General features: G+C 39.0%; 5 protein-coding genes and 1 pseudogene across 7 annotated transcripts in view; 1 reads left to right on the forward strand and 5 right to left on the reverse strand.

The window, feature by feature from the left end:
- The window catches only part of LOC145465146 (cyclic nucleotide-binding domain-containing protein 1-like), an 11,067-nt gene extending 2,517 nt beyond the window's left edge, over positions 1 to 8,550 (reverse strand). Inside the window, exons 1-11 of the mRNA XM_081448918.1 lie at positions 7,270 to 8,550; positions 6,794 to 6,872; positions 5,445 to 5,558; positions 4,882 to 4,940; positions 4,097 to 4,259; positions 3,154 to 3,302; positions 2,165 to 2,322; positions 1,815 to 1,876; positions 1,582 to 1,657; positions 619 to 751; positions 67 to 176 (exon numbers count right to left, since the gene is read on the reverse strand). Coding sequence (XP_081305044.1) covers positions 67 to 176; positions 619 to 751; positions 1,582 to 1,657; positions 1,815 to 1,876; positions 2,165 to 2,322; positions 3,154 to 3,302; positions 4,097 to 4,259; positions 4,882 to 4,940; positions 5,445 to 5,558; positions 6,794 to 6,872; positions 7,270 to 7,354 — 1,188 coding nt within the window. The 5' untranslated portion in view covers positions 7,355 to 8,550. The remainder of the gene's footprint in view (positions 1 to 66; positions 177 to 618; positions 752 to 1,581; positions 1,658 to 1,814; positions 1,877 to 2,164; positions 2,323 to 3,153; positions 3,303 to 4,096; positions 4,260 to 4,881; positions 4,941 to 5,444; positions 5,559 to 6,793; positions 6,873 to 7,269) is intronic.
- A 2,325-nt stretch (positions 8,551 to 10,875) lies between these two features.
- On the reverse strand, positions 10,876 to 17,551 carry LOC145465021 (cytosolic Fe-S cluster assembly factor NUBP2 homolog; annotated as a pseudogene). Its single transcript, XR_014041494.1, has 9 exons — positions 17,495 to 17,551; positions 17,139 to 17,269; positions 16,617 to 16,706; positions 15,991 to 16,100; positions 15,350 to 15,421; positions 14,844 to 14,934; positions 14,253 to 14,362; positions 13,211 to 13,279; positions 10,876 to 12,798 (listed from the first exon to the last, which is right to left on the reverse strand). The product of XR_014041494.1 is annotated as a cytosolic Fe-S cluster assembly factor NUBP2 homolog (transcript).
- Positions 17,552 to 22,281: 4,730 nt separating this feature from the next.
- Positions 22,282 to 32,511, reverse strand: LOC145464824 (mitochondrial inner membrane protein OXA1L-like). Its single transcript, XM_081448622.1, has 7 exons — positions 32,351 to 32,511; positions 32,044 to 32,218; positions 30,494 to 30,948; positions 30,118 to 30,306; positions 29,382 to 29,486; positions 26,879 to 27,032; positions 22,282 to 25,854 (listed from the first exon to the last, which is right to left on the reverse strand). The coding sequence occupies exons 1-7, from the start codon at positions 32,441 to 32,443 to the stop codon at positions 25,568 to 25,570; spliced, it is 1,458 nt and encodes a 485-aa protein (XP_081304748.1). The 5' UTR covers positions 32,444 to 32,511; the 3' UTR covers positions 22,282 to 25,567.
- Positions 32,512 to 32,951: 440 nt separating this feature from the next.
- On the forward strand, positions 32,952 to 45,497 carry LOC145464823 (kinesin-like protein KIFC3). 2 transcript variants are annotated; one of them, XM_081448620.1, is made up of 16 exons: positions 32,952 to 33,194; positions 33,320 to 33,425; positions 33,633 to 33,716; positions 34,929 to 35,011; positions 36,180 to 36,635; positions 37,353 to 37,571; positions 38,399 to 38,515; positions 38,596 to 38,772; positions 39,432 to 39,710; positions 40,070 to 40,363; positions 40,877 to 40,981; positions 41,494 to 41,739; positions 42,165 to 42,294; positions 42,934 to 43,131; positions 43,736 to 43,879; positions 44,484 to 45,497. In XM_081448620.1, the coding sequence occupies exons 1-15, from the start codon at positions 33,168 to 33,170 to the stop codon at positions 43,876 to 43,878; spliced, it is 2,664 nt and encodes an 887-aa protein (XP_081304746.1). In that variant the 5' UTR covers positions 32,952 to 33,167; the 3' UTR covers position 43,879; positions 44,484 to 45,497. The 2 variants fall into 2 exon arrangements, with proteins under 2 accessions (XP_081304746.1, XP_081304747.1); XM_081448621.1 differs by having other exon boundaries at positions 44,653 to 45,497.
- A 4,154-nt stretch (positions 45,498 to 49,651) lies between these two features.
- Positions 49,652 to 56,108, reverse strand: LOC145465806 (fibronectin type 3 and ankyrin repeat domains 1 protein-like). Its single transcript, XM_081449565.1, has 2 exons — positions 55,109 to 56,108; positions 49,652 to 52,127 (listed from the first exon to the last, which is right to left on the reverse strand). Exons 1-2 carry the CDS (start codon positions 55,581 to 55,583, stop codon positions 51,487 to 51,489), a joined length of 1,116 nt encoding a protein of 371 aa, XP_081305691.1. The 5' UTR covers positions 55,584 to 56,108; the 3' UTR covers positions 49,652 to 51,486.
- A 116-nt stretch (positions 56,109 to 56,224) lies between these two features.
- LOC145465928 (uncharacterized) lies at positions 56,225 to 58,696 on the reverse strand. The gene has a single exon (XM_081449699.1). The coding sequence runs from the start codon at positions 58,379 to 58,381 to the stop codon at positions 57,830 to 57,832; it is 552 nt and encodes a 183-aa protein (XP_081305825.1). The 5' UTR covers positions 58,382 to 58,696; the 3' UTR covers positions 56,225 to 57,829.
- Between the last annotated feature and the right edge of the window lie 2,252 nt (positions 58,697 to 60,948).

Here is a 60,948-nt window from a genome sequence, read left to right on the forward strand (position 1 = left end):
TGGGTTCCTGGCATGTGATAATTATACAGACTAGACAAAATGAGATGTAAAGATAGAGACACTAACCTTCTTTCCATTTGGGAAGGTGTGCGCTACTTCAATGTAACGCCGAAGAAGACATTCTCCTTTCTTTATGAATCCTATCACTTCACATCTTTCACCTTCACTTACAAGAACTGTTAAAAACACCACAAAATGTCAAAAGTGTACTAGAACATTTTTTCGGGATTGTGCTAAGCCAGTGGCAATGTAATCTAATTTTTAAACAATTTCGTCATTTTGCACTCTTCAGATTCGAAATTCTTATCATTTGTCTCAAATTAAGTTGGTATGTATTTGTACACCGTCCAATCCCCCATCCGCTCTCCCAGTGCTTCCCAACAAGTGACCGCTGCATCACAGCGTCAAGTTTTTCCCGCCATAATATGTCGCCTTTCCTTTGCCATTCCTTTTTCCAGTTTTTTCCCGCCGAAAGTGGTGTCACGAGTGCAGTGGTACACATATATACATGTAAGTCGTGTTTCCATGATTTATGTATCTCTCAGTTCATGGAAATGAGAGCTGTGATAAATTACAAGCAGATCCTAATCTTTAGATACTGCGTGAAAAATTTACTACCTTGACCAGGTGGAAATTTCCTCCATTTAATGAGACCAGCAATCTTCTTGAGCGACAACAGAGGCCAGTTGCTGAACAGTTTACACACCTTGGCCAAAGACAGTTTCTGCTCTTCCTCACGAGCTTGAATGATCTGTTAGGTAAAATTGTCAATACTCTCAGTTATCAAGCTACATCAAACACAAAATTACCAACCATCTTTAGAAAATTTCAACAGAAGTTTATACTATGAGATCCTATAAACAAAAGAACTAGTTTCTAAAGAAACTGTTGGGCTGCATCGACAGGCAAGTGAAACGTTGAGTTTTTATCGATTTGAAGTTGATAAAGGTAAATGAACCGCCGAAGCAAGCTAGTGAAGATGACGTTTTGACCGTTAGCCTATCATCAGGGCATATTCGTGTCACAAAATGGCTGGATTGAAATAATGGGTTAACTATTGACTAAGAAAACAATTACAGTCAAACCAAGTGAAGTGTACCCCTCAGAAATACATTAATTAATTGATTATTTGAATATTGAACCTACCAGTCATCTCAAAAATCAAATATTAAATTGATTTTTTGAACATTTAAACCCATTAGCCATTCTTGGAACGACTAGTGAATTCAATATTCCAATAATCATTTCATTAAATAAAATGTACTCTTGAGGGGTATGCTTCACTTGGTTTGACTGTAAGCTCTTCTTACGGTCAAGAGAAAGTTGTGGTAACAACGAGACTCAAACGAGAAAGTCATATAAAGGCAGGGTACTACTTTTGTCCTCAAAAAACTGGAACTTTAATAACTCTAACATTGTTGCATTTTAATTTATTGTTCCCTCATTGGTTAAGGTTTAGAAGGAGGATTGTAATACAGTATAGTCATGTTACACTGAAAGGAGAGTTCTAAGAGGAATTAACACATAATGAAGGTTTTGGATAAAATATGAAGATTGAATGGCAACACTGCCAAACAATACCTGAATAACTCGTGCATAGTCACTGGTGGAAATCTTCAAGAATTCACACGGCTCCAATGAAATAACTGAAAGGAGTCTAAAAACCAACATAATAAATAATTAAACCATCAAAATTGACTATTAAAAATTTTGTGAACAGTCTATTTACAGTAGCACTAGTTCTAAGAGTGGAATAGTTACATTCAACAAGCTATCCTGTAAGAATCAATTCATAAAGAGACACAAAACCTCACCCTGAATAGGGTTCCTTTCCTTCAACTTTGCTGAGTGTTCCAAAACACTGACCAACTGAGAGCTGAGATGATAAATTCAACAGAAATATATAGCATTGAGAAATGACAATGTGAACACTATAACCAGGGCCACATTTCATAGACATCAGAAATCAAACCAATTTACAGAAAGAAAAGATGGAACTTATTTAGAATGTAGCCCGCGTGGCCTGTGTGGCAGGCGTTCAGAGGGGAGCAAGAAAGATACATCACTGATAAACCACAAAAATTAATGGCCTTCAATGTGCCCAAGAGCACAAAGAGGATTGAGTGAGTGAGTGTACTAAAGCACCAAACATTAATTTTCATACTTGTTCTTTTACAGTTTCTAGTTTGTCCTCTTCAAGTATAGGTGATGGAGAGAAGGAATCTCTTCCGTCTGGGTCAATATCTATGGGCAAGATTGCTCGCAATGATTCTGACATGACACTTCCTCGTAATATAAGGTGAAGTCCTGTATTGCCAAACACTGTAAAAAAAAAAAAGTTATGGTCATGAGAACAGTCAACTCACCTCAATACCGACCTCACTCAGGCTATTACTATACAAAAATAGTAATAACAAATTTAGCTCACATTGATTGGTTGAGCTATCACACACTATCAGTCATTAGCGTGCAGGCTGAGCGCATGATGGTGAATACTTTAGATAATTTCTCATTTCTCTAAAGTTTGGGATAAAGGTTTGGAAACTTTACTTCAGTTTATGATTCAATGTCCAAGCAGACTAAGTAAAGGCATTAAGCTGGCCATTAGACAACTTTAAAACCCCAAAATTATTCAATAAACTTATGAGTGTAAACAGTTGCAAGTGCGTTTCAAAAGACAATTCAGTTCACAGGTGATTTGTGAAAGTAAAGTTCAGTATTACTTAATATTACGTTGAGAACTTTTTTTCTCATGTTCTTTCCTCATTGTGCAAGTTCTACTTTTTATAATCAGTGGAAGGCTGGCAGTAGTCAACTCCCATGTAATGGTGCCCAGCAAACTATGTCCTCTTCCACTGAAACAAGTGAAGCCACCATTTTCTATCAGGTTTTTAGCCAGATGGGCATCCAGGCATCCTGTGGACAGCCACTTATTAAAAAAAATTGTTTTATTTTTCATATGTTGTCTTTAGTTACAAATTCTTCATTTGAGCAGACCTTATAGCACATTTTGGACGCCCACTTTTCAAATCACTCGTACTGTACCATTCACTTGTACTGTAAGCACTCAATATTGACAGCATTAAATTCTGCTGTCAAAGAGCAAAGTAAAGATATTATATACTGCAAGTTAAAACAAGACACAAGGCTGACCTGCATAATCTTCCTCTGGACATTTATCAAGCTGAGCGACTGAACACAGCTCCTTGAGTACATGCCTTGGGACTTGATCAGACAGTTCTGGGAAGTACTGTAAGTGCTTAAATATCACTTCATTATCCTTCGATTTTCTTTCAAACGGTCTGTCACAATAAAATGAAACTCACAAAATTATTTTTCATTGACTCACTTCAGTTGCGAAGTTGATGTCTGCTGGACTCTGGATTGAGCAGCCGAGAACAGAGCCTTTATCAGGGTCACTTTGCTGTGTTCTTGAGAAAAACACTTCACTCTCACAGTGCCTCTCTTCACCCAGGGCCGGGTTGTTCAAAGCCCGATTAAGCTAAGCCAGGATTAGCGAGAATTTTGATTTCAGTTTTGTAACTTTTCAGTGAGGTTTTCTGTTCATATTGTTTGTCCTTCAGGTTTTGAGTTTAAATAATCTCAAACTAAAAAAAACATAAGCAGTGGAAAAACATTTTTAATACAAGGAAAATCAATACTTCGGTTACACCTGGGTTAGCATTAACCAGCTTTCGAACAACCCGGCCAGAGTGTATAAATAATAACTGTAACTTTGTTCAATCTAAATCGGTTGAACATTTTGGATGTTTGAGAAGTGTTGCTAACAACTGGAAGAAGAATAAAACAAACTTGTCAAGTGATTACTTACAGTGCAACTACTCCCACCAGGGCCACCCAAACAAATTCTTTGCATATAGACCAATAGCACTAGCACATTTGTAAACAATAAAAGTGGTCAAAAATTTCTTGTTTCTGTAGCATTACAATTGCTTAGATTGATAATTCGATGTTAATCTATTGTTAATATCCAACAATCTCGTTCATTAAATTTGCACAGAATTTTGTTTGATGCACTTGGTTGAAGTAGTCACATAAGTAGCATATTTTGTCCCTCATTCCTTTTGTTACTTACTGTTTACGCAGCACTCTCTTAATGGCCTTAATTCTCATGTTAAGTAAGGCATCTGGTGACATGGTAATCACAGAATGTTTGTGAAGCTTGGAGAGATGCTCTGATATGTTATGGCTGATTGCAGGGTTGAACCGTTCACACCAGTGAGGAAATAATCCTTTGTCTGCAGAAGGGAATAATATTATAATTATTATTCTTAAATTTTGTCAGATTATGTAACAATCATGCTCATTACACTGAGAGAAAGAGTCATTCTGTAAACAGTGTTGAGTCACTAACTGTGTCCATGCATGTAGGTTAACAGCTCTATTAAAAGTGGTTTATTGTAGACCTATTGTTACTAGACAAATAAGTATTAAGTTACTAATAATATACACGAAAAAATTACTCGATTCTGATTGGCTGAGAGCAGTGCAGTTCAAGTGTAACACCAGTGCAAAAAGTGCAACACCGGCGCAAAAAGTGTAACACCAGTGCAAATCACACATCGTAATTCTGCATTTTCCTTTCTGTAATTTTAAGTCTGGTGAAATTTCAAGCCCAGTCTTTGAGTGTGTTACAGTGTAACACCCTAAAAATACTACATGTTTATAATCATAACACTATCACCAAGGAAAAATAAATGAATATTTATGATTTGCCTTACATGTAAATTCAGTTTTGTATAGAACTTTAAAACTGGGAGACATCCACTGATTTTTAGTTAGCTTGTATTTCAGCATACAAAACTAGCATATTTGTCTTCTAAGACCTCCTGAATAAACTTGAAAACTTATTATACCCACCATGTGGTATCTTGGTTTCTTGTACTTTAAGCATTTGACCATCCACATGGTTGAGTTTCCTGTTAGTCATAGAAAAATATTATTAATAGTCTGGTATGTCATATGCTTGCCAAGTAGTTTAAAATATGTAAACGATTGCAACCAAACATTTACATGACTTTGTATGGTTAACTAATGATACTATTTAGCAGTTCGTTATTTATTCAGTTGGTCCAACCCAATTTTCAACCAGCACAGCTTCTGTAAGTTACTTTTTGGTGACTACAATTTTCTGTGACTGCTATTTATTATGTACAGTAAATTTAGAATAATAATAACAATAATGATATTAATGACAAATTTTATTAAATATAAATAATAAAAAATATAATTATATTCTAATGGCTTTATTTGATTCAACTTCAAAATTATGAGGAAAATACCATAATTTTAACAAGTTAATAATATATATATACATGTACAGTCATAGCAAAACATGGCTTACTAATATTAATGTGTTTTGCTCTCTTTTAAATAACTGCTATTTCCAATCTTTAATAATTTGTGTATAAAACTTTTACTACCTTTGCTGAATAGAATCAAGAGATAGATGTAAAGCTTGTTGTCTGGGCCTGTTAAACATCTTTGGGTAGTTGGCCAGAAAGAAATTATGAGCTTCTGATGTCGATGGTCTGTCCCTAAGATTGGTTTTAAATAATATATTAATTAACTATTAAAAGATAAATGTACTGAGTTTCAAATTAAAGACTTAAAATAAACAAAACAATTGCTGTACACACATATACCAACAAACAGAAGGACTTTTACAAAGTTCAAAATATCACTTGAATTGAATCTAACTGTGACGAAGGTGCATTAAAATTAGTATTTTGTAGCATGAAGTGACTTGACGCATTGTTAAAACAGCTGTACTGCTCCTACATCACAGCACATAGTACAGGTTCGTGACCAGTATTTTGGTCATCTGAATTTATCCAGACATTTTTGCCAGTACCAATACTGTGGTCTATTAAATGGTTACACAGGGTGGCAAAGAAGACAGAGGCCAACCCATTTCTGGGATGTTTTTATTTTTTGGTGCCTGCAGGTGTCTACCCAGGGCCTGGTTAGTCTGTTTAGTTACCAAAGGGCAAGCCCACAAATTAGCATTCTTTACACCCGCAAATATATCATTGGCAAACTATACAATCCTCTGGAGAGTGATATATTTGATAGGCAGTCTTCGAGCAACCAGCCCTAAAAAGTACAGCCCTGGGGGGGTGTAATTTGGCAATGTTTCTAGGGAAGTCAAAGTGAATTTTTACAATAACTGTCTAATTTCTCGTGCGCTGATTGACTCATTTTTATCATCAGCAAGAGTACAAATGGATAAAATTTTAATTCATGCAAGCTTTCAAGTTAAACTTTCAGTTATCAAACTGTCAACTTTTGAACCAATGACATTTTATGGACTTTTTAAGTAGCCAATCAAAAAGTGAGAAAAGCTATTGACAATGTTCGTGTCATTTTCAATAAAATTCAGTTATCTTTGTTTACCGCAAGTTTACGGCGTCTTTTCCCCTCATTTATCCCGGCATTTGGCCATTTTGGGGTCCTGTTTTTGTAAAAAACAAATTGACGTCAGTTTTTATGCGTCTGTCCTCTTATTGATGATAAATTTCGTCATAACATTGTCAAAGTTTATTGCGGAACCACTCACCTACAGCTCGTGGTTCCACAGCCACTTTCACAATGTTATGACCCAATTTATCATTAATAAGAGAACAGACGCATAAAAAACTGACGTCAGTTTGTTAAATGTTGATAATCCTTGTGCCAAAGGGACAAAAATACTGGAGGAGGTGGGGGGGGGGGGGGTGGGGGAGAGAAAAGGAAAAATAAATCTAGAAGAGTTCATCTTAATATCACATACCTCTCACCCAAACCTTCAATCCCACACAACCACTGGAGGCCATTGTAGTTTATATCAGGAAGGCCAACAAGCTTTGGCACTGTGTAGAAAATGTTAAGAGTGGAAATTATCTCTTCAAGATACCTGCGAGCATAACCCTATAAATCCCCGCAGTAACACAGGGATTTTATCCAACATAAGCAATGATGCTGTTTTGCAAAGTCGATCAGCAATAATGGATAACTCTTAAACTTTTGTCTGACTCATGCAGCTCAGTACCACTAGCTATAGGCCGGCGCTCTCATTTCAACGTATAATTTTCTCAAATTTCTCGAATTGCCGCCTGCACCAAACTCCATGAATGTAGGCTAAACACTGACCAGTTAATACTGTACTAAGCAGTAGCTAAAGCTTCGGTAAGGCCAAAGTTTACATCGAACAAAGAAGATTAAGCTTGTCTACTGACTAAAAAGTTAACTCAATTAGCTTTAACTCACATGGATGCCTTTGCTTCCTCGTTTCTACGCCAAATTTTGCACTCCAACCACCGGTGTCATGTTTACTCTGTGTTAAAGTTTTCATTATTTAAAAGAACATGGGACAATACAGAATGTGAAATACAGGAAATATGTTAAAAGTTTCGATGCTTCCCCATTGTTGTTCGAAAAGCCGCCATCTTGAAAATTAGAACCAATGCGCGCTCTAAATGCTATGAACATATTACCATAGTAACGAAGTCATGTGACCGTTCTCCAAAATCAAGAATAGCGCAAACAAAACAAGACCAGAGAGTAGCCATAAAATCTAGTAAAATGTACCCGTTTTGTGTTATGCAGATTTTGATTCGGCTTCAAAACTTTCACATCGCAATAGATCCACAATTTGACCTACCTCAGTTTGGTACCATTTGGTTAAAAAGCGACAAAACATGCTTCGCACAGCGCGGACACTCCAACAGCCTGTGTAACAGCCGCCCTCTCCATTTTATTTTTCTTTCTTAGAAGGTGGCTGTAACACAGGCTAACACTCATGGTGACCCCGTAAATGTCGACCTATGACTTCATCATAAGGCCTTGATTTAAGGAAGTCTGCGTAAGAGCCCTATGACAACTAGCAGCAAATAAATTTGATCGGCTATTTAGAGATGATAACAATCAATGTCTATCATGACAAAGATAGACTCGCAGGGGATTGCGTCAAAAGATTATAAGATAGGATTATAGCATAAGATTTTTTAAGTCGGTGTGTCTGGGGTATGTTATCATCGGGTCAATGAGTCAATGGGGATGCGAGATGTATGTATGTTACACCAATCAGATTGGAGCTACTATAAATAACCAATCAAATTGCCGCTTGTTAAGGTGAATCATGTGTGTGGAAATTTCATCCTGATTTTAGAACGGCCATCTTTGTTTTTCTACAACAGAAGCAGGTATTCTTCTGACATTTCCGATGCTTCGTTTACTATGGTTGAGCCCAGGAGTTTGTGGATGGGTTTCAAAAGAGTTCGGAACTAAGGCGATAATCAGCCGAAGAATCATAGTCTTTGGAATACACTAACATGTCATCAAGGCTTTCTCCCGGGAAATTTCGAATGAAATGAGTCTTAGCCGCTTGGTAACTTGGTGAATTCTAGGACAGTAACGATTGTTTTTAGTGCAAAATGCACTATTGGGATTTCGTCCGTGATGGTATTCCCCAGGCTCCCATCAATATTATTTGCATGACGTGAAGTACGTCACGTTTTGTGCAGTGCACTCGGGTACCTACCCCACCTTGCCCCCATCTCCCCACCCCCCACCCCACCCCTTCCTGCAAGGCTAATTTATTAATTGAAATTGATAAATTAAGCAAACTTTTAAGTTTACACCTTATGGCGTTAGTGCTTATTGCGTTGGTGGCTTAGCGAACAGTAGCCCTCTAGGGAAGGACCATCAGAATAGTGATGAGGGGGTGGGGAAAAAGCAAAAACAAATTATGCAAGGGAGGGTGACTGAAAAAAAATCGTGCAAAGGAGAAGTGAAGAAAAAAAAAATCCTGCAGAGTGAATTGCACTCTCGGGCTTACAAATCGTACTCGCCTGAAGGGCACCTTGGCAGGCATTTTATACTTGCAGTTTTCTTGGTCCTGGTGTAATCCCCATTCACCTGAAAATGACCCGTTCATTATATCAAGTTCCGTACTTTGGCAGCGTTTATCGTAGCGGTCCCTTGCAGTCTCTGGTTTCCTATAAATAGCCATCCTGCTTGATTCATTTGCTATATTAAAGAAGCACATGCGGTGTTTTAAAAGCCTCAACATATATAGGAGTGATTTCACAACTGACACGTACAAATGACGATTGTGAACACAAATGTGCACACCCATGGCGAACCGTGACACTTCCTCTAAGATGGCCGCTAAGATCAACGTTGGACAAACGTCGTAAAAGAAATCACGGAGGTGCTAACACAACTGATGCGTTTAGTATGGGCTGTTTCAATCTATTTTAGGTTTTTCACAAAGTAAACGACGCATTGTCATTAAAGTCCAATCGATACATTAAATTTATCGGCTGAAAATCGTGGAAAACGCACCAAAAACGCTTCAATTTTGCAAAATTTTCTGGGGGGCGTACCCTTAGACCCCCCAAGCAGAATAGGCCCTTTGGCCCAATATTAAGGCTACTGGACGGACACTCACAGAATCCTAGCTAAAACCTTGATACACTGCATCCCAAGAATGAATTTTATTAAAAGGGGAAGGAATAAGTAAGATTGTTTTTTCCCTAGACATCACAAAAATGCAACGCAACCCCATCAGTTGGGCAATAGCCGCTCATAAATGTGTCTGATAATTGGTTATGTTTCCCACTGAGTATATTTTTGACAGTAAAGCAAAACGACTGTGTGAAAATAAAAAAAAAGTTTGTTTGAAGCCCGTTCCAGGTAATCAGATTGTGGCGAGTGAAGATTAAGATTGCGACAGTAGAATATTCACACGATGGTTCTTTCGTTTTGAAACATTCCTTGCGCGGTTCAATTCGAAGTGGTGAACTCACGTCTCTCGTAAAGTGACAAAACTTTTTTCTGTAACTGACTTTTCTTCACCTCACCAAAAAGGCTCTCAGGCGTTGGGAAGGGTAATGTGACAAGGAAACTTCCCAAACTCTGCAGATTTCGTGGCGCCTGTTTGGTTGTTTCAAGTCGGGTGTCTAGAAAACCCGAATAGCGAATAACGAATAGTCCCGAATAGCGAATAGCGAACAGTACGAATAGTGCGAATAGTCTCGAATATTGGCGAATAGTGGCAAATAGTGGCAAATAGTGGCAAATAGGGTACCCAGTATCTCGCAGTCAACCTCGCAGCAACGTGGGATGGGATTTTCCCGCTAAAAAGCCCAGACGCTTATCAGGACAAAAGGTGTTTCTAAACGTAATTTCTTCTGATTAACCGCTGCAAAAGTGTAAATACGTCTTCATTAGGTTATTCTTGTGTTTTCTGTTTTCTCAATGTCGGCGATGGACAGCCCTAGCCTGAGTCTGGAAAGGAAAAGGTAATAAATTCACTGAAATTCTGTTGCTTATTTGGATAATTAATTAACGCAGGATATTAGATCTAAAGCGGTAACTCAGTTGACGACTATTCGTCACTATTCGCCACTTTTCGCGACTGTTCGCCACTATTCGCACTATTTGCTCTATTCGAGACTATTCGCTATTCGCTATTGGCTATTCGGGTTTTCCAGACACCCTTTCCAGTCTCAAGTTAGATAACGCTGTCTACTTCCAATGATGTCTTCTTGGGTTTTGATATTGATATTATGTAATTTGGACTGGTTTTGTGGAATATCAAAACCTAAAAAAGCTACAATCATTGCTGGCAACAGAATACGACCATGCTATTACGTGGCGATGTTATAGCGGAGCTTCTGCGTGCCGAAGACTCTCATTGCTTAGAAACTTTGGTAACCCATCGAGCTAAAATATTTTGGTTGTCACGTGATTGTCCGTCCGTACATCCGTATGCCCCCCCTCATGTAAATCAATGTGAAATGTCACACTGCAACAACCCACTTGTTCCCAAAGCTTTTCCATTAGAGATCAGGAGGGGCGGGTAAAGAGCATTACATCCGTTGATATTGGGTATCCATGTTATGCTCAATTGACACCTGTCAAAACAAGGTATCTGCTAACTAGTATCACTTGACCATATCTCAGGCTCATTTTTAGAGCTCATCGAGGTCACATGTTTTTTTTTTTTAAGTTGACCACTGCCCAGGTACAGGTTTTCGATTGGATCCAAGGCTCAAGCAAGGTCAACTTGTTGCAGTTAGGCGCTCTGCTCTTGGGCTTGGCTAAATCTACGTATTACTTAAATTGGATCTTGTTATAAAATGAGTCAGAAAAATTATCCAGAATCAAGTTACATCAATCTGCTGCTTATACAGACTGCATGATGTTTAGCTGTCTTGCTAAGAACAGTTCCCCGTAGTTCTAATAAACAAAGTCACTAATCAATTGTTAAAATCAAATCTTATAAAGTAGGCTTAATATCATATTTCCTAAGGTAAAACAAATTCTTAAAATGTCTTCTTTTTCGCTGTACATCACAACCAGACAAACTTGTTGGATTATTATTTAACCTTATCATAATTGTTAAGAGTCCACTGAGTGCTGCTAAATCCAGGGGCTTTTAATTCACAAAAAAAAGTCTTGTATTGCCACGCTTGCGCACAAACCTACTAAATCAAAACCAAGATTGGAAATCTGGCGTCCCTGTGTTAATTTCTCTTACACATAAAAGTAACTCAAACGTTGATCATTCATGCAATTCTTACAATTACAAAATACCATGCAGATAACTGAGGCAGTACAACTTGTATTTATTTCCATTCTTATTTTTTCATTGACCTTTCAGCTACAACATTTTATGAGTTTCTGAACAAAGAATCTTCAGTATATTATTGGTCATGTAAAATTATGATTTGCAACTGTCTGGATTGGGAAAGACCTTGTACAAATTGTTTTTCTGATTATAAATCACTTCTGCAACATCAGTCTGCCTGTCAAAATAAAAGTACAATCATTTAACATCATCTTGATAGCGAAAAACCGCATTCAAATCTAATTTCAACACACAGTTACACTACTATATACAACTGCAAAACTAGTTTCATTTATGACCTCTTAATTTGGTCCCCATAACAGATTTAAACCCAAGGTGACCTCATGTAACCATGCATGAAATATAAACCTTGATACCACAAGTTAAACTATAAATAATTTTCATTTTTTATTTCAGTCCACATATGTATTTATTTTCTGGTTTATTTCTATCTTATTATTATTGTTTCTATCTGGTTATATTATTGTCAGTTGTTATTATTTGGTATCAAGCTATATTTTTTGTACATAGTTACAGGAAGTCATCCCAAATTCAAATCTTTACTGGTAAACAACTGAAGAGGTCACAGACAAAACAAATCTTGAAGTTGCATATACTATGTGACTATGTATCGAAGGAAAATTCGCACAAAGCTTTTCCCAAATCAAGATGATGTTCAATAATCATACTTTCTTGCTTTTACAAGTAGAACTTTGCATAGGAGGCTATTGTGCATGATTTATATACTCCAACAACAATGCAATGCTTCATTTAAGTGAGTGGCAAAAGTGTCCATAGAGGGGCAAAGCCATATTTTTCTATGTTTTCCTCCTTAATGACTCGAGCAGGGCTTGATTTATGATTGCTGTGCTTCTCACCACTGGTCTGATTGATAAGAGACTGGAACTGTAAGGAGAAAACCAGTGGTTGATCACTTGGCCATCTCAGTCACATTTGTCCAACTGTATAAATGCCACATACTCAACAACAATTTTTTGAATAAAAAGTACTTGTTCCTTCAATAACTGATCTCCATTGCTTTCAATTTCTAACAGTTTGGAAGTGATTGCGTTTACTGCATTTAGTGTTGGTGAGCAAGTCAATAAAGGCTTGACCGTCTTCTAAGGATTGCATTAGACTGGGATCCAGTGGAATAGAACCTACAAAGAAGGAAAAAATTATTCTTTCAAGAGCTGAAAGCAAGATATAGCTAGAAGACTCTCCTCTGCGAAAACTGAATGATTTCAATGTCAAATTGATCACATCACATCAGTGGGAATTTTCTGCAATTTGCAATGGCCCCCTACAGCCTAGACCAGATCACAAACAATTTGTTCTGCTCTTTGATAAGCTTGACACAACAAAGAATTTGATTGACATTCCTTAAGCTTCCAGCAAACGAGACCGTTGCATTTCCAAAAATAGACTTCACTGCTTGATACTAAATTTAAATATAGACAAGTGCAGGCAAAAAATGGTGAAAAGACCATTTGCCATGAAACATGATCTAGATTGCCTCTCATCCCTCTATCGCTTTCCTGTGTAGTCACCTATGATAGTAAGTATTTTTACCTAAAAATGGAACATCCCAGCTCTTTGCCAAGGCTTCACCTCCTCCTTTTGAAACACATTTGTGCATTCCTAGAAGAAAGAAAGTGGAATATTATTTCACACTGAAGATAAAGGTACACTATAACAGTCAAAAATACAACAAGTCATACATGTAGTGTATTAAATAGTCTTTTTAATATCAGATAAAAAAGAAATAGCGTCCCCCACACATGTATTTTCCATGGACTTGTCAGGCAGTGGTTCCTCCCAGATACCATAGGTGTGCAGTGAAAGGTCTTAAAACCCTGACCGTATTTAAAGATGAAGCAAAATATACTGTCTGTCTGATACCCTGTTTAAGGCCCGAACCAAGAAAAGAATATCCAATTCAAGGAAAAAACAAAAACTATGAATGGCCTGAACGGGTCAGCTGTATTTCACTTCTGTGACACTGGAAGTTGAAAAGCATCAAGTATAGAACTTATTTTCTGTTTTGCCAGACATTTACACACTGCAGTGTTAGCACACACAATTTAGGTAGGTACCCTGTCTAAAGATCACACTGTTAACACAATTAATGTCACCAGGGGCAAAAATGATACCCTATTTAAGGATTGGTGGGAGGTGCGGTGGCCTCATGGTTAGTGCGCTTGTCTCCGGATCGAGCGGTCTGGGTTCGAGCCCTGGCTGGGGACATTGTGTTGTGTTCTTGGGCAAGACACTTTACTCTCACAGTGCCTCTCTCCACCCAGGTGTATAAATGGGTACCGGCGAACTTAATGCTGGGGGTAACCCTGTGACGGACTAGCATCCCATCCAGGGGGGAGTAGAAATACTCCTAGTCGCTTCATGCTACAGAAACCGGGATAAGCTCCGGCCTGATGGGCCACTTGGCTCGCATGCAGACTTAATTACCTACCTTATTTAAGGATTGAGAACCTCAAAAACTATACTCTATCCCATGACACAAACCTATATAGCCCATACATGGGAGTACCCCCCCCCCCCCCTTGGGTGTTTCCTCCAAGGAGCATCTGTATAGGAAGCTAACACTTACTGGTACAATACAATGAGGACAGACAAATCCACTCATGTTCTCCACCACTCTAGGATTAGGATTTTAGTTTTCTTGCAGAATGTTAGTTCTCTTCTGACGTTAGACACTGCCACACCCTGAGAAACAACAGAAATGTTATTCAAAAATCCATCAAAATGCCAAGTATTACATACTAGTTCATTCTGGTAAATTTCTTGCAAATCCTTTATTAAGCAATTGAAGATAGAAAATTATTCCATGCCCAGGAACAACTGGTGATATTTTTCTTTGAGAACAAAGGGAAAAAAATGAGGGTTAAAATTTCAAAACAGGAGACCAATTTTGCCAATCAAATGGTACTAAACTAATCTTAGGTTTTGGCCAAACAATGCTTAGAGCTGATTCCATCTGAAACGATTGACTATTAAAAGGCTGGTAAATGCCTATGTGAAAGGCTGGCCTTTCTTCAATCCTTTAAGGGCTAAATCAACCATATATTAGTCAGAATACACAAATTTTGGCAAACATAAACTTTCCAGAATGCTAAATATGGCTTACTACTAATTGAAATCATTTATAGAAAGTTTATTATAAAATAAAATACTTTAATATGCATACCTGAGGGGTAGTGACAAAAATTGCTCCATCTGGATTGTAATGTCGCAGATTTTCAACCAACTGTAATCAATCATGGGCTCATCAGATGTTCCTAGATTGAACAAAACCAATCTTAGAACACAGCAATAATGATATGATTACACTGCATACTGCAAAATGAATGCGCACTATTGTACTATCAGCAAAGTTAACAATAAAGAGTATATCCACTCCGATCAAAAGAGGTCAACTCCAGTCCCCGCTAGTATAGAGTATTATTACCTCTCTCTTAAATGTTCTTAATGGCGAGCTAGCCTACTGCTGGATACCCCCTAGTATCTCTGTGTTTTTGCAGTTCAGGTTGGCCAGCAACTTGTTAGTACTCATTTCTCCTCTATGTGATGAGAGGCATTGCAAGTTAAGTCTCTTACCTAAGAACACAGTACATTGATCTACAGTGTATGATTTTAACCACTGGGCCACTATACCTCACACATCAGTACATCACATTTGTGTAGTCCTCATACCTGGAGGTGTATAAATAAGCAGGAAATCCAGGTCACCCCAACACACATCCGTTAGAAACTGCTTGATCATTGCTAAAAAAAAAAACATACTGGTAACTGTCACATGAGAACTCAAGGAAGTCTATAAGAACATCAAAATGTTTGTACCACTCTACAGAATTTGCTCCATTTTAAAAATCTTTAATAAAAGCACATTGCAAACAGTATGGTACACTGGCCCAGAACAAAGTTGTTTTAAAATAATAGTAAAACATTTTGCTGATTTCAAATATCTTCCTTTCATTCAAAAGCTCAGAAAAGCCACAGAAGTATTTTTTTTGGTAATTTATATATCAACTAGACACAATACTGCCCCTGAAAAAGAAAATTAAGTCTTGTTTGCTCACTATCAATAAAGCCTAATTATAGCTACCTTAAGTTAGAAAACATGTTTTGAGGTTTCCTACATTTTAAACTAAGGTAATTTTGTGTATTACAAAAAATGACTCAACATGTGGTGGCATAGCTCCTCAAAGTGATTTCAGTACACTTTCACTTACTAGTGGTGAGACACTCAGATCTAGTTTTCATTGAAAAAGTTTGAACAGGTCAAGGTAAGTCAAAAAATATATATTAAATAAAGAGCATAAAGGAATAAATACCATTTTTCATACGTCCTCTCCACAAGACAGCATTATCTCTGTTATTTAACAAGAAACCAATTGACATAACAGCAAGTCGTTGGTCCTTGTCTGTGTAAACTGGAACCCAACTAAAAAGAAAGGTTTACTGCGATCTTTAGAAAATACTTGTAAACACGTTCAGCCAAGAACATTGGCAAGCTTTGATGTGAATAACATAACAGCTGATCTTAAAAAAAATTTAGAAAGTGAAGTATGTATATGGAGAGTTTAATAATTAAAACACAGGTCTGGAGCATTGACACTGCAAATAATCTAAATTTTGTGAATTAAAAAACTTCCCAGGATCAAGCAAGTTCACCCACAAAAGTTACAAGGATGTGATCATGAGGTAGTGGCCCCTGACAGACCAGCATTCCATGTAGGAGAAGCTGTAATACTTCAAGTCAGTTTCTTACTATCACACTGGAGATAAGGAATTCTCCTGTAATGAGCCACGAAAGTTCATAGACATTCTTTTACTGTTACACATTAAACACAAGTGTGAGTGTTGTTACACAATGTAGATTAAAGTACATGCATAATGCAGTGAATGGCTCCCACGGATATTATGGCTTCAGAAGACCATCCTTTATGTTATAACTTACCCAGCAGAGCACTGGTGTATAATCTTTTCCCTCTACATTCATCATCCTTGGAATATGTGGTCTACATAAGTCAATATCCAGTATGCCAACCTGGAAGATAAAGAGATAACACAAAGATTATCCATTTATTGTAATCACGGCAGTACTGCTGTAACAATACATTCTTGAAGACGCTTCTCTGTTACCAGAGGCAGATCCACAGATTTTCACTGGGGTGACTCTTGGGTAGGGTGGGGAAAGACAGAAGGTGCTGGGGGGAAGGCAAAGTGAACATTTTTAATCCAAAACAGGATTTTTCCACCAGTTCACGTATCATGTGGCCAATACTGTAAATATTTTGATGACAAATCTCTCTCCCAAATATAAAACACGAAAAACAAGACCAATCCAAAACATAGAAAATCGTCCGATAAAGCTTCTCCACCCCCCCCCCCTCCACCTCTCAGCCCCTCCCACTGAGTATGAATCAATGACTTAATGCGGGTAAAGGTAAGTCAACAGAACGCAAAGATTTCAGCTTACCTTCTTTCCTTACTTTGTTGTAAAGAGTCCATGCTGTTGGTGTCGTAAACAGTACTTTTACCAACTCCTCCTTTACCAACTAGAATCATGTGCTTGATTGGTTTTAACACTTCTTCAAGAGTTTGCTCCGACTAACCTGAAATTTACGAACAAAAACCACATTGTAACTCAGTGAGAATAACAGTCAGCGCCTTCGCTGTACTTCAGCCTACTTGGACAATTCCAACAATGTCGCTAAGCATGCGTCTTTAGTGTAATTAAACTGGAATTGTATTCGAAAAAATAACATAAAAGGACTTATACTTCGGCCTAGTTTTAACCTAAAGAAAAAGAATAAATACACCCTTTGAGCAAACAGAAATTTTTAACCCATTCGTTGCACGACAGTACTCACCGTCCGCCGTCTCCGCCATCTTGAATTTGAGAAAGAAACTGCTGATCATGCTCTCGTACAGTCGGCTCAAGAAGCTTTCCGGGGCAGTTAGTCGACACGATATTTTCGGACGAAAGTTTACATCAAGAAGTAAACTTTCGCCCGAAAACATTGCGTCGCCCGAAAATATCGCATCGTCCCGACTAACTGCCCCTGAGTCTCCAAGGATGCTGAAAGGTTGGCGTCAAATGTCAATCATCTTCCGCCTTCAGCCTAATCGCCCGGGGATTTAAGCTGAGGGTGGGAGATGACTCGCATTTCAGGCTACTGAAAGATATGTATAAAACCACAAATGAAGCCAGGGACCGCGGAGGGGGAGGGCAGGCTTGAGCCCTACCACTTACTTGCTTGGGTTGAGTTGTTTAGGGTTCCAGTCCAGATGACATGAATAATGTACGAATTTTACTGTTGGAATGTAACAAAACGGCGGAATTAACAGTGATCCATTATGTAATAATTATATCCCACGAGTCATATGAATTTTTCGGTATAAACACAAGCCTTTAGGCGAGTGTGTATACTAAGAAAATACAAGTGTCTTGTGGGATATTCCGCGGTATACCACTCGAAAGCGATCGCGACAGACAGTGCTCGACTTTCTGAAATAGTCGGATTACCGAAGGTGTTCGAAAAAGTACGATTTTCCTAGAGGTTACCAATGGTTACCGAAGATGTTCTATTTGCTGAATTAGTCGGATTTAATTCTGAAGATGGTCTTCTTTGGCAGTAAATCGATTTTCCGAACTAGTCGGATTTCCCAAGATATTCTGCACATGCTTCGACACAGCTCGTCTTGCCGAAATAGTGGATTTCCGAAGATGTTCGACACTCTTCGATTCCCCCAGAGGTTACCAAAGATGTTTCATTTGCCGAATTAGCCGAATTTCCGAAGATCATCTTCTTTGGGAGTATACTCGATTTTTCCGAATCACTCGGAGGTTACCGAAAGTTACCGAAGATGTTTTCTTTGTCGAATTAGTCGGATTTCCAAATATTGACTTCTTCGACAATGTTCGATTTCCCATATAAGTAGTATTTCCGAAGCTGTTCTGCGCATAATTTGACAGTGCTCGATTTGCCAAATTAGTCGGATTTCCGAAGATGTTCAACAAGGATTACCGAAGATGCTCTTTTCGCCGAACTAGGCGGACTTCTTCGACAGTGCTCGATTTGCCGATTAGTCGGATGACCGAAGATGTTCGACAACGTTCCATCTCTCTAGGAGGTCCGAAGTTTTCCGAAGGTCACAAAGATCGGAGGCCGGTAAATAATAAATGATACCGTGAGTGAGTTCCTGTCTTCATTTCCAGTTCTACAATGCGTTTAGGTACAGTTGGGTCGGAGGATTCAAACACCTATAACAAGGCTTCGATTGACTCCGGAATAAACGTGGTAGAAGCCCAATCAAAAGTTAGGAATAGTCATAGAGAGCTATTTTTCACGCATTCCAAGACTCTACAGTCCTAAATTGCTTCACATAGCCACACACAGGCCTATATAGCTCTACACAACAATACACTTTCATACAATTGAGCTGATATAGCCGTGCCGGGAGCCCTACATCTTCCAGATAGTAACATAAAGTCTTTAGTAAACTCATATATCCATATATAACCAAACTTTAAGCTTGGTTGCATTCCAGAAAATAACTTTAAAGTACAATGTCATTCAAAACCTTACAAAGTCTTACAGAACCAAACATAATTACATATTCTCCATTGTTTTACATAGTCCAACATAGCATTACATATAGGTTATTGACTAAGCGTAAGGTCAAGAGGGCTGGATATTAGCCATGTTCTTTGTTCGTTGAGGCCAGGAAATCGCACATGCTTCGTCGTAGCTAGAGAACATCATACGGACGCAGCAAGCAACTTTTTTCTGTCTTATGTAATTTATGAACAAGTCAATAAACTGTATAGAAACAACAAAAGAAAATAATTAGTAACTTAACCACAATCCCACAAATTTTAGCGCAACTTCAGCACTATCCATAAATTTTCTTTCCATGAAGAAATTCTTCCTCTCTCGATTAACCCAAAAACTAAATATTTCTTCTTCATGCAGAAAGTAGAAAGACAACAAGCAAACGCTGCTTAAGCACACTTGTCCACTTTGATGTAAGAAAGACTCCAAACCAGTCTTGTCCACGGTATGCGTTAGGTGAAGCATTAATTCGACATACAAACTACCCCTGACCTTGTCAGTGCCTCTAGAGGCAAAAAATATAATATCAATTTAATAGCCAATGGCATTATTGCTGTATAGGAGCATGAATTCCTTAAAGCTAGAAAAGCTAAACAGGAATTACAGGTTCATCTGCTCCAATTCGTGGTTGATGATACAATCGGATATTGTGTCCACATTTCTTCCTTCTTCCAAGATATTGAAAAGAACAACTAGCTCTTGAAAAACCCAGATCAAGTGTTTATTCATTCTTTTAGAATTTTGACTGCAGGAAAAAAAAACAGAAATGACAGTCTGCAAACCCAGCTTGAAATACAGACACAGCCCTCGGAGGGTCCATATGAGGACATATGAAGTCAGAAGCGCTGAGGTGAGTACAGGAACGGTCAGAAATCACCCACCCTATTCCGACACTCCATCCAGACTCGTGCTTCCGGTGGATTGTCGCATGGTACTCATGATACCTGCGTGCTGTGTCCAACAGGATAGGTTTCCAACTTGCGAGCACGGAATACCTAGTCGACTTCCCGACTGCTACCACCCCTTTGGACGTGAAAGTAAAACAAGCACTAAGAGGAGCGCACGAAACTCTCCACCCAGCTTAGGAATGCGTGATTGCCTTCTGCGATCATTCAGATTTCAAAATGGACGTTTTATTGGCTCGTTTTAGCACTGATCTCGGATTTTTCTAAGAAACAAGTCGATACCTGTGTCCTTATTTACTTATCCTATCATTACCAGAATTTTCCACAGCCGGATTGTTCTCAGGAAAGACTTTTCCACTTTCCATCCCACTGGAAGGTTTTCTCAAATTTCATGTTTCCTTGAATTCATCTGTCTGAGACATTTCTCCGGACCAGGAATCACTCCAGTTTTCCCACAGAATGGATCCTTATAAGCCACGACTGAACCAAGCTGATGATCAGTAGACTGCCGAGGTTGCGACACCGACATGCATGTGATGTACGTACTGCACAGTAATCAGCGCTTCAAGGACTAATCTAGAGAAAAACAGGTGTTTAGATTAACAATTCACAAGGAAAACTAAGTTTAAACGTTTCATAATTACATTTTGTCTTCGGTCTCTTCGTGTCTTGTCACAAAGAGATTTTATGAAAAATGAAACTTACTTATGAAGAGTGTAAGGGCAAATGTGCGAGAGTCATCTCCGCGGATAAAGTAACTGCTTTCCATACACTCGATTTCTAACTCAAGCATTTTAATAAAATTATCAGATCATTGTTCCACGGTACTGGTGTTGAAGCTTTTCTACGAAAATTAAACATCGAGTTTTTGCTGACACTGTAAATTGTTGTTGAGCCCGAAAGTCACTGAGAGTGACTTTCTTAAGAGATTGTTTCTTTTAAAATATCATATGACCAGTATAATGTCCAGAAATGGTTCTAGCATAAAGTTCAATCTATTTGCTTATTATATAAAATGACAAACTCGTACTTACCTCTAAGAAGGCTTTCTCCATTGCCCTGCCTCTCTTATCTGTCTCCGCATACTTCAACATGGTGACTGTATCTAATTGTTTCGCCGGTGAAGAAGAAAATTAAGGCGGATTGCATCGCTCAGCATCGTTTATCCTGCAGTGTTTGTCGGTTGCCCGTAAAGATTAGTACAGTGCAGTTCTGAAATGTCCTAACTGGTGAGAACCACCGAATCCAGCAATGCTTGAATCAAACCGTTTGAAGGATCGTTGCCATCTTGTCAAGCGAGCTTTCAGTCTCATGGCTTCAAGAAACTTGCATGTTCACGTGAAATGAAATGCTCAATGTTTAAACAAAACTCGCTCTGTCCTTTTAAAGTTTCCCGCGCATTGCCAAAAGTCAGCAAACCTGCCGCGAAGTGGATACAGCTCGAACTGAACTAAAGGTCGTTTGAGAAATTTGAAAATAAAATTTGGCTAAGGTGCGCATGGACAAAGGAACCTGCGTCGTAAGTTTGAATTTCATTATCAAATGTGTGAATTTCTTTCGCATAGCAAGGGTTGCTAATTATAATAAGTTTTGTAAAGTATCAAATCAGCGTATTTAAGTTTTCATTGCATCATTTGCATAACAGGCAAAGTATTATTTCAGAGACCACTGATTGCCTCTTAATTCCCTTGGCGTTAGTTTCTGAATAAACCGGTGCATTTTTCATTTCACTTTTGGCCGCATCACATTATGTTGACTTTAAAAGCGCGGGAAAACGGGAGATGGAGCCGTGGCGTTGCCACAAGTGTTGAACTCACGTGGTTCAGCGTACGGAGATTCCAAGAAGCCCCGAAATCAAATCGCTCGACATTTGGCCAAAGCGATTTGATGGATCACGAAACAAGGAGACAGACACTTTCTTAACCACGATCAAGCGGTTAAATCTGATTCAAGTATAGAAACCATTAATAATTTTAGAACTTTGACTTCCAACGGGTTTTCCAAAAGACTATTTTAAGACACAAGGTAGATACAAATAATTTTTAACACTTGACAAAAACATCTACAGTGAAACCCCCTCTATTAAGTGGACACCACCTTGAGTCCCAAAATTTTCCTCCTACATTTACAGTAAGATAAACCTGCATTCAGCGACACGGACACCAATATTATTGCGTCATTTTGTTGCTCAAAACCTGCCATAAGCGGACACTTCAAGGGCTTTCTACTTCTAAAAGCTCAGCTCAGCGATATCGTTTCAAAGCTAAGTAGATTTCTCCAGATTGATGCATTGACTGACTGAACATTGTGCTATGAGCAGTCTTTGACCGTACACTGTTACACTGAGTTACAAAAGGGTTGATAATTAACTATTATTGCACAATATGTTAGACCCTGCTTTGAGCGGACACCCTGTATAGAGCGTTTTCACGTGTCGTCATTTCTTAAATCCAATATCAAACAGCCACCAAAGTTTTTATCTTCATCAGGCATAAGAGGTACTAAAGTTATATCTGTCTACAGCTTTCCAGCTCAATAGCACCCTTCGTTTGGAAACCAGCGCATTTTGAATTTTGACGTTATGGCGGTGCATGACATAAAGCTACGATCGCGTTTGTCGAAAAATATGTATTTATCTCGTGATTTTTAGCCATTTAAGACGTTGTCGTATTTGGAAAAGCGCTTACTTAAATGTTTATTTGTTCAATGCAGATAATCATTGTCCCAGATAACCAAAGTAAGTTCCTGATGTTAACACTATTTTCCGGCCGCCATATTGGTGTACCAGGGTAACACCAACATGGCGGCTCCATACTAGGCTCTGTCCAGAGAGGGGGTACTCCCTTATATGGGCTATATAGGTATGTGCGGCCTCGGAGGGTAGGGTTTTTCAGCCATTTTAGTCATAAATAGGATAGAAGCTCCTTTCTCATCATTGTCAATAAGACCATTGACAAAAGCACTTCATAACTTATGTTTAGGGCAACTGTGCCAGCTACAAAGGTCATAAACAGGGTATCGAATTGTTGGCCAGGTCGTAAATAGGGTAGCAAGAATTGCAGATTTTAGTCATAAATAGGGTATGGGTTTTGGGAAGTGGGCCGCACACCCCTACCCAACTTTTCTGGGATATTTCGACGAATATCTCAACTTTGGGACAACGCACACACCTTAAACTTGGAGATTTGTCTTTATTTATCTTCTTTAATAGCTGGTTTTCACATGACGTCACTAAAGTTCGAACTACAAAACTACTGATCTTCCTGAGATTTTACTTTAATGATGTATAAGAGCAGCTGAAAACTAATATTCAAACAAATTTTCGCTCCGAATGGTTTCTTGGTTTTCTAATACACTACGCTTGAATTTCCAAGCTTTTGCGTGACGCGGCATTTACATGACGACCTAGAGAGCTGTCATGATGGTTAAAAAACTGACTTATTTCGGGGAACTTGGCTATCTGAACAGTTCATGTCTTAGAAAAAGTATCATTTTAATGTTTTAGAGTTCCTCGAGGGATAAATTCACGCTTTTGTAGGAAAACTCAGTGACAGATGTTTCTGTTGGTTTCCGGCCGCCATGCATGGCGTCTCTATACAAATCTCTATAAATTTGGGGAAAAAATTCCTCCGCATATCTCGCATAAGAAAAATTCTTGTGACCCGAATTTTGGCGAGAGTCTTTGCATATTTACCTTCTTTCATTTCCCAGATTCTGGACTTCATCTATTGACCGGTTTTGATTTTTATTTTGATCTATTTTTAACTGCGTGACACTGAAAACCAGCAATATCACAATTTCTTGACCTTATCCACTGCATGGTTTTTGATTTTATTTTTTATTGCGTGACAATGAAAAAGCTCTATCAAGCGGACACTAGTGAGGGTTCCAAGGGTGTTGGTGCTTCATACAGGTTTCACTGTATCTACAATGTAGAATAAAATGATCCAGGCAAAATATGTTCAATCATAATCAATGGGTGATCAAACACTCCCTAAACGCTTTCTTCCTATCCTCGGAAATCGACGGACGTTTCCGACTTGACTATCCGTTCCGATGTCGTAACGCCGAAGATCATGGTCCTTTGTTGATTGTTCCATCATTCAAGGGTCGTTATCCCTCGGTTTACGAGAGTACTAAGAAGACCGGAAATCTCTCAACATAAGTTATGAAGAGCTTTTGTTGACAGTCTTTCCGATAATGATGAAAAAGTAGCTTCTTCTAAAAAACATACCCAATTCAAGGCTAGAGTGCGAAAACTACACCCTATTAAAGACCAAAATGGCCAAAATCGATGCCCTATTTATGACCAAAACGGCTGAAAACCCTACCCTTTGGGACCGCACATACCTATATAGCCCACATAAGGGAGCACCCCCCCCCCCCCCTACCCGGGGCGCACCTCACTCGCGTTCTTTTGCGTTACGATCGCCCGCGTTTACAGACGTTAACGCCGGTGTAAATATATAGGTGAAGTCATAGCCTTATAGGTCAGCATATTTAAAAATTCTGGATTACTACCCGTCAAATTTTAGAGGGGATCTCTCTCTTCGCGTGCCCGCTCTTTTGATCGTCCCCAAGGACCGAGAGTCTGAAACAGGCTAAAACAATGTTGCTCGGCCCAGTTGTTCGAAAGCTGACTATTCCAGAATTCGACGGTGATCGAGGTTTTGCTTTCTCTTTTATAAAAGTGTCATTTATTACTTACGTTTCGTAGCGCTTGAGATTAGTCGACGCAACAACACGAAAACATAAATTTTACAATAACTGCGGAAATTCTCGCGCGCTCATTGACTAATCTTCATGGTCACTAAGCAGACAGACTCATGCGTCTGTCCTGTTACTGATCATCAATTTCGTCGTAACATTGTCAAAGAAGTCTGCGGATCCACAGTTACGCAATGATGAAATTCATGATCAGTAACAGGACAGGCGCATAAAAAACTGACGTCAATTTGTTGAATATAAGAGGACGTCTCACTGCAAAGTTACAAACCTGAAATCAAAATTCACGCTATTATATTCTTGGCTCACTGAGGACTGGACTCGATAACCGGTTCCATCAACTAAGTTCCTGGAGCTGGTTTTTCTCTCCAGTTACTTTTTCCAATTGGAATCCTTCCAGCTAAAAGAAAAATTCAACTTCACCTTTAAAACAAATCAATCGCAATCTCTCGGCTACATCGATTGAAATACAATGGCATTTACAATTCATGTACAAGTCATGACCACAGAGATACATCCAGCTGATATAGAAAAAAGAGGTCTTTTTTTAAAACCAGTGTTCGATTACTGTACAATGTCTCGTAATTTAACTGTTCACCAATCAATTACAAACACGGAGCTCATTTATTGTGCTCACAAGGGAGCCCCAGGGGCATTTTTCAGCTTTTTCTACTCTTTGCTTTCTGGTGCGCCTTGGCGCTAAAAAACTCCTGGTTGAATTTAACCTTGGGTTCATTGCGCCCTCTTTGTGCCTGCTCCTTCCGTCTTCCACGTCCGTTTCTCCTTTCACTGCGGTCTGGCAAGCTAAAGATTTCCTGGTTCTGCTGGATTCTGGGATTCTGGTCGTATGTTGCCTCCAGAGGGGCCTCTCCCAGAGCCATCATTCTCTGTCTCTTCATCTTCTCTGCATGCTTGATATAGGTAGCCTCTTCCGAACTCTTATAGGCTGTGTGAAACAGTTCAGAAGGTTTGAACATGACTTGTTAAATAATACACCAATTTAGAGTGGTTTTCACTCGAGTGTCGAAAGTAATTCATATTTGTTTTGGTTTCGCATGACTATGCATACTGATTGGTGTGCACAAAAAAAAACTGCACTTTCTCGTCCAATCAGGGGTGAATCGAAAACCAATCGTCTGAAGTTTTGATTGGCCCGACAGATTGCCTGGGTCCTTTGTGATTGGCCAGAGTGATAAGTTTGGTTTTGGTTTTACGACACTCAATTGAAAGCCGCTCTAATATCACCTTGAGGAGGAGCAGGGGGTCAGGTCTCAACAATAGTATGGTACTCATTTGAAAGACTTAGCTATTCATCACCTTGAAGTTAATAAAGTTAAATTTGCCATTGTAGCAATTTTTTGAAGCTGAAGTTTTCAGCATTAGTAGCCCTTCATCGCCATAAAAAGAGTACTTAACACGTCAACTTAACAAACTCACTACAACGGCTAGTTTACCTTTATAATCATCTGAAGAGTTGATGAATTGCTCAGCCATTCTAATGTATATTAAGTGTTTCACTTGCTGCCAAACATAACACGACAGTTTCCTTAACAACTAATAACTTAGACAGGTGGGTAGGTAGCTAGGGAGGGAGTGAGGGAGCAAGGGAACAAGGTAGGGAATGAGGTAAAGGAGTAGATACAGAGGTAGATAGGGAGGAAGGATGGAAGGATGGAAGGAAGGACAAAGGGACAGGACAGATGGAAAGACAAACAGAAAGACAGACAGAGGGACGGACAGACGGACGGATGGAAGGGAGGAAGGAAGAAGGAAGGTAGGTTAGTAGAAGGGTAGGTGAGAAGGGAGGGGGAGATAGGCAGGAAGGTAAGGAGGTTGGCTGGTAGGAAAAGTCAGTTGGTTGGTGGGTGGATGACTAGGTGGGTGAATAGGTAGGTAAATAGTCTCAATTCGTGCACTCTACACAGAAATACCCATGCTATCACAGAAAAAAATCAGTTGTTATAGCTTACCAGCTTTCATGTTTTCCAAAAAACCTCCACTTGGCAGGTTTTCAAACGTTTTCATGTCAGGGATTCCCAACTTTTTCCTCACTGCAGGATGCTTTAAAGCAGCCATTTGTCCAATTGTAAAAATGTTGGATGTTACCCAGTAGCAAAGAACGGCCTAAAACAAGGACAAGTAGTCAGCATGGTTTGCCACAAGCATCATTCTTTTTCAAAAACTCTCTGACTTTTCCCTTACTTTTCCCTAAGGCTAATAAAAAAAACACATAATTTCCCTGACAAAATAAATAAATAATGACAGATATAGTGGCAGCTTCTTGCCTCTTCTTAGAACTGTCCTTTCAACCCATTCATTAAGACTGATAAGTTTTCAACAAATTTTCCTACTTCATCAAGGAAAAACATTGTTGAGATCACAATGACCTCAAATGTTTTTTCCAGCCTTCTATGGTATTAAATCAGCCATGTTAAATTATTTCAATTTTCCCTCAGTTTTCTTCAAAATGTCAATTTGCCCTGACCATTTCCTAAAGTCAGAAGAGTCCTTCTTAAGGACAACCAAGAAGTCATAGCTGTGCCATAGAATTCTGAGAGTAATAGGGACCGTTACTTTTGGATTTAGCGGGCAAAAGGGGCCACTACTTTCAGGTAACCATTACTTTGGGATGGTTTAAAACACCGTATGATAATTCAGTTGTGGACAATTTCCGAAACTACATACTGAACATTTTAAAAATACCCTTCTTAACAGACTTAGTTTTAGATATAAATTAGCAATGTAGACTTTTCAATTTGATTCTTGTCATATTTGAAATATTTTTAATTTAGCATTTTCAGTCACTTTTTGATATTGTAAGTGCCTATTAAATATTCTAGCTAATTCTACTTTGTAACTTTTGATAAGTATTTTTATCAAATGAATAAAGACACTATTACCTTTTATTAAATTCATTCAGTCATTTCAGAAGAAGCAGACGCATAACATGAATCAACAGTTCCTTTTGTGTTTGTTTCTAACTACCCACATAAACAGAGCAGGTCTACTGTATAAACAAAAAAGCCCCAAATCTTGTATTGAAGGACGGAAGTAATGGTGCAAGTGCACATCAATCTAAAGTGCTGCTTGAAACTTTATATCAAATATAATACAGCTTTTTTATTGTGGTTGAGTGGTCAGGAGGGCCGTTACTTTTCAGAGAAACTAGTCCTTCTTGGTTCAATTAGAAGGTCCGTAAACAATCAACATTACTTTCAGGGAGCCATTATTCAGTATTCAAAAAAACTGGTTTGAAAAGATTTAAACCAGAGGTAAAAATTGAACAATAACACATGCAAAGCATCAGTTATTCTATCACGGTCCTTGCCTATCAATTTACTACAATAATACTACTAAGGGTATCTAAAAGATAGTAATGCTGTGGCACATTCTGTTGATAGTGACATATTTAATGCCGTGATTCATCTATCTGCGTGTTTCAAGACTTAAATTAACTGTTATTTCTCAAAGTAGTGTCAAATCGTGGTGTCACTTAAAATCTGCCCTTGTATGCATCAACTTCATGCATGATGACACATCGATGGCGAGGTGTGACAAAGGATCGAGACAAAAAAGCACATTGTTATCTGAAGTATGTTTGGACATAAAACGATACACATCAGCCTCCCCTTTACCAGATCACGAAAATCGAAAGATGTGGAAATTGTAGGAGCAGAAATCTAACTTATAAATTCTGTACTGGTATGCATTAAATATCTCTAGAACTTTACAGACTGTGTTGAGAACGTGTTCATCGCGATGTGTGAAAATGCTCAAGCTTTAGCTTAAATTCATGTTTCGATGAAAAGGAATAGATTGCAGCATATATGAAATCAGCGTGTTCCACAGTTTTCATTTGTTTTAATTATTCTACAGGCTTTAGTAACGATGATTTCTCTTCATTTAAGAATTCAACGAAGGAGGCAAGACTGCTGAGAAATGACATACTAAGATTAAGATGTCACAATTAATTGTCCAGATTTACAAACTTTCACATACCGCATAGCAAGAGTTGTAAAAGTCAAGCACGATCTCCTTCACATTGCTTTACAGGTAAATCAGAGCAAACTTTCTCAGTGGAATCCACGCGAAAAAGGACGACGGCTCGACGAGTATGACATCCTCTTGTTGTTCGAGACGCAATGCACTCCGGTAAAAGTGGTGCAGTGCAGTCTGGTTAACTGCAATGCATTCTGGTAAAAAGTGATGAATTCAAGAATTCGTACCCCCTTCTATATATTCTTCTTAAATCCTGATTATGTTGCTGCTCGCTCGCTACGCTCGCTCCGCAGCAATTAATAGTTATGTTGACAGGAAAATGAAGCAGAAGCAGCACAATCCAAAATGTGGGGAACACTTAATGCAGTTATTGGCACGGAGCGTAACAAAATTGTAAAGAAACATTTCTTCTAGTATTAAAACTCAAGCAGTTTAAGAAAGTACAATGTAGGCAAGAGCAATGGCCACACTTACAGCGGGAAACTGTGCTGTCAATGGAATTGCAATCACAGCCATGATACGCATGACTGCCTTCATTGATTTCATGGTAGGATTGCTGACACCAACATCGGCTCCAAGCTGAAAAATATATAAACAATAAACAACAACATTAGTAAACGCCTGGTTTCACTTTCCATTTTCCTGGTGTAAATGGCAGCAATATTCACATTCTCATCCTTTCGGTCAGGGCCAAAGTAACAGGACCTCTACAATTTTGCAAACTAAACAAAAACTGTAAAACTGTGCTCAGCCTGTCAGTTGTTCAGGGGTTTCATTAATTGACCGGCAGTGAGGATGATTTTGCCAGGTGGTTTGACCATCTAGTGGGAAGTGTTTGTTACAAATCATGTAGTTCAGATCAAATAGTTTTGCCAGTCTCAGTTAATGCATTAAACATCGTCCTATTACTTTAAGATTGTATATGTATGCTTTGGTCTTTCATTGAAAAAAATATTTGTTTGACACATTTATTTTAAGAGTCTGCTTGATATGGACTCCCAAATAATATGAACACTTTTGCATGCTCCTTTAGGGTCCATATTAATCAGTTATATGGTATTGGAACCAGCGAGAGGACCCTGTGATGCTGACCATAAGGTTTTCAGCCTCTGCACTGTACCAGTTTTGAATGTACATGGCTTCTCTGACATCATTTGAACACAGTCTACATACGGAAAACAGCTGCTGTGAATTTCAAGTGCATTATCACCTCTATTGATGCCAACATGGAGAAACTGCAGATAAAAGGTAGTACAAAATATGGATCATATAACGTCAGGTCTTGGAACCAAAGATAACCTCCTGTCTTGAATGATTCTACAGGCAAATAAGCCATTCCTCTAATGGCAAAGAAAAATGAAATAAACATTGGTAGCTGAACAAGAGGACCAAGTATACTCTGAAAAAAAAGCACAAAGATGGCAATTAGAATTTTACATTCAGATTCGGTGGCATTTTATTATTTTCAAAATAGTTAACACTAACAAGTACATAAAGAACTTGGAATTTAACTAAGAATATATATTTCCAAAAACACTCAGTTTCATTCATCTTGTTAACATTTTTTCAATTAAAAGTTGTCATACCTTAAATGGATTGCAATCATTTTCTTTGTAAAGCTGCTTCATCTGCGCAACCAAAGCTGCACTGGCAACTGAATCCTGGGAATTCATCAGTTCCCTCATCTTCGCTTGAATCTCTTCAATTTGAGGTCTAATATTGTTCAGTTTGGCTGCATTTGCACTTGCCTTTATAGTCAGTGGAAGAACCAACAGTCGAAAGCATACTGTAACAAGAGCAATAGAGGCACACCATGATATATCACCATAAACATGGACTAACTCCAGACATTGTTGAACAAGGCCTACTGGTGACCATCCACCTAAACCTAAGCTTGACAGGCTTGGTTCACAAACAGAAGAGACGGTATCTGCCATGTCCTTAAGCATTTCATTGTTTGTTGTCATGGAATCTAATGCTGACACATTCTCTTGTAGAAAGGGATTAGCTCCTTGGTCATCTTGCAATAGCTCTGTGTTATCTACGACAGACAGCAAACAAATATTTTACTTTTCAACACCGACTATAATATTTATAATAAAAATATTGTTGTTTCATGTGTATGTTAGGTCAGAATGAGTTCAACTTACCTGAATTTGTTTCAACTTAGGTCAAATTTTTCAGACAAGTTTTTTTTATTATAATTTATTATTTTTTTCACTTTTTGGGGAGTTCATAAAAAGAATAACAGGCACACCAACCACCACCCCTCAGTTCCTAACACCACCCTACCCTACTTGATTTTTTTTATTATTATTTTCTACTCACCCAGATCAGAACCTTGATCTCTTCTGTCCACCTTCATCTCCCCTAGGTCATGCAAGCAATCATTGCAAATTTGCTTATATTACTTTTTTGTTGGTCTCATAAGTTATTGGTCCCAGATTCACCTTTCCCCTTTTGATGTAATTAATTAAGATAGGTTGAAATCATTTTGACCTAACACTATAACATATATGTTCCATATTTATCTTACAAGATAATGAGACAATGCAATCTTCGTTAATTTATTTTCTTGACAATAATGGAGAGTCCAAAATAACAACATGAACAGAAAAAAAATTACTTTACTTCCAAATCAATCACATTTATTCATGGTCTACAGTCTTAATACACTGTAAAGATGACGTCCTAACATAAGTTTAAATCCCATATCTACTTTTTTTAGAAAATGTTTGGATATTTAATTTTTATGGTTGAATTGGCAGAGCTCTTCTTTGAAAAACTCTTTTTTGGGTCAAGAAGGTAAAATTGGCAATCTCCCAGATTTAGATTTTTTTAGGTTGGCAGCTCTGTAGTTCTGTTCATATTACGCATAGTGGTTGGGAAAAAAAATGTAAATTTAAGTTCATGTCAATAGTCATTAAATAATCCAAGGGCTGTGGACATCACATTTGATTGTTATTCATTATGAGGTAAAACATTCCCACTGTATTGTAATCTTAAAGCTATTGCCTGTGCTTGTCATATTGAAGCAGACTGCCACGTCTCTAATGACTTTATTTATTATTGTTCTAGTAGCTCTATATATTATTTCAGGAGTGAATGTCACGTAACGTCATCATACATGTCGTACCTGAAGAGCTCCTTGCACTCACTGCAAAGCACCTTGCATTTTGTGTCCAAGGAAACAGTCCTTGTCTGACACTGTTGGAAATGGACAATGACGACGTCCCAAAATTGTATCTCCTGGTTAAGCCAGTCGTGGAATAATTTCTAGAAGCAATTTCTCCATGAAACGGAAAACAAGCCTGCAAATTAATATCACACAAACATCACACGGAAGACCGATCTAGAAAGAACGAGAAGCAGTCAGCATGGGTAAAGTTAGCAGTCTTTCGATGTATGAAGCACTTAAATCGAAACTAACGATATTCCCTTACCTTTCCCTTCATTTTAGTAGAAATTCGTGAAGTTTTCAGGCATTTCATCGTTACATGAAACGGCTTCCCCACACGTGCAAATAGGGCCGCCATCTTTGGTGGAGAAGTACATCAAGTATGCTAAAGCAAATGTCCTCTGTAAGGCCAGGTACGGCTGGGCTGGGGATCGTTCCCAGATTCCTTCAGTCCGACTTGACAACATTCTGTACAAGTGAAGACCAGTCTTTATTTTGTCTTTTTTTTTCTGTTTCTCTCTCTCTTCTTCTTTCTCAGACACTTAAATAAAGTTCATTAATTCATTTATGTTCTCGTTTTTTGAAGTCATATTCCAAAGTTGAAATGAAACTTTTTGCTGACTGTCACGGCTAGAAATTCACGTAAAATACTTCTCATTTGCCGTGTGGACTTGCGACAATTCAGTCTCAAAGGTACTCTTTTCCCCATCTTGGCCTGGCTCCAGAAGCTTGGCCTGGCGCCAAAAATTCAAACCTGGGATGTGTTTGAACTTGCCCTGCAACCGGGTTTGAGGATTGGGTCTGATTGTTGTCTGTTGCTTGGTGACGTCATCTTGAAGGAAACGCCGGGGTTTCCAAACGGTTTCATTCCTTTGTCGTTCGATTCGCGGATCGTTCATCACAGATTGTAGGACCTGGGAAGACTGAAAAAGCGTAAATGAAGCCGTTTACATGTAAACTGAAAGCGTTGATTAGTGTATTTCCGTGAATATCTTTTCATTGAGCGATCCCGTGCGATTTCATGCAGAATAAGTAGACTCCGAAGGAAGCCGTCGAAACAATCCGACCGAAATTATCTGAAAATGTTGTCTCCTCGAGATCGAGCGATGGTGAGTTTTGAGTTGCATGTAGTTTTCTTGTTAACAAAGCGATTGTAAGTGGCAGTGCTACGAAGATCTGATGATGGCTGTTCTATTTGCTTTAACTTAATGCAATTATCATTATCGACTTTCAGAGTCAGACTTCGCCATTCAAGACTCCGATGTCATTCAAGCCTGACTCGAAACACAAGCCTTCGCCATCAAGGAAAGATTTGTGGAAAGCGGAACTAGGACTCGATGGTGAGTTTAAATGGCCCAGCTGCATTCTTAAATTATATCTGAGCTGCTGAGAAAAAATCTTTGAAAAGAAGTTTACAGTCGTCTCAAAGTCATCATGTCTTGTTGTGAAAGTGACAGTAGTCGCGTGTGACGCGTTTTAGCTCATCACTTGAGTTTGCAGAGATGATTGTTTTTCTCAACTTTTTATTACTCTTGTTTTTAAATCAGATGATGATTCGTCTCCTGAAGACGGGCAGTCCTCGAGTGGGGATGAAGAGTTAGAGCCCGAGGCTGATCAGTTGTCTAGTCGAGGTGAATTGAAAAATAATCAGGCACTGTACTATGCACAGCGTCTTTAGAACGTTGCGTAATTAATTTAAAAGCTGGATTCAGTATTCCCTTACTTATAAGTCAAATTCCAGCATGGATGATTTCTGCCACCTGTTGCGTTTCTGTTATCGAGTGATTTATGATCTGTCGTTCAAAGGCTTCAGTTAGTCTCCTGGAGAAATGTTTCAATGTCAATATCTTCAGCCCTGTCGTTTTGAGATCTGTTGTTCCGCTTTGAACAATATTATTAATTAATTTGTATTTCGCTGTGGGAACATTTTTTATGTAAAGCTTGGATTTAAATTTTAATACTGTCATTTCGTCCAACTAAAACGTGATTGTTAACACTAAACGTCTGCATATCATTCTGTTGAGTTTTTTTTTCCAAAAGTAAAGCCTGTTGTTATGGCAGGAAAACATCTGGGAAAATATATGTCCCTAAGGACATGTATTTAATTGTTGGAATATCTAATGAAGTTTGCACTTATGAAGTGTAAAATGAGGAGGTTTATACAAAATGTATTGATCAACATATTTCAGTTGAGGTAAACAAATGATCAAAATGTCACTTATGAAATGCGTCTCTTATGTTTCCATCCTCAATGTCCCGTACAAAACTATGACTATTGGGACAAAAAATTGTTTGAGAGTGAAAATGGTCTTAATACTGTACTGTCATTATTCAATTTAACAGCCAGGTCACTACACAGTAAATTACTGTTTGTATGTACTTCTGATAGCTCAAGAATCATTATGGTACAAGGCTAAGAATTCTTAATTGTAAATTAAAATGAATAAAACAGAACATTTTTACTGTATGTAATAGCCTTGTATATCCACCAAAACTAAATTGTTTTCTAGCTAATTTTATCCATTTTCTGGTTTCATGAAAAAAATCTTCATAACTTAGAAAGTTAAGAGTTAGATCAACAAATAAACAAATCTGAATGTGCATTGTCCTTAAAAGAGAAAAAAATATTCTTTATTTTTGACTTAAAACGGCCTGCATTTAGTTTTTGACTGTTATCATATACTAAAACAATTTTAGTACTAATTCTAATACTACTTGCAAGGCAGGGTTTCATTTCCTCTTTTTACTGAGGTACAGGCAAGTTTCTTCCTGAGCAGTAAGAGAATCAATTCTTGAGACATCAGGACAAACCAATAGCTTGAAACTGGCTGTTACATTTGTAGGTACTTCAGTAGAGTTTCAAGCTCTTCTTGCTGAAATAAAGCAGAAGGACAAGCAACGGGAGGAACTGCTAATGAACCTGAAGGTTTGTTTTCAAGACGGGAATTTCACAGGTAGCCCTTAAGGTACTAAGGGGGCTCAAGAGAGTGCACTCAGTCCGGACAGGGTAGCTTGCTAAACTGCAGGGGTCAGTTGTTCAAAGGGTAAATTACACTATCCACCAGGGCTGAGTTGGACAAATTGCTATCCAGTGGATAGTGTGTTACCCATTGGAAGCGTTATAAGCCCTTTGAATTAATGGAGCCTGATAAATCACTGTCCAGTGGGTAAGTGTTGACAAAAGAAAGTACATCATCCACTTGAAAGTGATTTTTCTGGTGGATAGTGTTATCCATCATTTGATCAGCTGGGACCAGGTGCCTAAGTACATATGAACTGGGTTAAGGGTGAAAGCATGAATTCAATGTAGGAGACAGTGCACCAAATCTTGTCTCCTATTGGCCCCTTGCTTCCCATTATGTAGGTCAAGGCTGAGTATGTATTAGAGATAGGTTACTATTTTTTAAATATCAACCATACTTTGACTATACAGTCAAATTATGATTTTTTTTTCAAATCTCCAAGGGAAACAAAAATTGGTTTAGAAAATCAGGTAGTTTAGAAATCGGGGGTAAAATAACAGTGTTTGGATGAGGGGAGGGAAACGCCTTATGGTTCAAGTTATCGGTAGATTCCAATAAATTGAGTGTTCAAAAAATCGGGATTAGTATTTTTAGGGGTGAATCACAAAGTGGTAAGATCTAAAAGCCATGCTGTACTTCTTGATTATTATATGGCTTTTGTTAGCAGCCAATATAACACATGCTCTGATTGGCTAATTCTAGGATATTATTCTCCTCACCTGTAAAACCAAAGCAGAAAGCCATACAATACACAACGTAATATTAACCTTGAACGTTCGGTCTTTACCGGTAAAGACCTCGCTCTTGGATAATATGTAGTTATTATTGATAATGAGGGATGGCCCAGGTGATCCTGATGTTCCCCTAAATGCCTTTTGTCAGTTTTAATGCTGCAAAATTATCCTGACTTTTATGTGGCCTTGATTTTACCAATAATTGAAAACTTGAAGCGTTTAGGGCTCATAATGAACGAAAATAAACAGGATTGCCTGCATGTACCTCTAACTACTTTGAATTATGTGACCTATAGCTCCCTTGATATTAATATCGTTGTACTGATTTTCCTCGTAGGCCATGACAGACAAAACAGCCAACTACAAATCCAGGCTTCAAAAGGCAGAAAATAACAAAAAGTCACAGATAAAGATTTTGAAGAAAACCCACGAATCACAACTGGCAATGAAAGGAGAGCTTATTCACAACTTAGAGGAATTAATCGAAGAACAAGAAAGCAAAATTGCCGAACTTGAAAGTCACATCAAAGGATCAAGCCCTTCACAGTCATTGCCGGCAGCGAGCACAAAATCCTCAAGTATTAAAAAACTAGTCGACTCAATAAACGATCTTCATACTGAAAAAAGCAGAATACACGAAACGTGGCTGTCGACACAGTCGGAGCTCGAAACAGTCAAGCATGAACACAAAGAGACAGTCAATAATTTGTCAGAAAGTATTTCAGATTTAGAGTCTAAACTCCGCAAGTCACAAGCCGAGATTATCAAGTTACAGAATGTTGGAACAGAAAGTGTAAGTGTTTTTATACATATTTTGAAAATGCACCTCACACCACCAACAGTAATTTAAAACAAAATGCTCATATGATAAAATGTTTATTGACTGAGTGGGAAGGCCGGACGGAAAAATATTTGGCACTCGGTCAGGTCGCACAGAACTCGTTGCGCTCGGTCCCTACGTCCTGACCTCGAGCCAAATATGTTACCGTCCGGCACGCCCACTCAGTCAATAGGTAAATAGCATTATCCCTGATCACAAATATCTGTACATATTTTCGCGCGAAACGGCGTTTCAGGGGTTATTAGTTCTCAGGACAGTAGACAAGGCTTGTGATTGGCTTATTGCGAGTTTGGGTATGATTACACGCGAGACTTGCGAGGAACGTTACGTTGAAACAGTTCCAAACTCATACTATTAGCTTACACAGTGGACCTATTTATGAAGCTGTAATCATCGCTCACATAAAATCGGTGAAGTGCATCATTCAGAAAAAGGGGAAAAAATCGAACACTCATCACGAAAATGAAATTACTCTCTTTCATCTAGTAATAGCTAGTAATAACAACCACGGCAAACTCAGAGAAAAACTTTCTATTCTAGCGGTACACGGCAAAAAAATAATTAGCGTACGAGCGAACGCCCAGTTTGGTTTGGATATTGGCACCAAGGTAAAAGATTTGGTATTACTGTATATTTTATATCACTTTGAATAACATCATCTAATTGTAGATCAAGCCAAAAGAAAACGACAACAAGCAACTAATTTCCTTGCAAGAGGAAAACGTCGGTTTAAAAAAGAAAATACAGACTCTGGAACACGAACTTCAAAGTGCTCATAAACTACATCACAGTACAAAAAATCAACTTGAAGGGGAACTGCTGAATCTCAAGAAGAAACTGCGAGATGCTGAGGCGAAGTACAGCAGTCTGGCGGCCACGCCTCCCAAGGTTAGTTTATGTAAGATTTCAAGAAGTACTGACTTGCCTTGTTACATGTAAGGTTTCTATAAGTATAGAGCGGGTTTCAGTTTTACTGTCAAAGCCAAAACCAAAGTAATCACTCTAGCCAATTACGCGCAGACAATTCAATGAACCAATCAAAACTCGAAGTAAACACATGTGGTTGACGCAAAGGGCGGGAAAACGTGTATAAGCCAGTCACGACTGGTTTGGGTTTTACTTCTGATTGGGTCAAAAAGTGACGTGAGTGTTTTTTTAAGCCAATCGTCGAGTTCGGTATTGCAAAACCGATTTCTTTTAAACAGCAAATGAAAACTGCGTCAAGCCTTACATGATGGTATATAGTTTACGTCGCAAGGGATTAGGCTTGGTGTTTTCTGGAAATCGTACAAAGATCCTTAGACCCATAAATGGGTGGACCCTGCGTGGAAAGGACACAGCGTGGGAAGGTTGAAGGGACAAGTGAAGGGCACTTCTACCCACTGTAGGAAACCTAAATCTTGAAACGGGCTAAACAAAGGGTATAAAATTAGTCACCAAAGTATCGGAAGTTCAAGTATTGAAAGGACCGTAACGACTAAAGCGCGGGGGAAGGGACGCGTGAGGGGCACGTTTAGACTGTAGAGAAAATCTTAAAAGAAACTGAACAGTGCACACAAAAGTCTCCATAGCATTGAAGAATTGAAAACCCTAAGAACTAAACGCCTGAAAAGTTTGAGAGATTGATGAATCCTTGCCAATATGTTGTTTTATCGCTTCATTTCGTATTGACATAGATCATTGTAATTGTCATTTTCTCGTTTAATTTGTTCCAGACGAGAACCATTTCCGTTGTTTCGGAAGAAACTAAGAAGCAGCTTGATCAAATGATTGCGCAGAACAAAGAACTTGAAGAAATTCTTGCAAAGTCGAGATCGGAGTACAACGCTAAGGTACGTCATAATTAAGTCTCCCTTATTCGGGAAAAAAAATTCCATGCGCTAAGATATTGTGTTTTATTCTGCCTCCTTAGGTATCAGCTCTACAGGCTGATGTCAAGTCTTTGAAAACCAACGTAGAGGAGAGTACAAGAAATGAGCAGAAAGCTTTGGCCGATTGTCGGACGCTACAAAAAGTTGTAAAGGAAATGGGCTCTCTTGAGTCTGCACTAAAGCAGAAGGACAGCAAAATAAAATCACTCGAAGAGGAGGTACGAGTTTGTTTACACGTTAGGACCAATATCCTATGCCCTTCTGTGTCCAATTCTCATTTTCCCTTGTCAAGCCTGAGTGACAGTTTTGGAACAGCTGGTAAAGTAGCTTAGTGGTTGCGCACTAGAGGGAACTTGCTGTCGATCGTGAATAAGTTAACAGTTAGTGTGATCTCTCCTTTCTTTCTGTCGCTCAGATTGTTTTTCTCGCCTCCTCCCTCACCCCTCCCCCCTCCTCCCTTTCCTTGGAGACCCACGGGCAGTTAGTTGGGGCGGGAGGAAATAAATGGGGCAAAATTTGAAGCATCGAAGCCTTCTACGCTTCAAATTTTGCCCGATTTATTTCCTCCTGCCCCAACTAACTGCCCCTGGGTCTCCGAGGATGTTGCCCCCGCACCCTTTCCCTACTTTCCTCTGTTCTAACATTTGTTTATGTATTTTTTTCCTGCGTTGCACATCCTCTGTACAATCTTAGAGCTAAGAATTGGCTTGGGAAACTGCGCGAATGAGTACTTTCCTGGCAAGTAGACACGGATCTCAGCTACTGACTTGGTCTCCTTTCCTTGGGTTGATTTAATAAACGAAAATTGACAATCTCCTTTTTCTTGTGATGTTTTAGTTAATAATGGAAAAAACCTTTTTGTTATTCCAACAAACAGATCAGCAAATACAAGTCAGACATCGATCAGCTTGGGCAAGAATTTGAACAACAGATGAAAGATTTCGACGAGGAAAAAAGAAAACTTCTAGCAGAGGAGAGAGCCAAGACGGAAAGAGAAACAAGCTTGATGCGCTCCAAACTAAAAAGTGTCACACACCAGATGGGAGTGATGAACAATATCCTGAAAGAATTAAAACGAGAGCAGCAAGATCTTAGAATAAGTTGCCTAAAACTTGGAACTGGAATCAAACCAGCCGTTCGCGAGGCAATTAAAAAAGTAAATGTATTTCTTGTTTTAATTTAATGGTGCAAGGTGCGCCATACTATTTTACTGATGTTAACTTGTAACTACATTGTACAATCGAACCTCCCGTAAGCGTGTATTTTTGTGAGAACAAACAAGCTGTCCGCTTATGAAAGGTTAAAAATGTAGTGTTTGTATGTGGCTGGTGTTTGTATGTCAGTTTATGTGATTGACCAGACTTGTTCGTTAGTACACTAGTAGACGTTTTTAACCATGACTTCCAATACTCCCTGTCTGTGGAAACCAAACTGAACTTCCAGCTACGTTCATCACTTGTGCTGTGAGTTAACACTTTAACTTCATGAGGAAATTTTCTCTCCGTTTACTAACAGATAACAAAACGGATCGAAGGAATTGACGACAAAAACAAAGAGCTTGTAACGAAATATAAGAAGGAGATGACTTTAAGGAAGAAACTGCACAACGAGTTGGTGGACTTAAAGGGCAACATCCGGGTATACTGCCGAGTTAGACCTCTGATAAAAGAAGATGGAGGAGGAAAACATGCTGAAAATGTCATCTCCTTTGATGAGGATGATGATGCCATCCTGAACGTCTTCTCAAAGGGAGCACCAAAACTATTCGAGATGGATAAAGTGTTTAGACCAGAATCCACTCAAGAGCAGGTAAGAAATAATTCAACTGACCTGAACAAATACCCCATTTGATTGACATAGTGTGGTGTAATTTCCACTTGCCATCTTGCATACTTAAGCAACCTCTTCGTCGAAAACTGCGCATTCAGACAATTTGCGGAGATAACGTTTTTCACATCAGAAGAAACCTGTTAGTTTTCTCCCTAAGAGAAAGAAACCGCTACTTAAAGAGGTCGCAGTAATAACAAATCAAGTCGTACCAGGAATTTCACAATTTCCAGGGTTCCAGATAAGTTTTCAAGGTAGGGTGCCAATGAGGAATTCCAAGGGACCAATTTCTATTGCTCCCACCAAATCACTATAAATTTTCTGTTAATTTGTCGGGTCATGTGGCTGACCTCGTCGGGTTTTTACCTGAGACCCCTCACTTATCTGGAACACTGAATTCCTCATCCGCGGATAAAAGCTTGGAGTGAAACAAGCCGGCAAATTTCGGTTTTAATATTGTTCTTGTAAGTGTGTGATTCTCTTATGTTTTTAAAGGTTTTCGAGGAAGTCAAGTCGCTGATTGTGTCCTGTATCGATGGTTATAATGTGTGTATCTTTGCCTACGGTCAAACTGGCAGCGGCAAAACATTTACAATGGAGGTAAACCCTGAGCGTTGTATTCTCATTTTTTATAATAACTGATCGTTGACTTCAGTAGTGATTGCCTGCTAAACCCTCTTCACGTCACTAATCGTATAAAGCCCCTAGGGGTTTCTGCAATCAAAGACGTTTTCAAGGGAAGGGCGCGGTCTTTACGGTCATGAGTCACGCAAGACTAAAGCGAATAGGAGCGCTGCTTCTAATCATGTTTGCAAGCCATGTATTCGTAGTCTCTTTAGACTTGTCTGGAGACGTCGCTTTCTTAACGTGAACTCATGTGAGGGTAGCGGAGTGTTTTCCATAGCTGATTCACAATTCGCCAGAGTTTATTAAGGAAAAGATGGTTAAAGGTTAAGAAAAGGCGGAGAACACAGCGGTTAATCTATATTGCTGAAGCTCGAGGCAGGCTCTTTTTTTGTCATAGAAAAAGTAAAATGTTTTTGAAGCTTTCGATATAATTCTTTCACCTTTATTCTAAGATGACATGAAGTTGCTTTTGTGTTTGTTTCCAGGGCCCGTCTTCCAATCCAGGCTTAAATCAGAGAGCACTGAAACTTCTGTTCGAGGAAACACGTGACAGGGGAGTTGACTGGCACTTCAGTATCAACGTGTCTGTCATCGAGATCTACAATGAAATGATTCGTGATCTACTGGGCGATAATCCTTCAGCCAAGCTTGAAGTGAAACAAGGAAAAGAAGGTCTTTATGTTCCTGGCTTGACTGAAATACAGGTCAAGGATGTACAGGAACTAAACGAGGTATGGCTCACCGACCGAACAACCGACTGGATAGATGATTAGATGTTTGATTGACTGACTGACTGACTGACTGACTGACTGACTGACTGACTGACTGACTGACTGACTGACTGATTGACTGATCGAGTGATTGATTGATTGATTGATTGATTGATTGATTGATTGATTGATTGATTGATTGATTGATTGATTGATTGTTTGACTGGCTGACTGAATGATTGAATGCTTGCTTGCTTGATTGATTGATTGAGTGAGTGAGTGAGTGAGTGAGTGAGTGAGTGAGTGAGTGAGTGAGTGAGTGATTAATTAGTTAATTAATTGATTTACCGACCTATTGATTGATTGATTGACTGACTGATCGACTGATTGATTGATTGATGGACTGACTGACTGATTGATTGATTGACTAACTGATTGATTGACAGGTGTTTGCCATGGGAAAGAAGAACAGGGCTACCGCCATCACTGACATGAATGAGCATTCGTCTCGTTCTCATGCTCTTCTGTGTGTGACAGTCAACGGCCAAAATAAGACCACTGGGCACAGAAGCATTGGTAAGGCTAGCTGTCGGATATTCTTTTTGTTCTACTCCTGTTTGTTTGTTTGTTTGTTTGTTTGTCGTTTTGTTTGTTTATTTGATTATTTGCTTGTTTTTTTTGCGTTATATTGCCTTGCACATCCTCGATGGACGTCCAAACTGGCCTTTTCTCATAACTGCAAAACTTTTTTTGTTTCTCTCTTCTTTTATTTGGTCTGATGCTATTATATGCAATCTGTGCAACAAAAGTAACATTTCTAAGTATTTTGTGCAATTTTGCGTTGTAACCAGCGTCGCTAAATAAATTTGTTCACAACACGTATGAGTAAATACTACTCATCAATATCAAAATTTTTTAGAAATCTTTTAAAAAATTTTTTAACAAAAATTTAAAAAAAAAATTAAAGAAAAAATTTAAAAAATTAAAGAAATTCACAAGTTGTCTGCTGAAACATTGTAAAATATGGAAGTATATATGGCCAATTACAGTACTAAAAGCTGCTCCGATATCTAGAAAACTAGAAATTGCTCAGAATGCAAAAAGTTGCTCGAAATATGAAAAGTTGTCAAAAAGTTGCCGAGCAACTTATGGCAAGCCCTATTCTGCTCTGTTAATAAGCAAAAAGTGATCGTTTTCTGTTGGTTATATCCTCAGGAAAACTCAACCTTGTCGACCTGGCAGGCAGCGAGAGGGTGTCAAAGAGTGGGTCAGAGGGTGCCCGAATGAAAGAGGCGCAAAATATTAACAAATCTCTATCTTCTTTGGGCGACGTTATCCACTCGCTCAAAAACAAAAACTCGCACGTTCCTTACAGGAACTCCAAACTGACGTATCTTCTGCAAGAGTCTTTGGGTAAGTCACAATATGAATAGCCTATGTGTAGCCGTACCTACTCCCCGAGGAAAAACGATTTTCCTCGGGGAGGAGGTACGGCTGCACGTAGGGCCTCATATGAAAGTGTGTGCGACGGGAAATTTCCATCACTGCGGAAAAACCTGCACAAATAAAAAGAGTATATAATATTCTTCTAAAAAGGCTCTCGTAAAGCGAGGTTTATAAAGAAATTTTACCTACAGAGTTTAGGGTCATTTCAAGTCATTTTTCTTTGGCTAATCCGGGAGATGGTGTTCAGCCACAAGAATATGACGTCACCCGACGCGGTCGAGCTCATGCTTCACTTCTCAGTCTGACGGAGAGGAGCATGGGTTTACAATAGATCTGCTGGGTTTTTTTTTTCCTTCACGTAAACCTTCCTAAAATACTACTAAAGGAATAAAAACAGAGAATGAACAAGAACGACAGATCCAATTACAAAGTGCTGAGGCAAACTCAGTTGCAAAGAACGAATGTCAAAAGGAAATTGACGTCATCTGTGCGTCTGATTTCTAATTGATCATAAGTTAGAACCAATCAAAACGCGAGAATAGTTTGACTTATTATATAATGTCATGTACAGGAGGTGACTCTAAGACGCTTATGGTTGTGCAAGTAGCACCTGTGGAAAAGAATGTTGCTGAGACAGTCTGCAGCTTGAATTTTGCTCAGCGTGTCAGAACGGTGGAGCTAGGACAGGCCACCAAACGAACGATCAAAAGTTGAGGTATGGAATATTAAAAGACTGTTCTTGCTGCTTTTTAAATTATTAAGTTTATTTACTTGAGTAGTCAGCGTGAATTCCTGTTCCTCTGGAACTAGTAAAGCCTCGTCCACACTGCACCGGAAAAATTTGAAAACGGTGTTTGCACTTTGAAAAAAACGCATCAAATGTTTTTCGTCCACACTACGACTCTACGCCGTAGAAATTTGGAAACGCAACAATCAGCGGTCATTTTGGATTTGTGTTTGAGGGAAACTCGGGCAGGGAAATCACGTGATTATCGTGACGTCATCGTTTTCGAAAAGCTCCGTTATCGTGATGGATTAGTGTGGACGGTAGGCCTAACCGTACAAATAAAGCTGCGTTTTCAAATTTCCCCGGCGTGGTGTGGGCCTAAGTTGTCCTTAATTTCCATATTATGCAGTTGGCCATTTAACAGCTCTAGAATTTTGGCTTTTGTTAGTAAAGTTGTTTGGCTGCTTAATTGTTTGTGTTTTTAAAACAACCAGGTTACCAGACTTAACAAGGACTAGAAAATTGGATAGATAACGAATCAAAATAATATCAACTTAACAGTTTCTTTGTTTCTTTGTTTGTTTGTTTTCAGGAGTTAACCAGCTCACCTTCTTCGATGTCAAGGAAACCTGGAGAGAAATCCTGCGTTTAAATTGAAAGTTTTCAATGAAAATAAGATTTTCTAAAATAATATAAAATTTGCGGAGAAGTTTTTTCTGGTCAGCATAGTACTGACATCACTTGTTCTGCTTGTTTGGTAGAATTGTCCACATCAGAGTGGCCTGTGGTATCACAAAATGCTACGACGTGTTAATCGCTATGATATTTGGTATGATTGTAAAATGTTTCGATTTGCACAACATTGTATTATAAAGCAGGCAACTTTTTTTTAAAGATTTGATTCGTTTTAAGAACAAGAAAAGAGACTAAATGAAGAGACTCGACAAACTGAGGTCTAAAAGGTACTCTTGGTGAATAAAAATTACTGGGACAATTAATTTTACGAGTCACCGAAAACTCGCTAAAATCAGTTTTTTGGCAGTAAAATACTTGGCTCAGTTACAACAACAACAATGCTTTATTTTCTCTAGATACTTAATACACGTTTGCAAAGAAAATTACAATAACTTAGGGAAAAGATATGTGCTTAAAGTCGAGCCAGGGGGATAAATGAACCTTGCAGTTTCCTGGTTATACTATGAACTGAATAGCTATCTCAAGAGGTCTTTAAAGAATTTGCCTTTAGGAATTATTTAGTACAATGAGAATTGTTTTACAAATTGTCATTCTTTTGGTAAAGATCTTAAGGAATTATTTGGTACAATGAATTTTTTTTTCACAAATTGTCATTCTTTTTGTAATGCTAAAGTAAACGGTGACGAATTTTTGTATTTCTATTTAAAGTTCGGTAAAATACCAACGATTTCCTAGACATTGAATTATCTTCAATCTTGTACAGTATTTAGGCAATAAATAATTGTCTTAAGTTATAACAAATTTTGCGTGCTTGTACAGTAACGCGAATGATTCCTAGAATTTGTGGACAATTCGTCACTTATTTATACAATTATTTTTCCTTGAAAATAAAGAGAACTTAGCATTTTATGACTCACATTGCCGTTATTGCATGTAACTTGATTCAAGGAGAGAGCGTGGTTAAAATTAAGAAGGTCTTTTGGAGCTCTTCGTCATGTTACTAGGTAACCCCACTGACGTTTACCGCGGGTTCAGAGATCAGAGGCAGCCTCGTTTTCAGGATTTTTCAATTGTCAGTGGAAGGGAAAATTAAAAAGAGGCGCCCTGGCAGCGAGGAGTGCGTTTAATTTTCGAGGGTTTAAAAATTGTGCTTGTTGGTTCGCATATTAACTAGTCTTTCGACTTTCAATAAACCACCGCATTCATCCAATACTGTACGGGAGTTAGCCTGGGCTTAAGTAATATGAAGCGAACAGGCGCGTCACATGGTCCCAAATACTGTGCAACCTAGCCAGCAAAACAGGCGGCTATTTAGCGGGGCAGAGTGTCGAAAGCGTTGAACGACCGCGAAACGCTGGAGTGAGCGCAGACCGCGAGAATGGAACAACGGGGTTTTTTGTGTGACATTTAGCAACGTTGACGCTCTTTGTGCTCGTATATCATGCTTCGCACTCTTCCTTGCTAAACCATTTCTGCGGGAAAAGGCCCAAATGACAATCAATCGGTGCTTTTTTATACGTCTAATCTAATAGATATGGTAATTTCATACCTTGATCTCTTTCAGAGTTATTGTGAAAGCTGTTTGTCGGTGTCGAGAATAATGTCAAATAGCTTATTTTGTTTGTAAACAAGCCAAGATAAGAGTTTTACGTTGTAGAACTCAAGTGCTTGCTCTTATTCACAAGTCCCAGATGGCAAAATACTCTAAAAGACAAAAACCAAAAAATTATTCATACTCAGCTTTCAAATTAAAACGAGGGGGTCGGATTTACTGACGGAATATGATGGAAAATTCGTTTTAAAATGCAATCATTAAAATATTTATCTCTTACAAGTTGAAGGTGCTTCGCATTTCATTGCAATTTAATTTAGGAAATTTTTTTCTAACAAATTTATTTGCCTATGGGTATGTGGCTTTGTGCCAGTACTAAATGTGACCTCAGTCGAGTTTTTTTTAAATCCTCAAGGATCGAAATGATACTAACATGAGGCGAATATCACGAATCAGTACAAAAAAAAAACGCAGACAGAATGAGCAGAAATCAACGTGATACATTTACCTGCCGAATGTAAAGATAGGAATTCACTAATCTCAATGTTGCCGATGACCGGGCCGATGACTACAGTATAACATTAAGTTTCATTTTCAACTTTCATTTCTGTACATGCTTAGCATATGTTACTAGCATGCAGTTTACAAGAAGAAAGATGTTTTGAGCACAATGTACAATGCCCCTCAGTAGGCAATTCTGAAGCTCCAAAACGGTGATAACTCTACGGGTTGCATGCAATGCTCATAGCATAATCATCGCACTTTTGCTCATAGACAGGGCATATAAAAGCATGCATACATTTTTTTTTCGACTTCGGGTGGGATCCCTTTGCCTTGCCGGGTAAACATAACCGCTTATAAGACCCCGTTCACACTGGCTACGCCGGAGAAATTTGAAAAAGCAACTATCAACGGTCATTTTGGATGTGTTTGAGGAAAACTCAGGAAGGGAAATCACATGATTATGGTGACGTCATCGTTTTCCGTTTTCGTGACGGATTACTTTGGTTTACCTAACCGTGAAAATAAAGCTCATCATTTTCAAATTTCTCCGGCGTAATGAGAAGGGGGCCTAAGTTAACATGAAAAAGATGTTACCAAGGGATCGTAACATCATCAAATGAATGTAAAATAAAACTGACTGAAAAGCATAATACATATTCTGAAGAATATTATGAATAACTCGTTAAGAAGTGTTTACATTATACATCCCTTGTTGTCCAAAAAACCACGGGCAGAATATCCGCAATTGAATTGAGGCCAGCTTACAGCTGATTGACTGCTTTATTTGCGTGTTAGAAGCTTGTGACAGGGTGCCAAATGAAAATTCCTGTTACTTGAGAACAAACGAGTTTTAAAAATGCCTAATCAAGTCGAGAAGCCTCTCACTGTCGAGAACGAACAATAACACCTTTACTCATTGAATTTGGGCATTTCCCAATTACGCCTACAGCTGGCACGCAAGGACTTTTACAGACTGCCTTATTCATATCGACATAGTTTAATTTGAAAACCTGTGGCCTGGACGTGGTTAAAATGTTCAGGGCGTCCGTTACAAGACGATGGCAGAAAACTGCAAAGAGTGCAGTGCAAGCAGGCTCGACAGATGCAACCAGAAGCAAAGACACTGACTCGACCCGCCAGGAACATCCATCTTCAGTGCAGTGGGCGATTGATCTTCACAGAACGTCCCAAAGAAAGCGTTATTCCGAAGGTCAGCTACAGTTCGACAAGGCATTGAGGAAGCTGGCCGAAGTTTCAACTATATTAGAAAGATCGGCAACACTGGAGAGAGGTTTCGAGAAAGATTTAAGGACCATCCAAGCTAAACTCCAGATCGGTATTAATGTGCGTGAGGACGCTGAAAAAAAACGAACCAAACAAGACTGATTAGAGGAAAAACTGACAGCATAGCAAAACATTGCTTATGACTATGATTAGCAGTGTCAGTTGGTGATGTCCGGCTAATAGTTTTTGTGTAATTAATCAACATTGAGTGAGATACGAGTGTTATTGAGGTCCTCACAAGCCTTGAATCACCACAGTTTTATCACATAGGTTAACACATCAGTAGCTAAAACCTTTGTTGTGTAGTGAGCCGATCACAGAGTAAGTTTTGTCGATCGGAAACAGACGATGTGAAAATGATATGGAGGTCATCAGCACATTGCAATGAAAGTATATATAATTTATGCCGATAAATATAACATAACCAAGAATCCCAATAGCAGGGGGCTTAATCATAAGCATAAGCAATAACACAGACACAGTAGAGTACTGCTGCGTAACACCATTTTTTAGAGAAATTTATCTAACAAAAAATGATTATCGACATCTTTTGGCGCCCTAGTATGTCGGCTTATGCTTATCATGGAGTTGTTGTTTTTATGCATATCGTTTATACCCGAGGATAAACTAGCCTTACTTCACAAAGAAAATGCACGAGGGAAAAACGGCTGGTTTTCCCCTACACATAAACATAAGCATAAGCTTACATGACAAGACGCCACAAGATGTTCGTAATCACGTTTTGTCACAACAATTTCTTAAACAAAAGCGATACTTAGCAGCACTTCACTGCGTCTGCGTGTAATGCTTATGCTTATGATTAAGGCCCCTCCCACTAGGATTCTCAAGAGGCCAGCTGGACCAGCTGGACACTAGAAGTTGACCTGGGGAGCACCGAGCCGTATCCACGCAGTGGCAGCTGGAAGAAAGGTTTGAATCCACCATCCATCTAAATTTTCGAAAATTTAAGATGGCTCTGAACTTCTTCAATAAATGTTTTTTAAAACTTTACAAAACGTTGCATCTTATCATGCTTATCACAATTCAAAAAAATTGGTGGTCACCGAGCTTCTCTTAAAGTTATAATTAAAAACTTAAACCTAAAATGAAAGTTGTTTCTACGGTCTCTAAGGTTGCATTGTTGTTGTGGTAATTTGCTATATAAAATGTTGTTACCAAAAATTGTGCATTTGTGTGATACATTATTGACAAAGGAGGCGCCGTGGCCTCATGGTTAGTGCGCTCGTCTCCGGATCGAGCGGTCCGGTTTCGAGACCTGGCCGGAGACATTGCATTGTGTTCTTGGGCAAGACAATTTACTCTCACGGTGACTCTCTCCACCCAGGTGTATAAATGGGTACCGGCGAACTTAACGCTGGGGGTAACCCTACGATGGAATAGCATCCCATCCAGGGAGGAGTAGAAATACTCGTAGTCGCTTCATGCTACAGAAACCGGCCTGGTGGACCACTTGGCTCGTATGCAGACTTTACCTTTTTATTATTGACAAAAAGTGGTAGTATTGATCCATCAAAGTATAAGAGACGGAAAGAGTTGAAAAGTAGCTGATTGCTAGTCGCCCATCAGCAGTGGAAAACAATTATGAGATGGAAAAGCCGACCTTCCTGCCAAACGTTGATGTGTTGTTCAAAGTGTGACAAGGTTAAGCAGTTACCTTCAGTTTATTTGTACGTGTAATAAAACATTTCTGACGCGTCTGGCTGACAAGGTTTGATCCAAAGTGCTAAGTTGTTGCACTTATCTGATTTCGGTTATGGAGTGTTTAATACATTTCTGGCGCGCCTATACGATTCATTGCTAGCTCAGTAGCGTTTTGAATCGGTGAGAGATGTGCGTCTCTGGTTTTCCAAGAAAATTCTATGGTTCTTCATGATCTCCTTTTGAATAAGTACGAAGAATACTTTCAAACCTTTCAGTATTTACAACTGATATTTGTTTCGAGACTGCTTTGTAAACATCTTCACTGCTGGTCCATTCTAGGTATCCCCAGGATATTCTCAGATTACCAAAACAGATCACCCATCGGCATTTAGGAACCTGGGTGAAAAAGGTAAGGTAAGGTCTGCGTCAGGCCTGTGGCCCATACCGCCGAAGCCATGTACCTCGGTGCCTGTAACTCTAAGCGACTAAGAGTATATCTGTTCCCATCTGGAAGGATGTCAGTCCACCGCAGGATTACCCCCAGCTTTAAATGCGGCGGTACTCATTTACCCACCCGGGTGGAGAGAGGCACTGAGAGAATAAAGCATCTTGCTCGAGAACACAACACTATGACCCCGGTCAGGCCTCGAACCCAGACCGCTTGATTTGGAGTCCAGTGCCCTAGCTATGATTTCACTGCGCCTCCCTTATATACCAGGGTGTTGAGAGTAAAGTGTCTTGACCAAGAATTCAACTGACAATGCACACGACATAAAAATCTTGGCCAGGACTCGAACCGAAAACATGCACTCGATCCAGTGTGAGGTCCGTTTTTGGCTCTATATGAAGCGTCACAAAGTGTCCTAATTGGTTACTAAAAGGTATCTTTCTCTAACAACCACACATACCCAGCTATCATGGTGTAATGAAAGAGGAATCATCACTCATTAATTAATGATGTAATCTTCATTTACTCTCTACGTATTCTCAGCATAACAACATCGCATAATAGCAATCATCAATTTAATTTATTTTAAGCTTCTGAATTAATTTAAATAGGCGAGAGTTATATTTATTTATCGTGGTGAAAACCTTAATAAATTAACGATAATTAATGAGTTACCTTGGAGATTGGCTAAGCCCTAGAAAGCATGTCTCATGGCGCTCAGTTATATAGGAGAACAAGGCAATCGTTTTGCGAAGCAAATGCATTAAGTATAAAAAAAATCCTCTTGAAACGTTACTTTAAAAATGTTCGCCGTTGTTTGATTTAAGTAACCATGAAAACATACAATACCATGCCATTGAACATTTTCAGAACAATCAGTTGTGTCATAATTAATAGAGGGAAATGGTTATGAAACCCGGCAAAGTTCTTTGTTGTGTGTTTTTGTTCGGTTTCGTGGTCTTGACCGTCTACAAAACACAACAGTTGTTTATTTCTGGGTGTGAAACTAACCAAAAGCAACGTTTTGGTTACGTATTCATGCATAGTGTATGAGCTTAAAACAAAAGATTGTGCACGGTCGTGGAACTTCCAACTTAAATCTTGGCGTCTTTATTTGCTCCTTCTACGTTTGCCGGGTTTCATGTCCATTCCCCTCTATTAACTATGGTTGGGTTACTTGTAAAATAAGGTGTCAATGCAGTCTGCAAACCCAGAAATCATGCACTGATGTCAGGTTTGACGACGGATCACTTGTCCTTTTTTTTATCTGAACTACAATATCAAGAACCTGATATAAGTACATATGCATAAAGCTTCGTTCCCAGGGTTTTCCCTTAAAAATTGGGAAAAGCTCTGGGAAGGAGTTTGGTATTCATATATAATGACCAAGAGAATGAAACTTTACCCACGGCCCCGCCTCGCAAGTAAACCTTTAGATATTGTAAGACCTTACTCAGTTAAGATTTTATTTGCACCTATTTGCATCTGATCTAGTTTCAGTTGATTTTCTTTAAGTTTCTCTTCCAGCAGTTTAGCTTTCCTTTGCTTCTCCTCCTTTGCCACTTGAAATTCAAGGTATTTAATAATACGCTGCCTTTCCATGGACCTTGCGAACTCCAACGCCGTTTTTCCTTCCCTGTTTTTCAGGAATACATCAGCTCCCTTGTCAACCAGCAAACGCACCAAATTAAAATGGCCGTTCATGGAGGCAGCCATTAAAACAGTCTTACCGGATTTGTCAATCTTGTTGATATCAGCACCTTTGGTAATGAGGACTTCCGCTACTTCGTCATTTCCAGTTAGGCACGCAACGCGCATTAAGGGTGTCCATCCGTTCACGCTGTCTTCTATGTCGACCGGACCTCCTTTCCGAAGCACCCATAAAAGGAGATCATCGTGCCCTCCGTCTGCTGTCCAGTGTACAGCGGTTAATCCATTTCTGTCACGTGTTTCCCATAAGGCGCCGCGTTCACGGAGTAGCTTGGCTGCGTCTTCTTGGCCAGCATAACAAGCAACCATTAGGGCAGTCTTGCCGCTTGAGTTTGAATACTCAGGGTCAGCATTAAATTCCAGAAGTATTTCCATTACATCTGAATATAAATGAAAAGATCTAGTTAGACTATAAATTTTATACCTCACGGAAATACTAAGAAAGGAAAAAAAGCAAATTAATATCAGAATAAATTATCTCAAGCCTGAGACTAGTTTAGACTTGGCGCCTATCTACTTCTAGACTATCCCAGTTAGTGTGACTTGGATTCTTTTATACCAGTCGTGTAATGAAATCCCTTATTAACCAAGCTTACCCCCACACTGGGAGAACATCGACCCCTGGTCTTTTCTTTACGGACCTCACAGTACTTGGTCCGTTCTGTCAAGATTTCGCGCCAATATTCTCCCAGTGCGGACCTCGAGCTCAGGCTAATAAGATGTATATAATCTGTGTGACTCCAACTCGCAAGGCAAATGCTGGAAAAAGAGACTGCTCTCGCAAGCTACCTCATTCACGCTTGTGCTCGAGTTTAGACGCGTTCTTAAATACCAACCAGCTAGCCATTTAAAAACGTAAATAAAAAAATGGAAACATAGTTATCAAAAGCACTTCTTCCGCACGTCTAACGCAAAGGACGATGTTGCGATAAACTTTTCTAATTTGCATCAGAATGCAATCCAACGTAAATACGAGGCAATTTCGGGCAGAAACTACAAACTGCCTCTGATGCAAATTGGATTTTACTGTACTTTTTCCGCCTACTTTGTTATTTTGCTCTCACGCGCTCCTCGACGGCTACTCGTGCTCAAGAGTGATAACGAGCATGCGCATGAAGCGTGATTGATGCTGTCTGGCGGAGCTTTTCTTTCCTTTCCCATCTTTCTTGCGCTCTCTGCAAGATTGCATATTGGACGCGAGAGACTGGGGACGGTCATAATTGCATACGACTTTTTCAAGTGGCAGCAGCCATGTCGAGGTTCTCTTTGTCCATTTTAACAAAACTCGTCGCATTAAGCCTGGTTTTTACTAGACGCAAACACAAGTGCAGGCACAAGCAAAAACGTAAGCAATAGGGATGACCCAAGTAAAAACGAAATTCGACGCAAAGCACAAGCAAAATCATCCTAACCTTCCAAACCATTTAGGCGCGTGGTAATCTGGATCCAGCATTTTCACTGGCCAAACATAACCATGCTGGTAAATATCCTTGTGCCTGTGTTATGCCTGAGCGGTATTTCGTTTTCACTTGTCGCAGCGTAAACGCAAGCACAAGTGGAAGCACAAAAAAAAGGAAAAATATTTTATCCTTGAGCTTGTGCTTGCAATTGCACTAATGCCTGCGTCAAGGCCGTTTTCACGGTGAAATAAGAGTTATTGTGTTTGCGCTTGTGCTTGCGTCGCACGTGAAAAGCAAGCTTAAGAGGCTTAATTTAAACTGATTAGGGATTTTTTTCGAGAACAGGTCAGGTGAATCATATTGTACTAACATGTCCCAAGAGAGTCCATAATTAGTGTTTTCGATGACGTTACTCTTCTTTTCAGCTGACCTTTGCAATTACGTGACGCCTTTCCTTTTGTTTGACTTTACCAAACGCCTTCAGAATTTATAATGACATGATATGGATTCCCTAGCCTCCGTAGTCTGGTAAACATCTTGTTATGTGTCATTCGGGGTATTCAGTTTCAAATTCATTTCTGATATTCCGTCAAGTTTCGCTTGATTTAAGGCAGAAATCGAAGTCTAAAAATGACTTTAAAATGGATCTTAGGCACAACACACCAAGTATACTACTAAGACTACTAATGAAGCAAATAAGTTTCGAAATTTGCATGTCGCGACCACCGCAGTTAAATAAAACTTGACAGACTTCAATTAAAGTAAAAAAATGATCAAAAACATGTCGGGCTGGATTAAATTTAGCCCACGAAGCTGACATTTGAGGTCAACAAATCACATTTTTGTGAAAGATTTTTCGTTGTTGGGATACCCCCCAATTTTCCATGACATTATCAGCACGAAGCTGTAATATCTATCTTGTTTTATTTGAGAAAATAGTAGGGAAATACTGCATTAGAGCTGTTAAAAGAAAACCTGCTGTTTCGTTTAATTTTAGATATTCAGTTTCGCGATGTTGTTAAAAATAGAATAGCAGCGCATAAATGTTACTATTTAGGGTCTGAAAGCTTCTCGCTATGCAAATTCAAAATCCCGGTTCCAATAGCAAACAATAGGTTTCCTTTATGAACTAACAATGTTTCTTTCCGGTCCACACTTTCAAAAAAGAAATTACACAAAATGAGGCAGATGGTGTGCTGTTGTCATTTTAATGAGAGTTCGGCCATATTTAGCTTTGTCTCAAAAGATTCTGAATCAACGCAATAAGAACCATCTAAATTACGTTTATTTCCTCTTTTTTTTGACGATTTGAAGAACAAGACAAAACCAGCAGACAGAAAACCCTTAAATAGAATGGTTCGCCAACTTTTATTCAGCGAGTTTTTTTACACACAATTTCCTGATAAAACTCGTTCAAAATAATGCCCTGTAGCATTAATCCAATACAAGATCGATCAATTCATTTGTTATTCCGATAAAAGGGGTAGACAAAACAGCGGAAATTTACGTTTTGAACAAAGGCAGGTAGAAAATTTCAGGTTTCAATTCCTGGTACAATGCCCTGGGGACGATTTTTCGCATTGCATCGAAATTCACTAATTAACTAGGTTCTTTAAAGATTTAAGGATCCAATTTATCAATAAAACCTTCTAGAAGCTTTCTTGTTTTGTTCAAACATGGTATTATATCAGTAGAGTGCAGCTTACTGTCATGTTGCAAACATCTTTAAAAGAAGTAAGGCAAAGTAGAATTAGAAAAATATCTCACTGGGATCAAATCTCCTTGTTTGATTCATGAGTCAGCAAGTGAACCACATTCAAGTGCAAATAGCATTTTCGCCATTGACTTTGCACACATAGATGGCGTGGAATGCACTGAAATTTGCATACATGCTCAAAACATGATTTGGAAAAAATTGACCCAAATCCTGTCTTTACTATCGGCAAGTATTACTCACTTACCTGTAAAGCCTTTTTGAGCCGCCACCATTAGCGGCGTCAATCCAAACTTATCCATCACCTCGACAACAGCGCTATGTTCTTCCAGAATATGCCGAACCTTTTCCAAATCTTGCCTGGAGACCGCCTTGTGGAGCTCGGCTCCAGACGGCGGTTCGTTTGCTGTGCAGACAGTGATCGGTTCGCTCCATCCGCTACTTCCTTGGCGATCGCTCTCGCCGTCCATTATCCGCAGCCGACAAAAATATTGAGTCATGGACTCTAAGCCCTTAAACACATATTGTTGGCTGTAGCCCTGGTAGTTGGTGAGCGGATCAAGCATCGGCCCGCCTGGACAAGGGCTTCTTACGCGAGCCCTGTTCAACTGCACGTGAAACAGTTTTCGCTTCTTGTTGTTGTTGTCGTTTTCGGGGTCTTCCCATTTCAGTTCAATGCTGTTATAATTTACTTCGCCCACCGTTAGCTCGGGCAGAGACATTTCAGTCGTTGAACAAACTCCGCGACGATTCCCTCTGCTATCTAACGCCTTTGATTGCTCCAGTGATTCAGGCAGCTCTCACCTGAGCTATTGAGTTCAAGAACTGTTAACTTGACAACGTTGACACGTAAAGATCTGCTTCTTAGCCACTGAAATGAATACTAATATGCGAAGTCGTCCGTCACGCGCGCGATCACAACACGTAAGCTCCTTTACGCTCCTGGTCTACAGACCATAAATTAACACGAGTTAAACTGTGCAATATATATTGACATAAAATTCATCATCTGTACGGGGGGTATTAATTGTTCAATCTGCCGTCGCTAACTGAAATCTTCGCATTTCCAGCACGCTCTGCTCACGACGCCCTGAGGGATTTACAACTTTATTATAAATAATTCAAGTTCCCGTTCCGTGATTATTTCTCGATCCACAAACCAGCGAACACAAATACTTGAATAAATATTAAATTTGTTTGAATTTACAGCAATTGTATCCAACGCCGGATTCGCCAGAACCCAAGGTTAAAATATACAAAACTTGTTAATTATTAACCTCTTTTAGAAATGACGATAAAAGGGTTCAGTTTATATTCAAGTTTATTGTCGTAATGAAAACAGCAAGGGTCTTCAAAAGCACCGTTATTGTTGCGGCTGTAACCAACGAGCCAATATATATTAAACAAACCTAAAAATGGGATATTTGCGTCATAACTCAGGGTTCTAGAAGAGCTAGGAGTTACTGTCCATGCAGCGACTTTGTTTTAACTTAGTAAAAAGGAGAATCAGGTAAAGCTTCATTGATGCTCAGGTCTAGCACGTTTGTATGATTTTTGCTTGCCAGCTTAGCACGTATGCCGACAAAAAAGGTGTAATATTTTCGTCCACAGTCCACATTCAGTCCTGGAGTTCGTTAAAGTGTCTGGATTTATCAGTTAATGAGATCAACGATTATTCAAATGAAAGCTATTGGGCAGGATAATTGCGTGTGGTTCTTTTGTTTCTCGATAGTTTGCAAAAAGGAAATTTGTGAATCAATTTAAAAGACTAGGGGCTTGAAACTGACTCTCCTTGGAGAGTAAAATCGTTATGACTTTTCTGGCCAGCGGATGCAGAAAGATTTTCTCGCGTTCGTCTGCTCGAGCGAAAATCAGTCTGCGTTATATGGTCATGAGTTTATTTATAAATTATTTGTCTCCTTTCCTTTACAATTAAGCACGAACTGCTGAAAGCATGTCTACTCTGACCTTTCAGTCCTCCAGGTCTATTTCGGTTTCAAACAGCTGGCCTCTAAAAACATTACCCATAAATCAATGCGTAACCAGGCCTTCTCTGTCTTTCATATCTAAGATGGCGGTTACTCGGAGCAACTATCGTAATACCGCGTGAATCTTCTCATTTGCTCAACGTGCTTGTCTGAGCTATGGCGAGTAGCGAGAGATTGGATCATATTCTCGCGAGCTAAAGTTTTGTCAACAACTCACAATAAGGTTACAAGAAAACTAAAAGATTAGCTTTGCAGACGGATTTATCTGTCTGTGGTTAGAGACCAGTGTTACATACGATTATAAGGTCTTATAAGGAGTACGTGAGCATCCAAGCGAATACGGTTTCATGAAGTGCATGGAATTTAAAGATTGAAACTGCCCTAGTATGTTGTGTGACGGATTGGTTCAAACTGCCGACGTTTGTTTATGGCGGTCACATTGGTGAAAAAGTTACAATCATACGATTTTTCTTGCTTTCTTGCTATTTTTCCGCCAATCCTTGGATCAGTGTTCAGTAGCGGACCTTTATCACTTAGCAGAAGTGAACTCTTTTTGACCCAGCAGTTTTCTTCAACAAACCTTCACATTGCATTTTACTTTGCTCTGTGGAAATAAAAAACTTCTTGAAACTTGAAATCCTCTTTGGGATATTTTTCCTTGTTCATGGCCCGACATATAGCCTTATTTCTTTGTCAGTTAAGACACAAACCAGCTATACTAGTACTTGGAACTACTTAATTCTGAGCAACAGCCAACCGCATCCACCGCCAGCAGCAGAAGGTACGTGGCGTTTGCGTGTGGACTGGGCTGAGCTGACAAACTGAGATGACCCATGCAAACCCTAATTAAGATTCTCTCTTACATTGTGCATAAAAAATTAGATTACTGGTTATCAGCATGAAAAGCAGTTTAATAAGTGTTGCATAATAGGTTCGTGTATTTACTAAACTGCACCAGCAACTTACAATTCCTCTTTATATCATTCTTTTCCCTTAAAAGCGGAAAATTGCGCCATCTTTTCCACCAGTAAAGCGATCATATCTTCGTCACCTTTTTCTATCGCGATATGAAAAGGAATGTACTTCTCGATCGTTTCAGCGTACAGATCAGCTCCCTTGTGAATCAACAAGCGAACGAGTTCCACATGACCGCCAAGCACAGCCGCGTGCAGGGCCGTCCAATCCTCGTTATCCACAGTGTTAATTTTCGCGCCACAGTCTAACAATGCTCTCACACATTCTAGTCTCCCTTCGAAAGCCGCTTCGTGAATCAAAGGAACGCCACTTTTGTTCATTTCGCTGACCTTGATCCCTTCCTCCTGTACAATTCGAGGTATCTCGTCTGCTTTGTTGGTCATTACCGCCTCCCTGAGAGCGCAACTGTAGCTCCTGTGTCGTTCCGATTTGTACTTCAATTTCAGTTTATTCACACACATTTTTTCCGCGCTTTTCTTGACTTCTGAGTTGCCTGAACTCGCTCCATCCTCCCAGAAATCGATTTTTATTTTGGGCGTTTGCCTCTTTGTTGCCATTTAATCTATTGTAGGTTTCCAGCCTTGCTCTAATTGATCGTTGACGCTCAAAGCGAATCCGACTATTTTTTTTTTGATAAGGAATCCTGTACTTTCTTGCAAAAAGCTCGCGTGGGGTCTGTTTTCATCCGCTCGCGATCGGAGAAGAAAACACCCGTTTGTTTACACCAATTTACCCTCCGTGCGCTTTAGATTCTTGTCTCGGAAGAAGTAAGCTCACTGACTTTTAATAACAACTGTACTTTTGACGTGTATCAGACAATGGCACGTTCTCATGGGAGAGATTACCGGAGCGAGCTGTTTAGTATTCGACTAATTTTATGCAACTTTAAAAGCAAACAAAGTGTTTGCTTTTAAAATGCGAGAACTCATCTAAACCTAGTGATAATTTTTGGGCATTCTAGTCACGAAAAAGTTGGTTTTTTTGCCTGTTTTCGTGGTAGAATCTAAGATCCGAAGTGACGTGCATGTTGCTTTAAAGCCTTAATGAAATAACGGGCCTTAGCTAAGCCAGTTAATACTGCTTTTGTTCAGGCGTCGCGGCGTTAATTATGCGACATGAAAGAAAAATCTGTAAATTACGGCCATTTAATCGTTTAAACAAACAAAACCCTTCTTACGCCGAAAAAGAAAATATTGCTTCCGGAAGCATACTGCCTGAGAATGGTAATTAAAATAATTATCTCGATCGAATTGTGTTAGACATGATGATACTCAGGATGTTTTCAAAAGCATGAATTTGTCTTGCTCAGAGCATAAACCTAATCCTCTTTAATGAAAAGAAAAATTAGAACAGTCCTAACAATACTGACTACTGACGTGTTTTTCCCCGAGGGGGGCGGGGCACTCCCTTATATGGGCTATATAGGTATGTGCGGCTACAAGGGGTATGGTTTTCGAGCGGTTTTGGTCTTAAAAAGGGTATAGATTTTGATCATTTTCACTCTGGCTTTTCACTCATTGGACACTTTGTTTACAAGGAATTATTTTTTCCGCGTCAACATTGGCAAATGTGTAGCTCTTATAAAATGTTTATTCAAATGAAGCCAATTCTGGCTAGGGCGGTCATATATTAGAGCCGAATACTAATTTTAGAGGTCTGCAATGGGGTATCGGCGATTTTTCGCTCAGGTTTGAGAGAGGGTATGGAAAATCACAGATTTTGGTCTGAAATAAGGTGCAGGTTTACAAGCTCGTGCCGCAAACCCTCACCAAAAGCTTTGCGAAGTACCTCCCCCTGCCTCCCTCACCCGGGAGAGTTTAAGTACTGTCATAAAAAATGGTACAGTGCATTGAAAGGTGTCGCACAACTTTATTATTTATTTAGAATGTGTGGCTCAGTGGATTGCAGTGCAATTCACTGAGAAACGATAAGAAGTAAAATCGAACTCCCCGGCGCGTTTGGAGATGAAGACCCTGTTACATTGGCATCAGCAAGAGTCACTAAAAAAATGTCCACTATCATCACCAAAATCACGATCGGAGAAAAAATAATCAATCAACGTCAAATTATTCTGAAAACAGTTTCCACTCTTCCTTTACATTGCACTCGTACAATCCAAACTTACAAGTATCCTGCAATGCTGCCAGGCATAACATACAAACTATGCAAAGGTCGGGTCTGCGTGAAGGTCAATTACAAAAGTAACAATGTTTCGGCTAAGATGATCACTCCCTGATTATCGGAAATTCTCTTTCCTAATTTCCATGTTATATTGCCAGCTGTCACTAAATATACAAATAAATTGTATAAAAAGATCCTACAGAGCAAAATAGAACAAACAGGAACGTAGCTAGTCTTTAAGCCATTAAGCACGGACTTAACAAGAATTTCTATAAATAATTTCTTTAGTAGCCGAAAGGCCATATTTTCTTTTTCTAACTATTCAATTACGAATCACCGCTATATCAACGTTTCATTTTGAAAAACAAAACAATGACTTTCAATCTTATACATAAAAAAATACTGAAAGGTTATTAACAAAGCAGAACTTTGAAATAGTTTTGCGCACGAAAATTTAGTTGACTGTTGTTTTTGTTTTTGTTTTTGTTTTTGTTTTTTTGGACGTTGGCAAAATTTGAAATACGACTTACGCTGTATAATTGGGGCTTAAATGGAAAAAATGGCTGGCTACGCCCCTGACATAAATTTTGACTGAGAAGTACAGGATTACAAAGATGGAAGTGAATTACAGATCATGAAATTTGTATTTTTTAATTTTTATTGCAAGTTGACAAAATAAAGTGAGTTTGTAGCAGTCTCCCCAGCTATACCTATTAAAATGCGATATCAGTCCCCTGCGGCACCCAGCGGATCTTTTCGGTAAATGATCTTTTCCGAATTGAAGGCCCTTTAATCCCTCTGATTTTCCTAAGTTAATTGTCACCTGGAACTTTTGTGATGTTTGTTGTTTTCGGATTGATGAAATTGTTGATTAGGTACCAAAAAAGAGGTCAGCTATGATTCTCGGAAAGACAATAAGACATAAGGTTTTCGGTAAATGGACAAAACTGCCTTATTTAAGGTTTCCACAGTAAATTAATGCTGACGACGATTATCAACCAGG

The sequence above is a fragment of the Orbicella franksi genome, chromosome 13, assembly GCF_964199315.1.
Source record: "Orbicella franksi chromosome 13, jaOrbFran1.1, whole genome shotgun sequence".
NCBI lineage: Eukaryota > Metazoa > Cnidaria > Anthozoa > Scleractinia > Merulinidae > Orbicella > Orbicella franksi.

Excerpts from the sequence above, each read along its gene's own strand:
- LOC145464823 (XM_081448620.1), top strand. The coding sequence starts at position 33,168 with ATGTTGTCTCCTCGAGATCGAGCGATG. Across the intron at positions 38,516-38,595 it reads GATCGGAGTACAACGCTAAG|GTATCAGCTCTACAGGCTGA; the intron begins GTACGTCATAAT and ends CTGCCTCCTTAG. Across the intron at positions 39,711-40,069 it reads TTCGCGAGGCAATTAAAAAA|ATAACAAAACGGATCGAAGG; the intron begins GTAAATGTATTT and ends GTTTACTAACAG.
- LOC145465928 (XM_081449699.1), bottom strand. The coding sequence starts at position 58,381 with ATGGCAACAAAGAGGCAAACGCCCAAAATAAAAATCGATTTCTGGGAG.
- LOC145465806 (XM_081449565.1), bottom strand. The coding sequence starts at position 55,583 with ATGTCTCTGCCCGAGCTAACGGTGGGCGAAGTAAATTATAACAGCATT. Across the intron at positions 52,128-55,108 it reads GGCTCAAAAAGGCTTTACAG|ATGTAATGGAAATACTTCTG; the intron begins GTAAGTGAGTAA and ends ATTTATATTCAG.
- LOC145464824 (XM_081448622.1), bottom strand. The coding sequence starts at position 32,443 with ATGGCGGCCCTATTTGCACGTGTGGGGAAGCCGTTTCATGTAACGATG. Across the intron at positions 30,949-32,043 it reads GAGTGCAAGGAGCTCTTCAG|ATAACACAGAGCTATTGCAA; the intron begins GTACGACATGTA and ends TGTCTGTCGTAG. Across the intron at positions 30,307-30,493 it reads ATGATTGCAATCCATTTAAG|AGTATACTTGGTCCTCTTGT; the intron begins GTATGACAACTT and ends CTTTTTTTTCAG.